The 72,089-nt window shown below is 38.9% G+C and overlaps 2 protein-coding genes and 1 long non-coding RNA gene across 3 annotated transcripts; 2 read left to right on the top strand and 1 right to left on the bottom strand.

Moving 5' to 3' along the window:
• The first annotated feature begins 29,190 nt into the window (after positions 1 to 29,190).
• LOC107814848 (L-ascorbate oxidase homolog) lies at positions 29,191 to 31,160 on the top strand. The gene has a single exon (XM_016640326.2). It carries the CDS (start codon positions 29,353 to 29,355, stop codon positions 31,015 to 31,017), a length of 1,665 nt encoding a protein of 554 aa, XP_016495812.1. The 5' UTR covers positions 29,191 to 29,352; the 3' UTR covers positions 31,018 to 31,160.
• Positions 31,161 to 37,915: 6,755 nt separating this feature from the next.
• Positions 37,916 to 39,428, top strand: LOC142176446 (uncharacterized). Its single transcript, XR_012705070.1, has 4 exons — positions 37,916 to 38,037; positions 38,161 to 38,277; positions 38,384 to 38,436; positions 38,997 to 39,428. It is a non-coding gene; the product is annotated as an uncharacterized LOC142176446 (long non-coding RNA).
• A 6,430-nt stretch (positions 39,429 to 45,858) lies between these two features.
• Positions 45,859 to 51,140, bottom strand: LOC107815524 (oxygen-dependent coproporphyrinogen-III oxidase, chloroplastic). The gene is given in 10 exon segments (NM_001325953.1): positions 45,859 to 46,234; positions 46,339 to 46,437; positions 46,520 to 46,644; positions 47,085 to 47,172; positions 48,567 to 48,650; positions 48,824 to 48,918; positions 49,863 to 49,938; positions 50,565 to 50,722; positions 50,724 to 50,729; positions 50,732 to 51,140. Coding segments are annotated over 10 exon segments (1,191 nt in total). The 5' UTR covers positions 51,123 to 51,140; the 3' UTR covers positions 45,859 to 46,165.
• Between the last annotated feature and the right edge of the window lie 20,949 nt (positions 51,141 to 72,089).

Genomic DNA, 72,089 nt, shown 5'->3' with positions numbered 1-72,089 from the left:
CGAGCAACGGTTAAAACATATACCCCAATCAAGTCAATCGTGTCTTAGACGCAATTACCCGTCAATTGGCCACCTAGGTGAAAGTCACTACCCTAGTGCCTTTTAGAATATTTGAACAACTTGTAGCATTTTACTCATAGCTTAATCTAGTTGCAATTATAATTTGTAGTTTGATAATAGTAGAATTATAAAAGAAAACCCAAAAATGAATAGAAGTGCAATTTGGAACCAATACGCAATCCCAACCTAAATAGATACTCAACTCCCTTTCTAGCTCTCTATGAAAATTGATCCCGGCCCAAAATCAGGTAAAAGCTATTGCGACCCTCTCTCGCTACTTTTTAGTGGTGCGGAGTAGGCAGTGATCACTTTTTGGCGCCGTTGTCGGGTAGCTAACGGTTTTGGCTATCTATTTAGTTAGTTTTGTGTATTGTTCTTCTTTCCTTCTTTGTTACTTACTTGTTTGTGTCACTACTCAGGTACCAATATGGCTTTGAACAACGCTAATGACCCTCTTGGAAACGTGATTGTGGGGGAGGAGGTAGATGATGTTGAGCAAGATGAGGTGCCTCTTGTACCTCAAGGACAACGTAGAGGCCGCAATGCCAATGCTAATCCAAATGACAACATTCCAGACCCTCCTCCACCACCTCCAAGAGTGGCTCCCAGAGTACTTTCGAACTAGGGTTATGCAAGTGCTATTGTCCCACCCATAATCCGGGCGGGCAATTCTCAGATAACCAATGTGATATTGACCTTACTTGAGCAGCGTGGGTGTTTCACAGGTGCTGCGGATCAAAATGCCTACAAACATCTCAAGGGGTTCGTGAATACATGCTGGGGGAGCAAATAGACGAATGTGTCCGAGGATGCTCTTAGGTGAGACTTTTCTCATTCTCACTTCGGGGTAAGGCATTAGATTGGCTCGAGAGACTCCCCAACCATTCCATCACAACTTGGGATGAGTTGGCGGATAAATTCGTTTCTAAATTCTTTTCACCCGGGCATATGGCGGCACTTCGAGATGAGATATTGACTTTCAAGCAAGAGCCCACGGAACCTTTGCATGAGATTTGAGAGCGGTCTAGAATGATGGTGAAAGAATGCCCCAATAATGATATGACTGACACTATGATCCAACAAACTTTCTACCGGGGCATCAATACAATAAATCAATGCATAGTGAACCAACTTGTCGGGGACAACTTTATGAAGCTTTCATATGATGAGGCATGTGATGTACTTAATGAGACGGCTGACACTTCTTCTGCATGGCAAATTAGAGCCAATGTACCTCAAGGCGACCCTACGGTTATTCATTTGCACAAGGAATTACATGACCATGGGCAAGCTATATAGGAGTTGACAACTACTATGAATCAATTGGCTAAGGCACAGTTACAACAAGTCCAAAATCCTTGCCAAGTGAATGCCATGGAGGGTGTTAATATGCTTGTCAACAAGAGAAGGCAAAGAAGGCAACAAAACTAAGGGAATTCTGAGCAATTTGATGATGCATGTGATGGTTTTCAAAATGATGGTTATGATGGCCAGAGTGAAGAGGTTCAATATGTAAACAACTATCAAGGCCAATGGGGCAACTCTTCCAACCAACAACAGTGGAGACCTCAAGGCAATTGGGTCATTCAACAACAAAATAGTGGCAATTGGGGGAACAATAACTGGGGCAATCAGAACAACAATCAAGGCAACCAACAGAATTGGATTGGTAATAACAATAATTGGGGTGGCAATAATAATCAAGGAGGATGGAACAATGGAAACCGAGGAAACCGGGGGCAAGGCTTTCAAAGGCCCCCAATGTACCAACAACCGAACAATCCACCACCATTTCCATCTCAAGGTCCTAGTTCTTCGGGTAAGGATATGGGTAGAATTGAAATGATGTTCGAGCAGATGATGAAGAGGAATGCGGATTCTGATGCACAGTTAGTTTCTCACAACACCTCTATCCGAAACTTGGAGGTGCAATTAGGCCAAATCTCTCAGTCATTGAATACTCGCCCGAAGGGTGCTATACCAAGTGATACGATAGTAAACCCAAAGGGTGGAAACAATCATGTTATGGCGGTCACAAGAAGAAGTGGGAGAGGCGGTGATGTGAATGCCTTTAAGCAAAAGTAAGTCGTGGATGATGATGTTGAGTTGCAAGATGACGAAATTCCTTTGGTAGTTGAAGATGTGGTTGATGAAAATGTGAACAATGAAGTGAGGATTGATATTCAAGAAGTGGAGGTGGAAACTCAAAATGATGTTAACCCGTCTAGGGAACACATAATTGACATGCCGGAGCCGGTTGTGCCAAAAGCCAAGGCTCCTTTGCCAAGGCCACCTCCACCTTATCCTCAAAGGCCCGTGAAGTAGAAGAATGATAATCAGTTTAAAAGTTCATTGACATGATGAAGAGCTTATCTATTAATGTGCCTTTGGTGGAGGCACTTGAAAAAATGTCGGGTTATGCAAATTCATGAAAGACTTGGTTACAAAGAAGCATTCTATGGATTGTGAAACTATAAAGATGACTCACCAAGTTAGTGCTATAGTGCATTCAATGGCCCCGAAGCTTGAAGATCCTGATGCTTTCACTATTCCTTGCACCATTGGGAGTGCGAATTTTGTCAGGGCTCTATGTGACTTGGGAGCTAGTATCAATTTGATCCCCTACTCAGTTTTCAAAACTTTGGGTATCGAGAAACCTAGGCCAACCTCAATGAGACTTCAAATGGCAGATCAATCGATGAAGCGGCTTTTGGGCATTATTGATGATGTGCTTGTCCGAGTGGACAAATTCATATTACCGACCGACTTCGTGATTCTGGATTATGAGGTGGACTATGAGGTTCCTATTATCTTGGGAAGGCCTTTCCTTGAAATGGGGAAGGCATTGGTTGATGTTGAAGTGGTTGAGCTCACTTTCCGAGTGGGAGATGAAAAGGTCGTCTTTCATGTGTGCAAATCTATGAAGCAGCCCAACAGTACTGAGGTGTGCTCTTTTGTTGACCTCGTCACAGTAGTGATAATTGATGACACCAGTGCAATGATCAATGTAGAGGACCCATTGGAAGCCGTATTGTTAAATCTTGATGTCAATGAGGATGCAAGCCGAGTGGAGTGCGTGAATGCTTTACATGGAATGGGCTCTTATTCTTATGAGCCTAGAAAATTGTCTTTGGATCTTGAAAACCGGAAAACTCACCAACAAAACCATCAATTGAGGAGCCACCAGTGTTGGAGTTGAAACCACTTCCTCCACACCTCAGGTATGAATTCTTAGGCTCAAATTCTACTTTACCAGTTATTCTTTCTTCTTGCCTAACTAACATGCAGGTTGAGGCCACTTTGGTGGTGCTTCAAAAGCGAAAAAGGGAAATTGGATGGACTTTGGCTGACATTCAGGGAATAAGCCCCGCATTCTGTATGCACAAAATTATTTTGGAGGATGATGCAAAGCCTTTCTTGGAGCATCGAAGAAGATTGAACGAGGCAATGCAAGAAGTGGTGAAGAAAGAAGTAATCAAGTGGTTGGATGCTGGTGTTGTGTACCCCATTTCCGATAGCTCATGGACTTCTCCGGTGCAATGTGTACCAAAAAAGGGTGGTATGACTGTGGTAACAAATGACAACAATGAACTTATTCCCACTCGGACAGTTACCGGAAGCTAAACAAAGTGACCCGAAAGGATCATTTCCTATTGCCATTCCTTGACCAAATGCTTGATCGTCTTGCGGGGCGTGCTTTTTATTGCTTTTTGGATGGATACTTGGGGTATAATCAAATCATGATTGCTCCAGAAGACCAAGAGAAGACCACATTTACTTGTCCGTATGGAACCTTCGCTTTATCTCGGATGACGTTCGGATTGTGTAATGCTCCGGCGACATTCCAAAGATGCATGATGGCTATTTTCACCAACATGGTGGAAGATATATTGGAGGTCTTCATGGATGATCTCAGCATGGTTGGTGATTCCTTTGAAGAATGTTTGAGAAATTTGGATAGAGTATTGGCCCGATGTGAAGACACAAACCTCGTAACAATTGGGAAAAATGTCATTTCATGGTTGAAGAGGGTATAGTGTTGCGTCACAAAATTTCAAAGCGAGGGATTGAAGTTGACAAAGCCAAGATAGAGGTGATTTCAAGGCTTCCTCCCTCTACTTCTGTCAAAGGGGTGAGGATTTTTCTTGGGCATGAAGGTTTTTACCGAAGGTTTATAAAAGATTTTTCAAAAGTGGTAAACCCCTTGTGCAAGTTTCTAGAAAAGGATATAAAGTTTGTGCTCGATGAGGGATGTATGCAAGCATTCGAGCTTCTCAAGCTTAAGTTGACCACTACCCCAATCATTACCACACCAAATTGGAGCTTACCTTTCGAGCTCATGTGTGACGCAAGTGACGTTGCGGTTGGGGCTATTTTGGGACAAAGGGTTAACAAGATGTTTCATCCGGTGTACTACACAAGCAAGACCATGAATGAGGCTCAAAGGAACTACACGGTTACCGAAAAAGAGTTGTTGGCTATAGTATTTGCAATGGAAATGTTTTGGCTGTATTTTATAGGGGCCAAGGTCATAGTGCACACCGATCATGTCGCTCTTAAGTACTTGATGACAAAAAAGACTCCAAGGCAAGATTGATGCGATGGGTGTTACTACTTCAAGAGATTGATCTAGAAATTGTGGACCAGAAAGGTAGTGAGAACCAAGTGGCGGACCACTTGTCCCGTTTGGAGAAGGAAGGGAGGCCTTGTGATGGCCTTGAGATTAATGATTCATTTACCGACGAACAACTCCTTGCGGTGTCAATGAATGATATTCCATGATTTACTGATGTTGCCAATTACCTTGTGACCGGAATAATCCAGTATGAGCTCTCTTCTAACCGAAGGAAGAAGCTCAAGCGGGATAGTTTGGACTTTTATTAGGATGAGCCGTATTTGTTCAAGATTTGCACTGATGGTGTGATTCATCGATGTGTCCCGGAGGAAGAACAATTGAGTATCTTAGAGGCTTGTCATTCCTCACCCTATGGTGTCCATCACGGTGGGGTGAGGACCACCTCGAAAGTTCTTAATTGGGGGTTCTATTGGCCAACCCTGTTCAAAGATGCGGGTGATTTTGTGAAGAGGTGTGATCAATGCCAAAGAGCGGGTGGAATTTCAAAAAGGGATGAGATGCCTCTCAATACCATTCTTGAAGTGGATATATTTGATGTTTGTGGCATCAACTTTATCGATCCATTTGTTAGCTCTTGTGGAATACTTACATTCTTGTGGCGGTCAATTATGTCTCAAAGTGGGTTGAAGCCATGGCTCTACCCAACAATGAAGCCCGGAGTGTTGTTGCATTTCTTAAAAAGAGCATTTTCACAAGGTTTGACACTCTTCGCGCGATTATTAGTGATGGGGGGTCTCACTTTTGCAATAAAGCTTTCGACACGTTGCTTTCCAAGTACGGTGTCAATCATAAGGTTTTTACCCCCTATCATCCACAAGCAAGTGGTCAAGTGGAAGTCTCTAATAGGTAAATAAAAAGTATATTGTCAAAGACGGTCAATGCTAATAAGACTGATTGGTCGAAGAAGTTGGATGACGCTCTATGGGCTTATCGGATGGCTTACAAGACTCCGATTGGTATGTCTCCGTATTGGTTGGTGTTTGGGAAAGCTTGCCATCTTCCGGTTGAGTTAGAGCACAAGGACATATGGGCTTTGAGGAAGTTGAATTTGGAATGGGATGTTGCAGATAATCTTCATGTTGAACAACTCAATGAACTTGAGGAATTTAGATTCCATGCCTACTCCAGATCGTCCTTGTATAAGGACAAGATGAAGTACCTTCATGATAAATATGCTCGTGGAAAGGAGTTCAAAGTTGGTGATTTAGTTCTCTTATTCAACTCTCGATTACGTCTGTTTCCGGGAAAGCTCAAATCCAAATGGAGTGGACCGTTTGAAGTTGTGCTTGTGACCCTTTTGGTGCTCTTGATTTGAAAAACAAAAATGGTGAAGTCATTAGAGTTAATGAGCACCGGGTCAAGCATTATCTTGGGAAAATTGATGACATCCACGTGGTGGCACTTCTTCACTTAAATGATGTGATGGTAACCTGCATCGTGCCACGACGTTAAATCAGGCGCTTCTTGGGAGGCAACCCATGTGTTTTTCTTCTTGTTGTTTTCTTTGATTTTCTTTGTAGTATAGGATTGATTTTTGGCTAACTGGTTGTGAGATGTTGCGGGGATTGTGTTGATGCAGTGCAAGACATAATAAAGAAATTGTTCAGTCTCTGAAGTTGCTAGTGCGGCCGCACTACACTTTGTGCGGTCCGCACTGGTGAAAGCCAAAGTGATACCTCTCTGAAGTTGGCCACTGCGGTCGCACTACACTTTGTGCGGTCTACAGTGGACCACTGCGACCGCGGTCTGCTTTGTGCGGACCGCAGTGGGATAATTGGCCGAGTTTGATCATAACAGCTCAGTGCGGACCGCGGTCCATTTTGTGCGGTCCGCACTGGTAGGTGAGAATGGGCCTCAAGGGTTTTTCTATAAATAGACCCTGAGGTCCTCCTTTTACCCTTTTCGCAAAATTGAACCTCAGAGACTCTAAATACTGTTCCACTTCTTCTTTGATCGTAATTGCTTGATTGGCAATGTTTAACTTCACTTCATCTCATAATCTGGTAACATTACACTCATTTCTTCTTTGTTTAATTTTGTAATTTTGTTTAATTTCCATTTTTCATAACTTTTGTTCTTCTTCCTCCTGTAATTAGTTCGATTTCTAGGTTAGTTTAGTTTAAATGTTGATTCTTGTGGACTTAGTAGTTTAATGGACTGGGTAATTGATTAGGGCCTCTAATTAGGTGGAAATTTGACCTTAAAAGTAAAATCTCAAGCCCTAACTTAGTGCCACTTCTGGGCACCATGTACGGACCGCGGTCATTTTAGTGCGGTCCGCGGTTCCCCAGTACGGTCCACAGTACCACTTTGTGCGGACTGCACTAATGAACTTCTGAAAGATAACCCTTGGGCAGTGCGACCGCACTATATTTTGTGCGGTCTGCACTGGCCCAGTATGGCCGCAGTACCATTTTGTGCGGGCCGCACTGTCAAGATTCAGAGGGTGGGTATTCTGAACCCCACCCCTGTGTGGACCGCACTACCATTTTGTGCAGACCACACTGGTCCCTATGCGGCCGCACTTCATTTTGTGCGGTCCGCAGTGGGCAGCTTCTGAGGACTGTATGCAACACTTTGATTCTGTTCTGCAATTTGTTTTGTTGCAATAACTTGAACTGCCTTGATTGATACTAACAAATACATTGAATGATGTTTGCAGACAATGGTAAAACAAAGAGGCAAGGGATCAAAACAACCCGGTAGATGTGAATCCTCCCGGGGTGGAAAACAAAAAATGGTCAAACTCACTCCCCAAGCTAGGCAAAACATCAAGAATATGAGGAAGGCCATAAAAGCGGCTGATAGAGCCATTGACATGTCGGGGAGTGAGTACGAGCCCTCTCGGGAGATCTCTTCGGACTCAGTCCCAGAATACATCCCGTATCCGGAGAGGGCCAGACATAGAGACACTCCTCCCTCTTCCCCCGATGCCCAAGCATCAGTGAACATTTCTTCTGGGTCGTCTGAGGGCTCAGGTAAAGGTAGTGGGGAATACTCCACCTCTCCACAACTTCATTATCCGAGGAGGGTGCAGGAGGAGGTGAGGAGGATATACAGGGAGATGAGGGAGTAGCTAAAGGTGGTGAGCCTCAAGTGGGAGGCATTGCTAGAACTAGGAAACCCGAAGCTTGGGAAGATAGATTTGTAAGTAGGGTAGTATACCATAAGTTTCGGGAGTGGTGGCCGGTGAGAAAATTGATTCCGGAGAGGAGCTTCATAGATAGAGACCTACTACCCCACAACCCCGATGTGTAGAGACAGTTCAGGACTAGAGTGGGCTGGGAGCACTTCCTAGATGTTTGTGTGGACGCCAACGAACACTTGATCAAGGAGTTTTATTGCAATGTATCCCACATCAAAAAGGGCTCCAAAGTGATCAAGGTTCGGAACCTCAAGGTGTTATTTGATGGGAAGTTGATTAATGAATATCTGGACTTCAATGAGGAGGATGAGACTCTGTATATGGTGAAGATGGAGATGGGTGAGGAGGTCCGTCCATGGCTAGCACAGTACCTGGTAATCCCAGGTACCGTCCCCGATTGGTTGACTGCTGGGGTCAAAATATTGAGAAGGACCCTAAACTTTGAAGCGAGGGGATGGGAGACTTTTGTTTGCAGCCGGTTGGACCCTACCACTCATGACAACACCCTTCCTCTCCATCGAGCTGTATTGGTTGCTTTGATTATGGCGGGGTACCCCATAGATGTGGGGAATGTGATGTCCCGGATTATCACTATTGTAGGCGCGGAGCATGACAGCAACTATCCTTTCCCTAGTTTCCTCACAATGTACTTTCGGGACCTGAATGTGGACAAAAGGCCTTATGACATCAAGGTCAAGGCGACAACCCCATTTTCCTGGTATAGCATGAAGGGGGATGACAACCCCAAGAGCAAGAACTACAAAGTACCAGCTACTGCTCCAATTGGCCAGTCTGAGGAGCCGGTTGAGCTAGTGGCTTCTGTTGGGCATACCTCCACATCTCTAGATATCCCTCCCGGTCTATCCACATCAGCAGGCCCAGAGATCCCATCTACCCGGGCCCATCCTATTACTGCCCACCGTTTGAGCCAGGCACTTTTGAGTATCAACAACTGGATGCAGACTGCCTCATCCAAGTTGTCAATTTTGACTACCACTGTAGAGGCTCAGTCGGTTCCCCCAGCTCCACAGGTGCCACAGCCGATAGAGGATGCGCTCAAGGAGATACTTAACAACCAGAAGAAGATCCTCGATACTCAGGCTGAGCTCTCAAAGACAGTCGATTCACATAGCAAGGCTCTCAAGGAGCTTGCTAAGGAGCATAAGAAGCTGCGGAAGACACGGGCCTCCAGGGAGTCCGTGAAGGTGCTGCGGGCAGATGTTGATAGACTGAAGGCAGACCAGCTGCCATTAGACTAGTTGCTTGATGACCTAGTGCCAGCAGCTCACCCACATCCGGAGCCGACACAGAGGCCTCCAAAGAGGAGGAAGAGGATTCCTAGAGCTGCTGATGCTATCATCCAGTTGGTGGACCCACCAGAGACTTCCTCTAGTCAGCCACAGGATGTACCAATTTTAGAGCCTGTCAAGGTCCAGGCCCCCATCACAGTAGCAGCGGAGAAGACCACCGGGAACCAGTCTGAGGTTCCCGAGCACACAGAGGACCTGGGGACCACCCATGATCCTATGCAGACAGACACGGCTTAGGGAGTCTTTTATATCCTTTTTCTCTATATTTTTGGTGCTTAGTTAGACTAGTTGGTATTGGGGACAATACCAGCTTTCATTTGAGGGGGTGAGCCCTACATTTTTTTGGATGACTGTATATATTGATATTTTTTATGCTTTCTTGATTTTTCACATTTGGTCTGTATATAATTTGATATTTAGTTACTTTTATCACACTTTTTATATTTCTTTGGGTCTGTATATAAAGTTATATCACATTGTATATATTCATTCCATTCGTTGTATATTCAAATCTCTTCTTGTATATATTCATTCTATTTTTCGAAAAAAATTTCATTTTTAGCTTCTTATTTATGTTCGTAGCTTTTTGTTTTGTTTTGGACGTTTTCAATAAACCTTTGGTTTTCTTAATGCCACAGTTCTTTCCAAAGGTGGAGTGTTGTGTGAACCGGGTGGTTTTTCCCAATGATGGATAGCGTGACAACCATCTTAAGGGTTTGAGTCCGTTTTCTTTTTTGTTTTTAGTAGTTTATAGTTAAGGATACCTCAAGCAAAGCTTCACTTGGGCCTAGCACATTTACCTTTGATCTCATGATCGAAAACAAGTTGTTGTGTTTAGGATGGTGAAAGTCGTGACCTTGAGACTCTTGTGTTGACCAATAATCATCAAATGGTTTTTTTTCGGGACCATTGTGTGCTCAAATCGTATCTAAGGTTGTTGTGGGCCCCCGACTCTATGTCTTTAGCAATCCCTTAGCTTGTGTGATGAGTAATTAAATTGCAAGTCCAAGTCCCGAGCCATTGGTCTAGAACTTGCCCTAAATGTTTGTTGAGGCGAAATCATAAGTGAATTTTGACTTGAGGCATGATTATAGGCTCTCCTTGATCCAAATGATAGTTTGAACAAATCCATAGCCTACCTATGATATGATCCCTAGTTAACCCTTTTGAGCCTTAGACTTTCATCTTTCAAAAATCATAATACAAGCCTATACCCGTTGTTGATAACCAATTTTTCCTTGTATATTTTTATATGCAAAATACTTTCAAAATAGCACATGTATGCATATATATAAGTATTTACAAATATTTTTATTATTTTTCCTTAATTTTAAAGGCTTTTAAAATCAATTTTATTACCTTATTTTATCAAGAAAAACCCAATAAGTGTTCCCAAAATTGGCATTTTGGTAATTCATTTATTGAATTCTCATATTTATACTAAAATATAGCTAAGGTAATTTTAGCACAATTGTTACAAATTTATTTAGTATTTTAAAGCTAAATTGCATAAAATTGCAATATTAGCCTATTTTAGATTTAATTGCGTTTATAATTACAAAATCGATTCCAGTATTTTTAGTTTAATATTTATATATTATTAATTTATTTAGTACCTTTAATGTGTTTCCATAAATCATTTTACTATTTTTTATAAAATAAATAAGAGAAAAGTGGCTATTTAAATACTAGCCCTACTTATTTCAATTTTAGCCTAAATTCTACCCCAATTAAACCCAATTGAACCCCAGACCAATTCCTAAAATTACCCGCCTCTGACCCAATTAAAATAACCCACCCGACCCCCTTTTAAATCCCAGCAGTTGATCTAACAGATCAACGGCTCACGTTCTCCCTTTCCTTTTTTAATTTACCAACCCCCCCCCCCTAAACCTAAATCATTTTCCACCTACCAAGCCGCCTCTGAACCCCCCCATTCTCTCAAACTATCTCGAACCTTCTCAAACCTTAGCCACCTCCCACCACTTCCACCTTGGAAACCACCGGAATCCATGGCTTCCAAGGCTACAGAAACCCTACACTGGCCTACTATGGCTCCCACGCGCCTAATTTCTGAATATGCAAGGCCTGACCATGAAGGGTCTTATCCAGAATTCTGTCGATTCGAAGTTTCATGGTCATCTCCGGCTTTGCTCCGGTGTACCATGGTTGTTTGAGCCTGATTCTGACCTCTCCGACTCGGATCGGTGACTTTTCAAAGCCTTTCTCATTTCTATTGTTCTTATGAAACCCTAACCCTTCGATGTTTTCTCGGATTCCTTTAGATCTGTTGTGTATCTATGCTTTCCCTGAGTTTTCAAACGATTTCTCTAGCTTTTCTTTCAAAAATTACTTTCAAAACCATTTCTTCTCCGATCTAGGGCTTTCTGAAAATATTTAAATGTTTCTCTGACTTTCTTTCTTTTTCTTTTGTGTGTATTTGCCTCTACTGTGATCTTGTATTTTCTTCTACCATGTTCTTATAAGCATCTCTTACTGTGTTTTCCTATACTATATTTTTGTATGCTTTTCTACTGTGTTCTGGTATTTTCTTCTACCATGTTCTCATAATATATTTTTTCTACTGTGTTCTTAAGTGTTCTTACTATTTTCCTTCTATTGAGCTCTTTTTAAGTTTCTTCTAAAATATCTTCTTAAGCATGCTTCTTCTACTGTTCTTATCAGTGTTTTCTCATTATGCTTCAAATTAGTTTCTTCACTCTATTTGCTTTGAACCCTTCTATTGTGTTTGCATGTTACTCATGAGTTCTGTTGCTGAAAGAAGCATGTTGGAAGTTTCAGTTCTTTCTGAAACCTCTAAATATGTTTCGATTCAATTGCTTGCCCTCTCATCTTTGCTTTGTGGTTTGCTTGACTAGGGTCTTACTTCAAAAAAACCCTAATTCTTTCAGACTAACTTTGAGTCTCTAAACTGAGTTTGGACATCTTTGTTTTAATACAATTCTAGCTTTTTACTAAACTCTTCTACACTGGATTTTCCTACTGCTTTCACAATGACACGACAATTTCTTTTTTTTCTTTCTTTCATACTTAACATGCTCACATGCTCCTTATATATGATGCACTTCCCTCTCAAGTGACTTTCAAATTTGCAATTAGTCCAAACTTCCTTCTGAATATGGCTTGATTGATTTCTTTCCAATGTTTGCTGATTTTCTCTGTGACTCGGCCTAAGTTAAAACTCTTCTTCATCTTTTCTGACTTGGTTCATTCATGGATCAATAATTACAGGATCCCTAACCACATGATTTACTGGCTACTGATTGATTTTCTTACCTTATTTGTACAACCGTGTACTTCAAAACCCTGTCCTTAAAATAACCTTTTATGTATTTGCCCCTAATTGCATGCTGTGCACAAAGTGCTTACTCAATTTCTTTCCTTAAATGGTTTTTACCCGTTTGAATCTGAACCCCTTAATTAAGGGAAGTCTTGTGCAATTGATTCTTAATTGACAATCAGTTCCTCAACTATTCTCTTACTTTATTTCTGCCTGATTTTGCACTATAAGAGGCACGACCCTCTTCACAGACACGACACACTTTCAGAATCCTTCTGAACTTATACTCTCTCATAATAATATTCTCTTCTTGTCTGCATTGTGGCCTGTTTTACAAGACCTACTGTTTTTCTTTATTTGTTTCCCTGAAAACTGGTATGTCTGGGTTTAATTCTTAGCATCATCACAATATGTTCATTTACAGCTTTTATATCCATGTCTACTGTACTGTTTCTCTAAAGTTTAATATTTAAGTTATTATGCTCATATCTTTCTGCTTATTTCTGCTGTGAATCCTTGCTCCCTACCCTCATTACCCTTATGTGTTTGAGAGTTGTGACTTAAGGCATGCCAATGTGAGTTGTTGCCCATGAATTAAGTTTGAACCAATGGGGTCTTAACCTCTAAGTAAACAGGCTAGAGGGTGTGCCAGCATCTCCCATTGCTGGGTGTGCCCATCAGCCTTCTTTTCTTTTGCTCTTGCAAATTCCTCCATACCCCTACACCCTTATGTGTATTGATTTTAAGTTATTCCCCATTTTCCCTTTCCCCTTTCAGAATTCTACTTTTGCACTTGCACTCTCTCTTAGTTCATAAGCTCTGCCCCCTCTAGTGAGCCTTGCCTTGGACCTTGAGTTCCCTCTGAACTTGGACACCTGAGGGCTGGCCCTTCCACACTACACTATATCCTAATCTGGTGATACATTTGGGTGTAAGCACTGCCCGGAGTTCTTATGAAATTCTTAGGGAACTCTGACACATCCAAATGGGAGAAAGGCTTTAAAATATGATCTCTTGGAGTTGGTTTACTTCATATTTCAAACAGGAAGTCTGAATCAGGCTCTCATTGATTGTACCTTTTAATTTTTGATGTATTTTTCTTTTTCTGGGCTGTAATAATTTTGTAATAAACTTTTGGGGATGGCTAGTGAAAAGGGAGGGATAACTATGTGAAGGGTAGATATCCTGTCTATATGTGTATTTCTGAATTTCTGCACTCTCATATAGATATCCTGCCTATAGGTTATTTTAGAATTTCTGCACTCTCATATAGATATCCTGCCTATAGGTTACTTCTTGAATTCTGCATTTCTCATATAGATACCATGTCTGTAGGAATTCTGCATTTTCTCATATAGATACCATGTCTATAATTATCTGGAAATCTGAATCCTGCATATGCATATAGAAAATAATGCCTATAGGTCTTTCTGAATCTTGCATATACATTCTTCATTAGGCAATCATGTTTATAGGTCTTAATCAATCAACCACAATTAGATATCATGTTCATAGGCCTTAAATGAAATTCAGCACCTAGATATCATGTTTATAGGGTTTCCGCATTTTACCATGTCTGTTAAAAGGGGTTTAAATCAACAACGCGTAGAAAGCATGCCTATAGGAGATATTAATCAAATCTGAATCATTTCACTCGCTTATAAGTCTAAAACCAGTAACAATGACGCATGCTCTTTTGTTAAAACTCGCCTTTCTTTAATAACAGATAATTTTTCTTAAATCAATATGTATTCATGTTACTTCATTATTTCTGGAATCAGTAAATATCATGCCCATAGATCTTCGTCCAGCACTTAGACAAGCCATACGGTAAACTTATAAACTGAATCAGACTTTTTATCAGCTACAACCAGTAGGCAAGCCTGATTCGGGCTTCTTATCTGAACTATGTAATAAATCAGTTTGCCTCGACCCTTTAAGTTTTAATCAGACCTTAAACAGTACATGCAAGTCATGCTACATTATGTGCTTTCTTTGGTTTAAAGGAGGTCTGTTTGAGTCATTTTATTTGTTTATATGCTTCCCCAAACTTGCTATATGTGTTTCGTTTGTCGCCTTAGTATTTTACCTTTTTAAACCACAAAAAAGCCCAATACCTCCTCCTTTTAGGATTAGTATTCCCAAGTACCTCCGAGGCTGATAGGATTGGGGCAGGTAATAGCATGCAATAAGTAAACGAGACCATTTCGCGCTTTAATACCTTAACGGGGTGGGAAAGGGTAGATATGGATATGATGACCACGCAATAACATCACGTGTAGCCCCTCACTGAGGAGTGATTACCGGATGTTGTGTGGGGTGATCCATATTATTAATAAACCTAGGACCCCCCTTTCCTTTGTTTTCTTTGTTTCTTTTAAATCTTTTTAAACCGTTTCTTTCAACAACATCAACTCTTTTTAGTTCCTTTTTCTTACTTTTGTTTATTTGTAACCATTACGTAAAAATCCCCTCTTATCTGAAGCCTTTATTTGCCTATGTGCCTTTAAGTCACAACAATAGTTTGGCCAGGAACCACACTAGTGGATCCTGAGGGGTGCCTAACACCTTCCCCTTGGGATAATCAAGCCCTTACTCAATCTCTGGCTACTCAAAACAAACCCCTCCTAGTGTCTTAATACCCTTTAATCAGTAGGTGGCGACTCTTCAAATCAAACCTAATTCCCGAAAGGGAACGAGTTGTCCTCTCAAATGTCATAAACCCGATTTCGCGAGAAAAAGGGGGTGCGACACCCGTTCTAAAAGATACCCTCTCTTGGCACTCGATCTTTCCTTTAGCACATGGCAAAAGTATAAATTTAGGGGGAGAGACGAGGATGGAAACAAAGTGGTAAAAAGGCACAAGAAAAACGAAGAAAAGAAACGGCAATTAAAAAGAAAGAAAAGCAAAAGACAAAAATAATGATCAATGTGAAAAAGAATAAAGAGGGATTCAAGAAAAGCAAAGAATGAAAGGTGTGAAAAAGTTGAAAAAGGAGAAAAGGTTTGAAAAGCATAAGAAAGAGTGATAATGTGTCTCTCTAACCTCTTAGAAAAGAAGTGAAATGACTCAAAGAGTCAAGAGAATGTTTGCCAAATGAATCAAAAGAAGTGCTTAAAGGAAGATAGAACCCACTTAGACCACAGCATTTCCTACCCTGAACCAAAAGCCTTCACAATGACTCCACAAAAGCCATATATGATCTTGAGTTGAATGAAACTTACATTAGTGGATACTCACATAAAGGGCAAGCATATGGTACTTAGAGCCGGACTTGTGACTTTTTCTTGAGAGAGATGAGCGAATTTCCATTAACCTCAGTTTGTGTGCCAATATTCTAAAAAAGGTGGGGTTTGCTTAGGGAGAGTTGAGAATGTGTGAGTTTGGGTTCCACAATGACCAAAGCAATTGAGAGAGTTCTTTGATGTGTTGAGTCAACTCTTGATGCTCTTGTGTCGCACTTGATCCATGGTTTTTCAGAGATTAAATGTTGTTAATGATTCATTTGTATTGAGGGCAATTGTTAGTCCCAATTGATGCTAGTTGAGGTTGCTTTAGGATAGCTGAAAATTTCTTGGATTTTCCCTTAAGGGGTGGGTCTTATTTTGTTTGCTTGAGGACAAGCAAAAGCTTAAGTTTGGGGGAGTTGATAACTAGGGATTTTGACGCATTTTATGCTCCTTCTTGCTTGCGCTTTGATTATAAATTCATACAAAATAGTCCCAAAAGGCTCATAAGTTGTGCTTGATTGCAGGTTTGATCAACAAAGTGACAAGATGTTAAAGATCAGATCAAAAGGAGTGAAACTTGCACAAGTACCAAAGACAAGACAAACTCAGGAAAACAGGCCTAGTGCGGATGCACTACACTTTGTGCGGTCCGCACTAGAGAGGTTCAGAGACTCAGCATTTCAGGCTCTGAAGCAATGCAGTCGTACTACACTTTATGCGGTCTGTGGTGGACCTCTGCGGCTGCACTCCCATTCTGTGCGGTCCGCAGAGACAAGGTTCAGAGAGATGCCAAGTTCAGAGGTTCAAGCCTGTGCGGTCCGCGGTCGAGTTTGTGCGAACCGCGCTAGAAGCCTCTGCGACCACAGTCCATTTTGTGCGGTCCGCGAAGCCTGGGTTCAGAGAGTCAAGATTGCAAGTTCAAGAGTCTAGTGCGGCCGCACTCCATTTTGTGCAGTCCGTACTAACCTCACAGGGGCAATTTTGTCCAGTTTTTCCAGCTTAGTACAAATAGATCCTTTTATCCATTTTAGGGCATCAGATATTATCAGACGTTAGCTGCGCTCGTGAGAAGACTTTTCTTAGCCATTTTGGGCATTTTTACTTAGTTTTCATCATTGAATCTTTGTATTTACCTTAGCAATTAATTAATATGTCTTTATCTTCATCTATTTCTCTGTTTTTCTCTTCAAGTATGAGTAACTAGACCCATTATCTAGGGTTGTGGCTCAACCTTAGTGTGGGTAATTGATAGGTGTTGCAATTTAGGGCTAGATTGACTATGGGTATTTGCTATTTGGGTCAATTTCATGGTTTAATTACTGAATTAGTGATTGCAAACACTAGTTTGTGCTAAGTTGATTGGGCTCTTCTTGAGAAAGAGAGCCTATGTCTCCTAAATTGATCCAACAAGGAATTGGGATGGACTCAAAAGAATTGATAGTCCCAATTAAAGGGTTAAACCTCGAGAGAGTAATACCCGACTTGAACCTTAGTTGCTTGAGCAAATATGCATACCCAATTGGTCTTGAGAAAGTCAATGGAGCAAAATCATTCTTTCTACCGAGAGGTGTGAGAATGGGTAATATCGAGCAACGGTTATAACATATTCCCCAATCAAGTCAATCGTGTCTTAGACGCAATTACCCGTCAATTGGCCACCTAGGTGAAAGTCACTACCCTAGTGCATTTATTTTACTCTTAGTTTAATCTAGTTGCAATTATAATTTGTAGTTTGATAATAGTAGAATAATAAAAGAAAACCCAAAAATGAATAGAAGTGCAATTTGGAACCAATACGCAATCCCAACATAAATAGATACTCAACTCCCTTTCTAGCTATTTGTGGAAATCGATCCCGACCCAAAATCGGGTAAAAGCTATTGCGACCCTCTCTCGCTACTTTTTAGTGGTGCGGAGTAGGCAGTGATCACCAGGCTCATAAGCCTTCGCGTTCGTGAAGGGAAGACCCCCAAAGCTTCGTGTTCGCGACCTGGGTATCGCGTTCGCGTAGAAGGAAATTTCCTTCAGCAAGAATAACTCATCGCGCTCGTGAGGGTCCTCCCGCGAATGCGAAGAAGAAAATACCAGCACACTAGAAACTAAAAAACCTGCAACTTTTATGAGTTCAGAAACCTTCTGAAACACTTCTGAAACACACCCGAGCCCTCGGGGCTCCAAACCAAACATACGTACTAACTCAAAAATATCATATAAACTTATTTGTACGATCAAATCGCCAAATTAACCCCTTAAACAACGAATTAAACATCAAAATCAATGAAATATTTCAAAACTTCTTAAAACATCAAATTTTGTATTTAAGGTTTGAATCACGTCAAACAGATTCTGTTTCTTACCAAACTTCACAGAATTATCTTAAATCATATATAAGACCTGTACGGGGCGCCGGAACCAAATTACGGGCCTGACACCAATATGTTCTAATCAAAATTCATTTCTAAATTCTTAAACAATTTCAGAAAATAATTTTCCTTAAAAATTCATTTCTCGAGCTTGGGACTTTGGAATTCGATTCCGGGCATACACCCAAGTCCCATATTTTCCTGCGAACCCTCCGAGACCGTCAAATCACAAGTATGGGTCCGTTTACCAAAAACGTTGATCGAAGTCAAATTAATTTATTTTATAGTCAAAATTTATCATTTTTCACATATAAACTTTCCGGCTACGCGCTCGGACTGTGCACGCAAATCGAGGTGATGATAAAAGAGGTTTTTAAAGCCTCAAAACGTAGAATTTTATTTTAAAACAAGTGATGACCCCTTGGGTCATCACATTCTCCACCTTTAAAACAACCGTTCATCCTCGAACGGATAGAAGAAGGAAGTACTTGAGTCGGGAAAAAGATGGGGATAACGGCTCCGCATATCGGACTCAGACTCCCAGGTCAATGCCTCAGGAGGCTGACCTCTCCACTGAACACGAACAAAAGGAAAACTCTTCGATCTCAACTGATGAACCTGCTGGTCTAGGATAGCTACCAGCTCCTCCTCATAAGACAAGTCCTTGTCCAATTGGATAGTGCTAAAATCTAACATGTGGGATGGATCGTCGTGATACTTCCAAAGCATGGACACATGAAACACTGGGTGCACGGCTGACAAGCTCGGCGGTAATGCAAGTCTATAAGCCACCTCTCCCACTCGATCAAGGATCTCAAACGGGCCAATGAACCTAGGGCTAAGCTTGTTCTTCTTCCCAAATCTCATCACACTCTTCATAGGCGACACTCGAAGCAAAACTCGCTCACCGACCATGAATGCTAAATCACAAACCTTGCGGTCGGCAAAACTCTTTTGCCTGGACTGAGCTGTACAAAGCCTATCCTGAATGATCCTGACCTTGTCCAAGGCATCCTGAACCAGATCCGTACCCAACAACTGAGCATCTCCCGACTCAAACCATCCAACCGAAGACCGACATCGCCTACCATATAAAGCCTCATAAGAAGCCATCTGGATACTCGACCGGTAGCTATTGTTGTAGGCAAACTCTGCTAAAGGAAAAAATTGATCCTACAAGCCTCCAAAGTCAATGACACAAGCTCGGAGCATATCCTCCAGAATCTGAATGGTCCGCTCGGACTACCCGTCCGTCTGAGGATGAAACGCTGTGCTTAACTCAACCCGTGTGCCCAACTCTCATTGAATTGCTCTCCCCAGAAATGTGAGTTAACTGCATACCTCGATCTGAAATGATAGACACGGGCACACCATGAAAGCGAACAATCTCTCGGATATAGATCTCAGCTAACCTCTCAGAAGAATAGGAGACTGCCACAGGAATGAAATGCACTGACTTGGTCAGCCTATCAACAATGACCCATACTGCGTCGAACTTCCTCCGAGTCTGCAGGAGTCCAACAACGAAATACATAGTGCTCCGCTCCCACTTCCACTTGGGAAGCTCAATCCTCTGAAATGAACCACCGGGCCTCTGATGCTCGTACTTAACCTGCTGACAATTCAAACACCGAGCCACATATGCAACGATATCCTTCTTCATTCTCCGCCACCAATAATGTTTCCTCAAATCCTAATACATCTTCGCGGCGGCCGGATGAATAGAGTAACGGGAGCTATGGGCCTCCTCTAAAATCAACTCTCGGAGTCCATCCACGTTAGGAATACAAACTCAACCCTGCAATCTCAAAACTCCATCATCACCTAAGGTAACCTGCTTGGCACCTCTATGTTGCACCGTGTCTCTAAGGACACACAAATGGGGATCATCATACTGTCGATCACGGATACGCTCCAATAATAAAGAACAAGCAACTATGGAAGCTAACACACGGTTGGGCTCAAAAACATCCAACCTCACGAACTGATTGTCCAAAGTCTGAATATCCAAACCAAGCGGTCTCTCACCGACCGGAATATAAGCAAGACTGCCCATACTGGCTGACTTCCTACTCAAAGCATCGGCCACCACACTGGCCTTTTCCGGATGATATAAGATGGTGATATCATAGTATTTCAACAACTCCAACCACCTCCTCTGCCTCAAATTCAACTCGTTTTGCTTGAACAAATACTGAAGACTCTTGTGATCTGTGAACACCTCACATGCCATGCCATACAGATAATGCCTCCAAATCTCCAATGTGTGAACAATGGCTGCCAACTCCAAATCATGAACCGGGTAGTTCTTATCATGAATCTTCAACTGCCGCGAAGCATAGGCAATGACCTTGCCATCCTGCATCAACACTGCACCAAGTCCAATACGAGATGCATCACAATAAACTATATAAGGCACTGAACCTGTGGGTATTACCAACACCGATGTCATAGTTAGAGTTGTCTTGAGCTTCTGAAAGCTCGCCTCACACTCATACGACCATCTGAACTGGGCACCCTTCTGGGTCAACCTGGTCATCGAGGCTGCGATAGATGAGAACCCCTCCACGAACAGACGATAGTAGCCTGCCAATCCCAAGAAACTACTTTGTAGCTAATGCTGGTCTAGGCCAGTTCTTGACTGCCTCAATCTTCTTCGGATCAACCTGAATACCCTCTACCGATACAACATGACCCAGGAATGCAAGTGAACTCAACCAGAACTCACACTTCGAGAACTTAGCATATAACTAACTATCCCTTAGAGTCAGAAGAACCACTCTAAGATGATGCTCGTGCTACTCCTGGCTGCGGGAATATATCAAAATATCATCAATGAAAACTATCACGAATGAATCCAAATAAGGCCTGAACACTCGGTTCATCAAATCCATAAAAGTTGTTAGGGCATTTGTCAACCCGAATGACATCACCAAGAACTCATAATGCCTGTACCGAGTACGGAAAGCTGTCTTAGGGACATTGGATGCCCTAATCCTCAACTGATGGTAGCTAGATCTCAAGTCAATCTTCGAAAATACCTTGGCACCCTAAAGCTGATCAAACAAATTATCAATCCTCGGCAATGGATACTTATTCTTGATTGTAACCTTGTTCAGCTACCGGTAATCAATACACATTCTCATCGACCCGTCCTTCTTCCTAACAAACAACACCGGCGCACCACAAGGCAAAACACTTAGCCTAATGAAACCCTTCTCAAGCAAGTTTTGCAACTGCTCCTTTAGCTCCTTCAACTCAGGCGGGGCCATACGATACAGCAGGATAGAAATTTGCTGAGTGCCCAGAGCCAAATCAATGTAAAAATCAATATCCTTGTCAGGTAGCATACCCGGCAAGTCTGAAGGGAATACCTCGGGAAACTCACAAACAACGGACACAGAATCAATAGAAGTAACCTCAGCACTAGAATCACGAACATATGCCAAATAGGCCAAACACCCTTTCTCGACCATACACCGAGCCTTCACATAATAGATAACACTACGGGTAGAATGACATGGAGTCCCTCTCCACTTTAAATGGGGTAAATCTGGCAAGGCCAAGGTCACAGTCTTGGCATGATAGTCCAAGAAAGCGTGGTATGGTGATAACCAGTCCATCCCCAATATAACATCGAAATCAACCATGTCCAGAAGCAACAAATCTACACGAGTCTCAAGACCCCCAATCACGACTATACAAGAGCGATGGACTCGATATACCATAATAGAATCACCCACCGGTGTAGATATATATACAGGGGCACTCAAGGAATCACTAGGCATGACCAAATACGGTGCAAAATAAGATGACACATAGGAGTACGTAGACCCTGGATCAAATAATACGGAAGAATCTCTACCACAAATCAGAACAATACCTATGATAACTGTATCGGAAGCCTCATCCTCAAGCCTGGCTGGAAGAGCATAACATCGGGGCTAGGCTCCACCACCTTGGACTACCTCTTTGGGACGGCCTGCAGCTAGCTGGCCTCCACCTTTAGCGCTCTAAGCTCCACCTATAGAACCTCTACCTCCACTTCTAGCACCTCTACCCCCACCTCTAGCTGGCAGGGCGGTCTGTGGAACACCTTGTGCATGAACCATAGCACGGGAACCTTGTTGCTGCGACTGAGTACCCACCAATCTCGGACAAGCCCTCCTGATATGACCATACTCACCACACTCAAAACATCCACCTAAGTGTTGCGGCTGAGGAAACTGAGACTGACCCTGGCGACCTGAATGACCACCCCGAAAACTCTGGAGTGGCGGTGCACTGATAGGAGCTGGTGGTGCACCATAGGGATGCTAATCAGAATACTGCATGTGAGAACCACGATCACCTGAAGCACCATGAGAAACCTGAAGGGCTGACTGAAAGGGCCTATAAGGATGGACTCTATCGTACGAATCCCTACCTCCAGATGAGGCACCACTGAATCTGCCTGAATGATGGGGCCTCTTGTCTGACCCATGACCACCTCCCTACGACAGCACCATCTCCACTCTCCTGTCCACATTGGCCGCCTCCTGGAAAGTAATCTCACTCCCAGTCTCCCTGGCCATCTGAAGACGAATCGGCTAAATAAGTCCATCAATGAACCTCCCCACCCTCTCTCTCTCTCGATGGGGAGTATGACAAGAGCATGACTAGCCAAGTCGATGAATCTGGTCTCATACTGGGTAAGAGTCATGGAACCTTGCTGGAGACGCTCAAACTACCTCTGATAGGCCTCCCTCTGAGTGATGGGGAGAAACTTTTCCAGAAATAGCTGAGTAAACTGCTCCCAAGTCAAATATGGTGATCCGGCTGGTCTAGCCAAACAGAAATCCCTCCACCAAGTCTTGTCGGATCCAGAGAAGCGAAAAGTGGCAAAATCGACCCCATTGGTCTCAACTATCCCCGTGTTCCTGAGAACCTCATAACAACTGTCTAGATAATCCTGGGATTCTCAGTAGATGCACCGCTGAAAGTAGTAGTAAAGAGCTTGGTGAACCTATACAATCTCCATAAGGCATCGGCAGACATAGCTGCTCCATCACCGGTCTGAGCTACCACACCCGACTGAATTGCTCCAACTGGCTGAACTGCTGGAGTCTGAAACTGGGGAGCTACCTACTCCGGGGTGCAAGTAGCAGGAGTCTGGGCTCCCCCTATAACCTGAGAGATGGATGGTGCTATAGGAAGCAAGCCTGCCTGGGTGGCACTCTCCATAAGGCCCACTAAATGGACCAGAGCATCCTGAAGTACTGGGGTAGCAATAAACCCCTCTGGGACCTGGGCTGGGCCTACCGGAATTGTCTGGGCTGGAAACTCATCATCAAAGTCAACATGAGGCTCCCCCGTTGGTGCTGCTGCTCTGGGCTGAGCTCTATCCCGACCTCTAGCACAGCCTCGGCCTCGCCCTCTACCCCTCGTGGGAGCTGCTACTAGGGGCTCAGGCTGCTGATCGGTGGATGAGGAAGCGCATGTTCTTGACATCTGTGAATGAACAGAGTAGAAAGTCAATTAGCATTGAGAAACCAAAACGCACGACAAGAAAGAACAAATGTGAAGTTTTTCCTAACTCTGTAACCTCTGGGGGATAAATACAGGCGTCTCCATACCCATCCCTCAGACTCTACTAATCTTGTTCGTGAATTGTAAGACCTATGTAACCTAAAGCTCTGATACCAACTTGTCACGACCCGGATTTTCCACCCTCAGGAGTCGTGATGGCGCCTACTCCTAGAAGCTAGGCAAGCCGTGACATATAGAAATTCTAACTCTTTCATTTTAATCCTTTTTACGATTTTGAATTAGCAGGTAATCAACATTTAAATATTAACGATAAACAGAACAAGCGGAAGACTTAAACAGCTAAAGATAACCAAGCCAGTACTGTGATGCCAATATACTCCTCTACCCGGAATCTGGTGTCACAATATTCACGAATGGTCTATGAGTACTACATACAAATGTCTGAAAGAAATACAATCTGTCTCGAAATCTAATGAAAACAGAGTACATAATAGAGTAGAAGAGAACGTCGGGACTGCGGACGCCTGCAAGACTACCTCGAGATCTCTAGCTGGACTGAAGGCAGGTTCTCCAAGTGCTACTGTCCAAAAGTTGCTCAGCATCAGCACAACCAACCTCATGTGCTGGTAAGTGTCTGGCCTAACCCCGGCGAGGTAGTGACGAGGCTAGGACCATACTCCAGATAAACTTGTGCAGTTATATAATATACACCAGAAATTAAACAGGAATAAACAATTAACATGGGAGGGGGTACATGCTATGGGGGAAATGTCAAATCCAGCAGAAACTTAAGAGAAATATGAGGGAACAATTCAAGATCTACGACAAAACAATAATAACACTGTTGCGGCGCGCAACCCGATCCCTATCATTTAACACTGTTGCGGCGTGCAACCCGATCCAACGGTATCACTGTTGCGGTGTGCAACCCGATCCAATATAACATTGTTGCGGCGTACAACCCAATCCAACATAACATTGTTGCGGCGTGCAACCCGATCCAATATAACATTGTTGTGGCATGCAACTCGTTCCATATATAGCATTGTTGTGGCGTGCAACACGTTCCATATATTTATATACCTTTAGCAACAACCATACCAAGAGTCCCGACAAGGGATCAACAATAAACTACACTATCCCGGCAAAGGATTCGACAGTAAAAGTAAATACGTCCTGGCAAGGGAGAAACAGCTATAACCAATCTTTACCCAATATCTACTCATCTCAGCTAACATCAATACTTAATCATAAGTAAATTCCACGAAAACAAACTTAATCCTTGCTCAATATCAAGAATCATCAATTAAAGCATCCGTAGTATCATTAAAGAATACAACAAATTAAAATTTAAGACTCACGGTCATGCTCGACACCAACGTATAGATACTCGTCACCATACCTATATGTTGTACTCAGATAGAAGCAAATAGCAAATAGGACACAACTCATAATCCTTCAAGCTAAAGTTAGACCAAACACTTACCTCGAACTCCCACGGCCAACTCAAGCCTCAAACACCGCCTTTCCTTTTGAATTTGACTCCAAATCAATTGTTTCTAGACATAATCGACTTAATAACACCAATAAACAATTAACAATCCAATTCCAATGCTTAATAATAGCTTTACCATCATTCTTCTCAAAAAGTCAAAAATTGACCACGGGCCCGCTTGGTCAAAACACGAGGTTCGAACCAAAATTCGATCACCCATTCACCCACGATCCCGAATATATATTTTGTTTTGAAATCCGACCCCAAAACGAGGTCAAATTCCCAAATAATCAAAAAGCCCTAACTCTACCCAAATCTCTAATTTTCTACCCTTAATCTCATGTTTTAGGCCTAGAAATCTAGTAGGTGTTGATAAAATGGAAGAAAACGAGTTTAGGATTACATACCCATGAAGCTATGGTGAAGTTCCTCTTCAAAAATCGCCCAAGAGGTGTGGAGAAGAAGGAGTTTATAAAAAATGGTGGAATTCCCGTAATACATTCTGTTTTTGGAACTTAAAATAACTGGGCGAATTTTCTCTATGCGTTCGTGACAGGTTCATCGCATTCGCGATGAGCTAGGCCTGAGAGACCTTCACATTCGCGGAAATGGGCTCGCATTCGCGGAGAACTAACTCCTCGAGCCTTCGCGTTCACATCCAGGTGGTCGTGTTCACGTAGGTATAATGCCCCTCCCCCTGCCCAGGCTCATAAGCCTTCGCGTTCGCGATACCAGGCCCGCGTTCGCGAAGGGAAGACCCCCCAAAGCTTCGTGTTCACGAACTAGGTCTCACGTTCGTGTAGAAGGAAATTTCCTTCAGCAAGAATAACTCATCGCGTTCGCGGGAGCGAGGGTCCTCCCGCGAACGCGAAGAAGAAAATACCAGCACACCAGAAACTGAAAAACCTGCAACTTTTATGAGTTTAAAAACCTTCCAAAACACATCCGAAACACACCCGAGCCCTCGGGGCTCCAAACCAAACATACGTACTAACTCAAAAGCATCATATGAACTTATTCGTGCGATCAAATCACCAAATTAACCCCTTAAACAACGAATTAAACCTCAAAATCAATGAAATATTTCAAAACTTCTTAAAACATCAAAGTTTGCATTTAAGGTTCGAATCACGTTAAACGGATTCCGTTTCTTACCAATCTTCACAGAATTATCTTAAATCACATATAAGACCTGTACCGATCGCCGGAACGAAAATACGGGCTCGATACCAACATGTTCTAATCAAAATTCATTTCCAAATCCTTTAAATAATTTCAGAAATAATTTTCTTTAAAAATTCATTTCTCGGACTTGGAACCTCGGAATTCGATTCCGAGCATACGCCCAAGTCCCATATTTTCCAAATTATGGGTCTGGATCCGTTTACCCAAAATATTGACCGAACTCAAATTAATTCATTTTATAGTCAAAATTTATCATTTTTTATAGATTTTCACATATAAGTTTTTCGGCTACGCGCTCAGATTGCGCACGCAAATCGAGATGATGCTAAAAGAGGTTCTTAAAGCCTTAGAACGCAGAATTTCATTTTAAAATAAGTGATGACCTCTTGGGTCACCATAGTAAGTAATTCTTACTCGGTTTGGATTAATTTCCACGAATCTATGCTTAAATTCATCCTTTGAATTCGAATTTGGGGTTAAAGTTTGGAGAAAAATTGGGAAAAGTTCTTAGGCCTAATTTTGGAATTTTGATCAAGATTTTGATGTCGGATTGGAGGAACTTCTGTATATATGAACTCGTTTGAGTGTGAGGATTCCGAATTTGTCAATTTTACCAGATTTCGAGACGTGGGCTCGAGAGGTATTTTGGTCATTTTCCTAATTTCGCGTATTAGCTTAGAATTAATTAGTAGAATCAGTTACTTGAAGTTATATTTACATTATGCAATTGATTTGAATAGATTTGGGCCATTTGGAGTCGAGTACACGTGGCAAGAGCGTGGTTTCGTGTTGATTTTTAAGCTGGTTCAAGGTAAGTGGCTTGTCTAACCTTGTGTGGAGGAACTCCCCTTAGGATTTGGTATTGTTGATATTTGAAATGCCTTGTACGTGAGGTGACGAATGTGTACTTGTGCTAATCGTTGAAAATCCTGTTTTCATTAAGTAAATATAATTGTGTTTCCTTTCCTATTTATACTACTTGCAATTTAAGCCTGTTGTTAGCGTAGGAAAACAATATGTCTAATTGACTTAATTGCTTTACTTGCTCAAACTGTCTTATTTGGATTATGTGCAGCATGCTAGGTTAGAAATACCTATTTTACCTTAGTATGAAATTTGAATTGAATTGAGTATTCTTCGTGTTGCTGCTGTGTATTTACTTTGGGACTACGGAACGGTATCCCAGGAGATCCCCCTGCCTGTTTACTTTGGGACTACGGATTTGTATTCCGGTAGATCCCCCTGCACATTTATATTAGAACTACGGCACTACACCCGGTAGATTCTCCCAGTACTGGATATTTACATTTGGGACTACGGATCGGGATTCTGGTAGATCCTCGCGCACTATGAGTTGGACTACGGGACGATACCCGAGAAATCCACTGGATATTTATATTTGGGGACTACAGGACGGTATCCTGGGAGATCATCGATTGTTATCTCTGTGTTGAGGTGTATTCCTTCTGTGATTATTTTGCCTCTGTTATAGCTGTTGTTATTCTTTTTATCCTGTGTTATTTCATATTGTTAGCATTTAATTATATTATTGTATTCTATACTGTTTTACCTCGTTTTTCAGCTATAATCAGTAGGGCCCTGACCTTCCTCGTCACTACACGACCGAGGTTAGGCTTGGCACTTACTGAGTACCGTTGTGGTGTACTCATGCCCTTTCTGCGCATGTTTTTCATGTGCAGATCCAGGTACTTCGACTCAGTCCTGCTACTCTTAAGGTGAGGCGATTCTCCAGAGACTTCGAGGTATATCTTCCACGTCCGCAGACCGATGAGTCCCTTTTCATTCTCTCTTATAGTATTAGCCCTTCTGTATTTACTTTTGTTTAGACATTCTGGAGTTAGACACTTGTAGTTATTCAACAGCTTGTGATTTCATGAGATTCCGGGTTTTGGGGAGTTGTTCAGTTTGAGAGATTATATTGTATATGCCGAGCGGCATTTTTAAACCTTCACTATGTTAATTCCGCAGTTTTTATTTGTTTTATCTGTTGTTTTCCCCCTTTTTCCGCAATTGTTAGGCTTACCTAGTCGTAGAGACTAGGTGTCGTCACGATAGTTCATGGAGGGCGAACTGGGGTCGTGGCACTAGATAAAATTCCTTCATTTGTTAAGCTAACTAAATAAGAATAATATTTATTATTTTAAAAAAATCTTAAATTATATTTTATAACTAAAAAAAACTATCTAATATTATGTATGTAATTTTTAAAATTTGTGTATTCATTAATATAGGTATACGCGCAAAGCGCGTACCCCAACACTAGTAAAAAGAACAATATATATATATATATATATATATATATATATATATATATATATATATATATATATATATATATATATATATATATTCTAAGAATGTGAATATAAAAGTGCTTGTGCGGGTGCATGAGTTGCTTATCACAGGAGCATCCACTTGTTATAGCTATTATATCAAGTTCTTATATTTCAATTCAAATATGTTAACATTAAAATAGATGTCTTTGATCCTTACTTCAATAAGAAAAGAAAAAAAATGAAATGAAACCAACAGTCCATTTATTTAGCAAAAGTTTTACGTGAAACCAAAACATTAAATTCTTGTGTGGATATATAGAACTCTATATGCACCCTATACTTCGTTTATTCTTAATTCTACCAACTAAAAATAGAAACTAGCCTTAAGAAAAGGAAGAAAAATAATAATAATAACAATAATTAAGACTGGTGAAGTGGTGATGCTGAAGAATCGGTAAGGGCAGCTATAGGTAGACGAGAAATGTAAGGAGAACCAACAAGGAATAGAGCGAATCAGATGGAAAGAAAGAATGAGCCAACAATCAAATGAGAGACAAAGAGATCATTTCGGTAATTAAGCTAAGGTTCTCAGAGGGATTTCCCTTGCTATAAAAAGCCCTCTTGGAGATGGTGAATAGTGCAAGCTCTAGCAGGAAGAAGAAATAAGAAGAAGTGTCTCCTCTTCTTCTTGTGAGAGTAAAAAAAAAAAAACTCCCAAAAAAAGAAAAAACATCAAAAAAACAAATTTCTAAAAGAGTTTTTGTGTTTGGGGATTGAAAAATAAAAAAAAAAAAAACGCCATGGGAAGTGGTAAAGTAACATTTGTGGCTTTGCTACTTTGCCTCTCTGTAGGGGTGATAGCTGAGGACCCTTACCTCTACTTTACCTGGAATGTCACCTATGGCACAATTGCTCCATTGGGTGTGCCTCAACAAGGTATCCTCATCAATGGTCAGTTCCCCGGGCCTAGAATTAATTGTACCTCTAACAACAACATTGTTGTGAATGTCTTCAACAATTTGGACGAGCCGTTCCTTTTTACATGGAACGGTGTCCAACATAGGAAGAACTCATGGCAAGATGGTACTTCGGGAACCATGTGTCCAATTATGCCCGGTCAAAATTTCACCTACCGTTTCCAGGTCAAGGACCAGATTGGTAGCTACTACTACTTCCCAACCACAGCCTTGCACCGGGCAGCGGGTGGTTATGGTGCCCTCAATGTCCACAGCCGTGCTCTTATCCCAGTTCCCTTTGACAATCCTGCTGACGAATACAATGTGTTCGTCGGGGATTGGTACAACAAGGGTCACAAGACCTTGAAAAAGATCTTGGACGGTGGACGCACCATTGGCAGGGCTGATGGCATTATCATCAATGGTAAGTCTGCCAAGGTTGGAGAGGCAAAAGAGCCACTCTTTACCATGGAGGCCGGCAAGACCTATAGGTACAGATTCTGCAACCTTGGTATGAGGTCATCAGTCAACGTCAGATTCCAAGGTCACCCAATGAAATTAGTCGAGCTAGAGGGATCCCACACCGTACAAAACATCTACGATTCCTTGGACCTCCATGTTGGTCAATGCCTCTCAGTATTGGTCACCGCTGATCAGGAGCCCAAGGACTATTACTTGGTTGTTTCAAGCCGGTTCTTGAAGCAAGCCCTTTCCTCCGTGGCCATCATCCGCTACGCCAACGGCAAGGGCCCAGCTTCTCCTGAGCTCCCAACACCCCCACCAGAGAACACCGAAGGCATTGCCTGGTCCATGAACCAGTTCCGCTCCTTCAGATGGAACCTCACCGCTAGTGCTGCCCGACCCAACCCACAAGGATCCTACCATTATGGACAGATCAACATCACCCGCACCATCAAGATCTTCAACTCCAAGAGCCAAGTAGATGGTAAGCTTCGATATGGCTTGAACGGTATCTCCCACACCGATAGCGAGACTCCATTGAAGCTTGTTGAGTACTTTGGAGCTACCGATAAGGCCTTCAAATACGATCTCATGGCTGACGAAGCCCCCGCTGACTCAACCAAGCTCACCATCGCCGCAAATGTGAAGAACGCCACTTACCGTAACTTTGTGGAAATCATCTTCGAGAACCACGAGAAGACTATCCGCACCTATCACTTGGACGGATACTCCTTCTTCGCCGTGGCTGTCGAGCCCGGGAGGTGGAGCCCTGAGAAGAGAAAGAACTACAACTTGGTGGACGGCTTAAGCAGGAACAACATCCAGGTCTATCCAAACTCATGGGCAGCAATAATGTTGACATTTGACAATGCAGGTATGTGGAATTTGAGGTCAGAGATGTGGGAGAAGACTTACTTGGGCGAGCAATTGTACTTCAGCGTTCTTTCCCCAAGTCGCTCATTGAGGGATGAATACAACATCCCAGACAACCATCCTCTCTGCGGTATTGTCAAGGGCATGCCCATGCCAGCTCCATACAAGGCTTAAATTATTTAAGGATCAATCTGTATTGGTAGAATCAAGGGGGGGGGTAATGAAATAGGAGCTTAATCTGTTCATGGATGTATTTGTTTTCCTTCCCCAAAAAATAAATAGGACAAAACATTAATTACAATAAGTTTTTTGTTTTACCTTCACATGTCTTTTACTATACCAGTTCTTTAATTACTTGTTACTGTCATCTTTATTTTATGCATGCGATCATCTTCGGTTGCTTCTTTTATTCCTTTTCTTTTACATCTTTCTTTTCCCTTTAATTTTGTCCTGGGCTGAATGATTTTTCTGATGAATAATTTCTTCCAACTCTCAATACTAAGTAATTTTGTACTCAAATAGGAAAAGATTAAGGAATTCGATTGGCTTGATCCAAATGAAGATTAAAGTCGGCTTCTAATTAATCTCGCTTGTAACTATACTTTTGTTCCTCTTTCTCCTTCCCTGCATAAAATTCCAACATCGGAGTGGATTGTACAAAGTCCTTCAGTTTTTCATACTCTTCGCAATTAGCAAATAGACTATAATAACTTGCTTTTGTTTAACAATAATTTAGTAAAATCACTGCAGCGTGCACTACAACAAAATGATCTGTAGCTACCAAATCTAAGCTACAAATCTAAATTTCGTAGCTATTACTCACTAATAGCTACAAAAATTAGAATTTTGTGGCTATCTATAAATTCTTAAAATTTCTTAGCCACAAAACTAAATTTACAAAGCTAATTCATTATTTTTGCTATAATTACAAATTTTCGTGGCAATAACTACCTAAACTGCTACAAACTTATTGCTACAGTAAAATTTCATAGCTAATCATAAATTTTTGCCATGGGTTAAAAGTTACCATAGCAATAGTATACTTTTAGCTACGATAAATTTTTTGAAACAAATTATTGTAGCTAAATAAATATTTTTGCTTCAAATTATAAAATATTATGGCAATAGTTGACTTAATAGCTACGATTATTTGTCATGACAAAATAATCTTATGATAAACTTTCATAGCTAATCAATAGTTTTTGCCACAAGCTGAAACTTACTATAGCAAAATAAATTTTTTATTCACAATAAATTATTTAAATTAAAATGATGTAGTTGAGAAAACAGTTTTGCTTCAATTTTTAAATAAATCGTGGCAATAGTCGGCTCAATAACTATAATTATTTGTCATAAATGATATAGCCATATATTTATTATTGTGCTGAAATTTTATAGCTATTCATAAGTTTTTGCAATGACTCGAAGCTTTTTGTAGCAATAATAACATTTCAGACACATTAAATTAGTTAAAATACAATCTTGTAGTCAGTTAATACTTTTGCTTCAAGTTAAAAAAACGTACAAATAGTTAGCTTAATTGTTCCAATTATTTGTCATGACAAAATGAATAGTAGACAATTACCTTTCATAATTGACCATAACTATATATATTTTCATACAATTAATGTTATCATTGCAGTAATAATATGTTAACTATAATAAATTAGCTATAAAAAAAATTTGTAGAATAATTCTTTTACTTCGACTATGAAAGTCATGACAAGAGTTAGTCTAAAAAATATATGCGTTTATGAAAAAATAATTTCATATAGAAATTCGGAAAAACAACAATATATATAACTTGAAGAATTAATTAACTTCTAAATAAGAAAGATTAAAATGAAAAACATTTTCAATCTTAAAATAGAATTTAAACAGAATAAAAATTAAACTAAAATAAAATTGAGTTGTTCATATATAATATGAATTTTATAATTAACTAAAATACAGATAACTTACATGTTTAAAATATAAGAAAGTTTTCACTAATAGTTGCATATCTTATTAAGCAATTTGAATAAAAAATTTCAACAAAAATATTTATCTTCTATATTAAATTTTATATAAATAATATATAAAACTTTTTATTTAAAATTTTAATTTTTTTAATAAGTATATCTTACACACAGTCAAACCTCTCTATAACGACCTCTTTTGTTCCATTGTTTTTGTGGTTATAGTGAAAAATTGTTATAGAGGATACATATTATAACAACAACAACAACATCATCATCATCAACAACAACAACAACAACAACTTAGTAAAATCTCACTAGTGGGATCTGGGAAGGTTAGTATGTATGAAGACCTTATCCCTACCCCGAAGGAGTAGTAACAATGGAGATGCGGGGTATCGATCCCCGTACCTCTAGAATGCTGGATACATATTATAACATAATATAAAAATCAGTTATGAGAAAAATTTGACTTTTAAAGTAAGTGCTTGTTGTATAAGGATGTTGTATAGAGAGATCTGACTGTATAAGTTTCAATTATAATTTAAAAAAATTAAATTATATCCCTCAATTATGTACATGACTAATTATATCAAATTTAAACAACTAGTATAATATTGTACTAACTACACTGTACAATAAATATTTTATATTACTGAATCAAAGAATTAAGAATTTAATATAATTCATATACAGTAAGAGGATTTTGTCTTTCAAAAAATTAAGAATTTAATATTGCTTGATAAATGAGTGTATAAAAAATTAATTAGTATATAATAATTCATATCAAACTAAGTAGTACTTGTGATTTTCTAATATAATTTAAAAAAAATATGTAGTTATACAGTAAATGTATAACTTTGTGCTTGTAATTATTCACATTGATCACGAATTATTCAATTTGAATAAGCATAATTTTTTTTATAAATCTAATTAAACACTAAAATATGAATCTAATATAATAAAAATAGGAGTATATAACAAACTACTAACAATATCATATAGGATGAAATTAATTAAGAATATCTTTATTTTTATGCAAATAATTATTTTTTCTATGTTACTTAACATAAATTGTATATGTATTCTTTTTATATTTTTGTAGGTAGTGTTCTTAGTTATAATTGTTAGCACTTACATTTCTTTGTATTTGTACTGAATTAAGATGTATTAATTAAGAAATAAAAGAAAGCAATACACAAGAATATAATAACAAGTAAAGGAACGAAAAACACTAATTGCAATTGGCCCAAAGCAAAAGCACCAAAACCTAAACTACATTCTATTCTTTTCCGCCGCCAATCCCACCCCCACATAATGCTGCTCGGTGGGCCGGGCCTGAACCGGACCGGACCGGGCCCGCGGTCCTAACGGGCCTGGTGGGCCGGTCCTGGGTGGGCCGGTCTTGGTGGGCCTCCTGAGCCCGTCACGGGCTGGTCTCCATGGTTGAGCCCACGAGCCCGGGACCGTTTGGCCCGGGACCGGCAGGCGGGCCTGGGCCGGTCCTGGCGGGCCCAACGGCTATTTTTCAAAAAAAAAAAAAAAATTCAAACGGCCATATTTAAAATCTAGCCGTTTGGGCTGAAAATATGACCGTTTTTTAAGTTAAAAAAATGGCCATTTGGCCCCCAAACTTTATTTTAACCCCAAACTTTATATAATTACACTTTTCCCCATTTCTCAACTATAAATACCCCCTCATTCTTTCATTTTTATTCACCAATTCATCAATATCTCTCAATATCTCTCAATCTCTCTCAATCTCTCTACTACAATTACTTAATTTATTGTTAAAATTTCGTGAAAAATTGTGAAGTTGTTGAATTGAAGTTTTCAAGTGTTCAACGATTTTCAATTTTCAAGAAGTTGTTCGGCAATCCGGTAAACTCGTTTCAACTCTTACGTTTTTAGAATATATTTTTGTGTGGTTTAGTTTGCATAATTATAATTAATATGGCATTTACTTTGAAAAAAATGTTTGGTAAAGGAAAAGATAAAACCGGTGAAAGTAGTGGCCAACCAACTACCCTTCCCCCGGCTCCCCGACCTAGAAAAGATAAGCAAGTTGAAAGTAGTCGCCAATCTAGACGTCCTCCTCCTTCCGTAATTCTTGATAGTGATCACCCTTGTTTTCAATTTACCGATAGTGAATTTTATCATAATGTTGCACCAGTTGATAGATTAGATGATGAAATTATGAATGCTCTTTATCCTAATGAAACCATCTTAGAAAATAATGAGGAAAATGAGGATGATGATGAAACTCAAGCACCGGATTTAGATGATACACCTACTAGTCCTCTTAATAACCCAAGTGATGCACCGGTCGACCCACCTGTAGAAACTCCTACTTTTAATAGAGAACCTGCTAAACGCTTAGAAACATCATTAGTTTGGAATTGTTTTACTCAAGTAAGAGAAAAAAATAAGGCTAAGTGTAAAACTTGTGGGAAATTAATGTCGCATAAATATGTAGGAGACTGTAGCGGCACAGGTAGTTTGACTAGGCACATAAAAACACACCCTAGAGATAAGGCTAGATTTTTTCAAATGAAAGCGCATCTAGAGGGGACAAGTGTAGATTCTGCGATTAACCCTAGTACAGGTTCAAATCTAGTTCAACCAGGAATTAACACTGTCACTGGAGGTATTTTATATTACGATCCAAATAGAGATCGTGAAGAATTAGCAAAGATGATTACTGTTATGTGCTTACCTTATACTTTTGCTTCTAATCCTAATTGGGTTCATTATATTAGAAAAGTGTTTAATCCTACTTATAAAGGTTGGCCTCGCGCAACAGTTAAGAGTGATATTTATAAATTCAAACATGAATATGAACAATATTTGCGTTATTTATTTACTCATATACCTAATCGGATTTCTATTACTACTGATATTGGTAGAAGTGGTAATGATTGTGATTACCTAACTGTTACAAGTCATTGGATAGATGAAGAATGGATAATGGATAATGCAAAAACGCATAATTGCATATAGAATAATTAATTCGCTTCACACAGGTAAATTTATAGCTAACACTGTTGCAGATATTTGTAGATATTTTTGCTTTAGCGATAAAATAATGGCAATTTCAATGGATAATGTTTCTAGTAACACCAGTGCTATAGGCATGCTTACAACAACACTAAATCCTGCATTTACTAATATTTTCCATGTTAGATGTATTTGTCATATTTATCATTTAATTGTCGGTGATGGTATGCGAATATTAAACATAGAAATTGAAAAGGTTAGAATGGCTCTTAATTGGGAATATTAAAAAATATTTTTTTCCTATCCCTCCTATTTATGGTCTTGCTGCAATGCTAAATCCTACAATGAAATTGGGAGGTCCTCATTTTTGGTATTCAAATATTTATAAGGCTTTAGATCTTTCAAATGAGGAAATTGCGACACTTGCAGATGCAAAAGCTTCAATTAAGATTAACGCTCAAACTGTTTATAATGCTTATCAACTTGCCTTAGAGCATGCTAGGCCAACTATTCCAACCCCTACTTCGTCTAGCTCACAATCCTCTAAAAGAGTTGCGGGTTTAAAAGCTCTTAAATCTTGGACGGAGTTCAGGGGGTCTCAAGGTGAAAATTATGATGAAACTTCACATCTAAATGAGCTTCAAGTTTATTTGTCTCAGGGACTTGAAAAGGAGAATCCAGACGGCTCTTTTGATCTTTTGGAATGGTGGAAGGCAAGGGAAAAACATTTTCCTGTTCTTGCAAAGATGGCTCGGGATATTTTATCAATTCAAGCTTCAACTGTTGCATCAGAGAGCGCTTTCAGTCAAGCAAGACTGCAAATAGGTGATCATAGAGCGTCTATGAGGGATAGCTTGGAAAAATCAGTATTGTTTAGAGATTGGATCCGCTCGGAAAGAAGAAACTTTGGAATTGCAGAAGCACAACCGGCGATAGATGAAGCTTATGAAGAAATGATAGCGGAACTTACGGAGGATTCGGCTTCGCCCGGAAGTGGTGATGAACAAGCTTCTTTTCCACCACCACCAACGCAACCTCCTCCGAACCTTGAAGGATTTATGAGATTTGTTAGAGATAATACATAGAATAATATGTAACTTGTATTTTGGCACATCTTCCTTAGTTTTTTTCCTTCTAATGGTGGTATTAGTACCTTGTTGTGCTCATTCCATTGGGGGAAGGATGACTAAGAAAGATATGTCATTTTTTGGTAATAAAATTTATTGCTTCTACCCATGAGCTTCTTTTCGCAATATTTCTTTGTCTATACTTAGAATTATTTATATGCTACAATATATACATAATATACAATATATATACTACAAGAAAATATATTTATAAGCTACAATATATACATAAGATACAATATATATACTACAAGAAAATATATAAGAGAATATATATACATAAGATACAATATAATATACTACAAGAAAATATATTATGCTACAATATATACATAATATACAATATATATACTACAAGAAAATATATTTATAAGCTACAATATATACATAAGATACAATATATATACTACAAGAAAATATATAAGAGAATATATATACATAAGATACAATATAATATACTACAAGAAAATATATTATGCTACAATATATACATAATATACAATATATATACTACAAGAAAATATATTATTATGCGAATATATATACATAAGATACAATACATATACTAAAAGAAAATATATAAGAGAATATATATGCATAAGATACAATATAATATACTTCAAGAAGTGATATTTATGCATGACAATTTAGTGTTTTACTATTGTTTTGTTATTTTCTTTTTCGTCAAGCACTTTAATAATTAGATATACATATATACTACATATTAATATAGCCATGATACTACAAGAAATTGTCTTAAAAAAAAAAAAAAACCCGCTAGGCCCGCGAAGCCCACGAGCCCGGCCCATTAAGCACAGGACCATGTGGGCTTAGGCCCGTCACGGGCCGGTTCCACCCATTAGGCCCACGAAGACCGGGACCGCCAGGCCCGGGACCGCCAGAGCCCGGGACCACGAAGCCCGGGACCGCGAGGCCCGGCCCGTTAGGCCCACTAAGGCCCGGGCCCGGGACAAAATACAGCATTACCCCCACATCTCCTTCCCCACTTTTCCAATTCTTTCTTCAACCATGGCTAGACTAAAAAATGCGAGAACGACAAAGAAGAAGAGTGAGAGAGAACCCCATAGCTTTTCTATTCTTGAGCAGAAGAGGTAAGCTCGTATCTCTATATTTTACGGTTTGCTAATTTTCTCATACCTACTTGACATGAATTTTTGGTTTTAATTTGCGAATTATTCAGCAATTTAATATTCTGTCCTATTTTTTATATATAGTGAGTGAAAATTTGAAGATTTTGAAGTGGTAATTTTGGGAGGAGCCATAGTTCATGGACTGAAACAACAAAGCAACATTACAAAATTGGGATGAAGATTCTTTAAGAAGTTTAAAAAGTCTACAAGTTTTTTTAATTCTTTTGTTGCTTTGTACTTTTCTCTTTTGTTATCTGTTATAAATTCTTGTAAAAGAATTAACAAGAATTTTTTTTTGTCTTTTTAGGCAATTGTGTTATGGGCATCAATGTAAAAACAAACAAGTTTAATAATCATGAGGTATGTATAATAATTCACTCTTTCTCAAAACAAATTCAATTGGATATACTACATACTGAAGGATGAAGTGTTTACAAAATTCTTGTTAAAATATGTAGGACTTCTGATATTTTATTTAGAGTACTCTAGGACTATTTGTTGTTATGAAACAAGTGTGATGTTGAACTGGTTTAGCTTGTGCTTTTTCCTTGAGCCGAGAAATATGAGAATATAATTTTTTGGCAGTTACAAACATAAGGATTTACAAGACTTAAGAGTTGGAAATGCCTAGTTATTAGATACAAAGAAGAAATGCAACTTTTTTGATATTGGTAGTATTTTCTTATAGTGTTGCACTTCAAATTAAGAAGAGCTAAATAAGGCTTATGTTTTGAACGGTTTGCAAGTCTTTTGGTATATACATTGCATTAATAATCTTAAGGTTTTAAAGAAGCGGATTTTTGTTTCTAGCAAAATCTTACCCTGCCAAAGGAAATGTTGTTATGTTCAAACGTAATTGATAAGTCCCAACTAGTTAATGTACTAACTTTATGGTGTGGATGTCATTTTTGTATATATAGGTTGGTAGTCCTGCAAGATCAAGAGGGTAACATTGCCGTCTTGCTGGATCAGGAGGTGGTGTCACCGGGTGAGATAATCGATGGAGTGCTATAAGATCTTATTTATTGTGCCTGCCTTCTTGATATCCACAAGAACAACAATTTCTTTCACGCATTTGGTACAAATACAATCCACTAATGTCTCTCAACTCGCCATCAAAACCTGGTATTAGAAAAACATTGGAGCACTTTTGGGTTTTCACTTCTTCACTGGCCGCTAAAGGTTACCATCACTATCCAGTCTCACATTAGCTAGCTTTTTTTTTTTTTGAACTTTATTATTCGTGTTGTAAAAGAGTTATGTACTGTGGATCTGTATGAAATTATTCTTTCTCTTGTAAAAGAATACCGTTACATTTTGAGTATATCAATATTTTAATTTATCTTGAATGATATTGTTGAACCTTTAATTATGTATTTTTACTAATGTATATCATTTATTAAAAATAATAGAAAAAATATTTTCCTAAAAATTTATATATTTGATTCTAAAATATGGATTGTTAGCTACAACATATAAATTCTTGTAGCTAAAGCTGATCGTGGCAAATTCTTCAGTCTATTGCTACGAAATTATGGAATTCATAGCTAAACACAAGTACTATTGCCACAAGAGTAAATTATAAATTTAGCCACAAAAGTTGAGCTTGTGTAGCAAACAAATTATATCTCTTGCTACAATACAAAATCTTGTGGCTACAATACGAAGAAAGCTACAAATTTTATTTGTCGTGGCAAGAGAATAAAACCACTTGCTACAAGTATATTTTTTGTGGCAAGATTTTTTTACCATCACAGCTACAACATAAAAAAGATTTGTGGCAATAAGTATTAGTCCTTAGCCACGGATCATGTAAAGTTTGTAGCTAACATTTAGCTACGCTATATTTTGCTACGAATGCTTAGGAAAAAAATATTGTGGCTAAAGTGTTTAGCCACGAAATTTTTCATATTTCGCTACAATGTATTTCGTAGCTACATATGCAATATGTTGTAGTGGTGATTTTCTGCTTTTAGCTTGTTGATGCATCCCTTACTATTAATGCCTGATGTTGTGTATCTTCCAATAAAAAGAACTGTTAACAAATTCTACGGTAAAGATCAGGTAATACTTATCTATATCTATTGAAGCCTATTATCAGTCTTATGGCATTATGAGTAACAATTAGCAACAACAAACAACAACAACCAAGTGAAATCCCACAAGTGGGGCCTGGGGAGGATAATGTATACGTAGACCTTACCCCTACTCCAAAAGAGTAAAGGGGTTGTTTTCCATAGACCCTCGACACAAGAAGATAGAACGAGACTATGCAGCAGTAACAACAAAAGAAACCAGAAAGATGACACCAATAACACAATAACCAGGAAATAGAGATGAACAACAATTCGCATGGATAAAAAAAATGGTTGTCGATTAAAAGGGAAGACTATAATTTGGGGGTTTTGACACAGTTACCCACAGAACAAAACTATTTACCTTTGTCTATCCATTTGTTTTTCTACCCATAAACTAATTACATTTCCTACCCATAGTAGTTTTTGTGGGGAATTTTTTCTTTATTCTCCAATTTTTTTTATTTCTATGCTTCTTTTCTTTTTTTTTCTTTTCTCCTTTTTTTTCTCGTTTTCTTCTTATTTTTTTCTTTTTTCCTTTTCTAATTTCATTTAACTTCTTCTTTTTTACATTCTTTTTCTCTTTATAGTCTAATTTCATTTACTGTTTTTACTATTTTTTATTATTCTTTTTTTTATATTATTACTAAAGAAAAATCAAATTGTGTACCAATTAAATATAGTTAATACAACCAAAAAATATTAACTAACATATGATATTAGTATAGTATATATCTATACCAACAGGGTATACAATTGTACGCAAAGAGTTTAAAAAAAATTAATTCAATTATTAAACTGAAATAATATTACTTGTCAATAAAAATTTCAACAAATTCTAAAATGATCTAATTGTACGAGTATACCGTTACATTATATAACATACTATAATATTATTTTTTTTTGCATTTTCAATTTGCCCCTCACGCTGGATAAAAGATTAAAGCAAATTAAAAGAGAAAAGGCAAGTGAATTTACGGGTAATAAGTATACTATTATAGTATATTGTATACTATTACAGCATACTGTTACATATTGTTGCAGTATACTATAACAATATATTGTATACTATAATAGTATATTGTTGCAATATAACTATATACTCCTATAGTATATTAGTATACTGTGGCGGTATACTATTAGGTAACTATGTTCTTCTTCGATTATTATAATACATCGATGCAGTATATTGTAAGCTATAATAGTATACTGTTGCAGTATAGCTATATACTCCTATAGCATATTGTATACCGTAGCAGTATACGATTGGTAGTTGTGTTCTTTTTCGATTTTCGACTTAAAATTTCGATCTCAATTACCTCAAATTAGCTCCAAATGCTGTCAAATTTCAGTACGAACTTTCAAAAGGTATATAAGCAATATTTAACAGCACCCACTTTGAATCAAACAAGAAATCTTCAAAATAAAAATTTTAAACTCATTGCCAAATAAAGAAATTTCGAAAGTCATTGTTTTATTAAAGAAATTTCGAAAGTCTAGGAAGTTTACACTCGACATTTTAAATCATAGAGTAGTTAAAAACTTGATATGGCCTGTGCACCCACTCCATCTTCTTGGAAAACCAATTTTTACATTTGACGAATCAACATCTCAAAATCATGCTGACCCTTCAGCAGGCTCAGCCGAACATAACGATTTCTGCAAACAATTTGCTACCTGGACGACCTATGATTTTTGCTACTCTGAAAACTTGTGTGCAGTTTTTATCAGCTTTTACTTTTACTGCTACTTGCTAAATATAAACTCATTGAATTCCCTTTTCACTTGGGATTTGGGATTTCTGCGTTTTTTTTTTCCTTTCCTTTTCACAATGCAATTCTGCAAACAGGTAAAGAGATGACCGGAGGCGGTGGAGACATATGCAAAACAGTTACAGCGAAAATAACCGGGTAAATAGTTTAGGCCCCATGGGTAGGAGTAGTAAATAGTTTGGGTCTGGACATTAAAGGGTAAATAACTTAGAATTAATGAGTATAAAGTAAAATTTTCTCTATAATTTGGCTGATAGTTGATAGACTAAGATGAGTAAATATGGGCACTTCTTGGCAGGGGTGGCCAGACCCGCTTTAGGCCCCAAGAATTTATGGGCCCCAAAATTACTACTTTAGATATTATTTATATTATTTCTTAAGGAGTATGCAAAGTCCTCCCCTAATCTATAACTCGCTTTCCAATTACACATTTTATCTTTTTGGGGTCCTGTTATAACTATTTTAAAGTGTGATAAATTCAGATGTGGCAATGCACGTGCTTCAACTTTCATGGGAGCGCGTCACAGATGTAAAATGAGTCAAACACTAACTAATGTGTACAAATGTCAATTTTCAATTGGACAATATGGAATTAATTACATTTAATTAAATTAATTATTATAACCATCCTCTCTAACCCCTTTCATCTTGCTATTTTTCGTCATTTTGAAAGCTTTAGCTTGTTTAGATATTTGGAGTGTTTGGTAAAAAAAAAATAGCTTAAAAAAAGGCTTACAAAAAGCTAAAAATCACAAGTTGAATATCTAACTTCTCTTTTTTTTTGCTTAAAAACCATCTTATTTTGACCAAAGAAATTACTTACTTGTCCCGTATAACTTTTACTAATCCCAAAACCACCCTCATCAAATAAATCCTAAAATATCTAACTACTCCCACTGTCATCTTCTTTCCTCTTCTTCTCCTTTATCTTCCATCTTTACCGTAAGTTCATTCTTTCTTCTTTTCTTATTCATCTTGTTATATGCTTTTTCTTTGAGGTATTTGTATACCTAGATTATCTCAAGCCTGGTTTTAAGACTTTACATTTAAAAAAATATATATGGTAACAATCTTTTTGCAAGTTTTATGTTTGGTCATGGTCCGCTTATATAAAAATCGAAGTTTGGCAGATTGTTACATAATAAGCAAGAGAAAGATGTAGGTTCTTGATTTGTTTTAGGTGATATTTTTGTCTTTTTAATAGAAAAAAGTGTTTACCAGCATTTGTTTACCAAACACTTTAATAACTTTTTTTAAGCTTAAGTACTTTTATCCAAACAGGTAACTACTTATTTATAAAATTAGTCACCGCAATTAAAAGTTACTTGTGCTTAAAAGCCATATTTTTTAAGTCAATCCAAACGGATGGCGGCTGTCTGGATTAACAATTACCAGCAATTAATGTATTTCATGAACAAATAATTCTCGACTGAAATTCTTTTGAGAACATCTTACAAATCAAACCCTTTCTTAAAGCATACACATTAACTGATTTTCCTTTTTCTAAGCAATTGGCTCAAATGGTAATGTGAGTTAGGTGAAATTTCTACTCTTCAAGATCAACTTGAACTCAATTATTACGAAAATCCATCATTATTATAGAATATTCTCATCATTTGCTTTGGTTATTGAAGAAATATGTATGTTCCCCAAAAAAATGGTGACCGGAGATTTTTAGTGGTGCTATTTTTTATGACTTAATGATTGTTGGGGATATTTTGGCAGTGCGAGGATGGAGATGAAGGTGGAGGCTGGTCTTTGTTGTTAATAATGGTGTTTTGACGGTGATAAGAGCTCAAGTTTTTTTATGGCTCGCTGGACTTTTGTTTCTCCGGTGGCCAAGTGGGTTTCAGATGAAGTATGAGAGAAGACGGCGAAAAAGTAATCAATTTTTAAGTGGTAAAAGCGCATGCAACTCACCGACAAAACACTCATGTGGTTATCTCTTATTAATGGTGTGTTTGTTACACTTTAAAATAGTTTAGGGGTAATAGGATCCCGTGCAAATCAAGTGTGTAGTTGAAAATTCGACTATAGATCAGGGGTACTTATGCATTTTCCTTATTTCTTATGATTGATAAATTTATTTCTTTATTGTCATATTAATTTTTAATAACTCAATTTATTCTTCTAATTAATATAATCAAAATAGTTTTTTGTCAATCTTATTATACGTTTTTTTCTGAATTATATTTCTTTATTCATTAGTTAGTCATGTAACTATATCTAATAATCTTACTTATCATTTATTTTCCTTGCATAAATTATACTTTCTTCATCCCAATTTATATGAAAGTGTTTGATTGGACACGGAGTTTATAAAATAAAGGAAGACTTGTGAAACTTATGATCTAAAACAAATCATATAAACTTGTGTGGCTATAAATTATCTCATTAAGGGTAAAAAGGAAATTTTAAAGTTGAATTATTACTAAATATAGAAAGGGGACCGACTAAAAAAAAGGAGTCACATCAGTTGTGATGCAATCAACGCAAATTCATTCAATTTTTTGTATTTTATAAAACCAAAATCTCATTTTTTTTATTTCACATACTCGCCTAATTTAAAAAAAAACGATGCTTATTAAATGTATATATATATATATTAAGGCCTCTCATTAAGGTATTGCTTTAGGCCTGATGTTGTTGAGCCGCCCCTGCTTCTTGGCCCTCTGCTATCTGTTTACAGCTCCGAGTTAGGACAACTTTTAAGGGATCACATTTTTCAAGTTGCATGGGATGCCTGAGTCAAACATGAATGATAGGGACCTATTTTTGTTAGAAAAGTTTTGGCAAGAATCCTCTTTATGCCGGGGTGTCACTTTGATTCCTTCAACTGCCTATCATTCCCAAATCGATGGGCAAAATGAGTTGTTAAATCGTTACTTGGAGATCTATTTAAGGTGCTTTTGTTCGAAGTCATATCATGATTTGGTTGGTTCCTGTCTGTGGAAGAATGGTGGTGTAATACTACCTAAGATTCTGCCATAAAAATTACTCCTTATGAAGCATTTTATGCCAATGCTCCTCTAGTACATTTGCCTTAGGAGCTCAGGTTGAAGCTGATGTAGTACCACTTATCTCGAGCTCGAAAAAAAGTCATCAGCAGAATAACAAGAGGTCTGACATAGAATTTGCAGAAGAAGAACGAGTCTAACAGAAGATTCAACACAGCAGATTCACTCCCATCCAAAAGGCATTTAATAAGTTGTTAGTTGTTGCTATGTATTTTCCGACCAGATTAGATTTTGGAGAGGACGTAGATCATATGCCTATAAGGTTTCACTACCGCCTGCCTACGTACTTCATCTCACATTCCATGTTTCCAGTTAAAGCCATGCCATCATCTACCAACTACATTTATACATCCTCCAAACTTTGATATGTACAATTCTGCTTGTCATGAACCTCATGCTGATATGTAAAGGCGCATGATCAAGAAGAAGAATATTATTTAGTTAGTTACACAGCATTTATACCCACGAATTGTATGAGCGAGCAGAATTACTGGTAATGCAGACGGTATTCATTGGTAGTTCAAATGCATTGTTCCCAAATTAGCTCAATTTAGCTGGCATATACTGCTCATATATGTATCAGTTGGTTATCATCTTTGGCAACCAATCATGAATTATGGCCCCAACAAAGTTTTGGACCAGGCACATTTCCTTTTCTTATCCCTCAAAAGCACTTTCTTCCCTTGTAATTGCTAGTCTACCAACAAAGTCTTTTTTTATCCTGCAGTCAAATATGCACTTGCAATAGGAGTGCACACAAATACAGCACATGATTCTCAAATATACCTGCATTATCACTACTAGCTCCAGAGGAAAATAGGTGAAGTAGGAGAATACTCGAATTCTTAAACAAGCCGAAAAAATTTGGCCAGGAAAAAGGAATTCCTCTAATAAAATACACTGTACACCATGAAAAGATAACTGAAACTTCATACTATTTCTCCTGCCCTTGCTACAACAGCAGGTTCAGATAGTGGAATAGAAAATTTGAGAATAAGATACATAACTCACATAAGAAATTCTCTCTCTATCATATTAGGTTAAATGCAATCCCATTGTACAACTAAGAATCCTAACAAAATTCTACATAAGTAATTCCTGACCTTTCTCGTGCCTCCAAACCAACAAAAAGAACAAAAGAAAGCATAAGAAAGGAAATTTGATAACAGAGGGCGAAATAACATAAGACCAACACAGGCAAACTTTTACATTGATTTGGCAATTATCAGATCCATTCTTTAGGGTTGATACAAGCATCCAAGAGTTTCCATTCTTCAGTCCCTTCTTCTGGTTTCTGCATTGAGGAACAATCATTTTGTTGATATTCAAAGATGTTTTTCCAGCTTTCCTCTTATGTAAGAATGATATCAATAAAGCAGAGAGCAGAGTAGAGCTTACATGGTCATACTCCCATCGTGCCGTTAATGGAAGAGATACAAGAATGCTCTCAATCCTGCCTCCTGTCTTGAGACCAAATGTAGTTCCACGGTCATAAACCTGCAATTACAAGGGGAAGAAGGGGTTAAACAATAATCATTATAGATAGGAAAATAGAAACTAAGGGAACAGAGTATTTTACCAAGTTGAATTCCACATAGCGGCCCCTCCGTAGTTGTTGCCATGCTTTGTGTTTGTCCGTGAAAGGGGTATCCTTCCTCTTCTCTATGATAGGTATATATGCTGGAATGACGGAATTTGCACACTCTACAGTTCCAAAATTGACTCTTCAAGGAAGGTATTTTATCCATTAAAGCAATTGAAAAGTTCTCCGTGCTTGAAATAACTATAGTTGCTAGATTAAGCAATCAATAGGCATTGTTATTGTCCTAATTATTTCAGGAAAAAATGAAAATAGGATATAATCTAGTTCAGCAATATAGTTTCCAGCATATCAACAACTCCTTTAGCAGCATTTGAAATCTTAGTCTTAAAGGCATTATCATCTAGGATATTCATCCATGGAATGCATACGAGGAAACAAGCACACAACTCACTCCCTTCTCGAGATAAGCTGTCGAACTAACAGATGTCATTTTGCCTTTTAGGCTAAAAAGTAAGCTTTGTCTATGATAAGTTGACTGCTCTGTCTCCTCCATTAACAAAGAATATTTACAAGCACATGTGGGTCTTTTCACACCATTTACCTGTAGAAAAGGAAAGAAGCATTTCTTGATCGTAGTCGTTCAAATCATCAAAAAATATTCCTCCAAGACCTCGCCTCTCATCACGATGCTGCAAGACAATAAGCTCAATGAAAAGCTATAACGTGCCCATACTTCGATTTAACAATTAAAAGAATAGGCAACCAGAATAAAGAAACATACTTCAACTCAACAACTAAAAGAATAGGCAATGGCAACACAAGAGAAAGCCCATTATAAGCTTCCATAGGGCAGCCTGGTATACTAAGCTCCTGCTATGCGTGGAGTTCGGGGAAGGGCCGGACCACAAGGGTCTATAGTACGCAGCCTTACCCTGCATTTCTGCAAGAGACTGTTTCCGCAGCTCGAACCCGTGACCTCCTAGTCACATGGCAGCAACTTAGCAACTTTACCAGCTACGCCAAGGTTCCCCTTCCCCATTATAAGCTTCCAACAATTTAAATTCAGAAAAGCGGAAAGAGTTTTCAACTCAAGGATCCTGCACAATAATGCTGGTCCTTAACAGAAATATGCAGATATAAAGAGGAAAGAGAAAGAGCTGCTATTGCTTGCCTTTGGCTAAACAGTTGCATAAGAGGATTAACATGTTACATATCATAAATATTTCTAAAGGTTTATGAAGGCCTCTGAATATCTTTTATGAGAATCTCTGGGCTTATATAGTACTTTTACTAAGGGAGAGCAGAGGTTTCAGGGGTGAGAAGTGAATAGCCCCAAGAGGTACTTTAACAGGAATACCAAAATTTTAGAGCTTTCATTTGCCAGTTCCAGCAACCAACAGAAGCAGGTTTCTAGAGGAACCGAAGCTTTGACCTACAATTTAAGGAGTGAACATGGAAGAATCACAACAGATCAATATACGACCTCAAAAACCACAAGAAAACTATTGCACCTATTGGGGAGGATTGTTAGACGGTTTTCTGTGATTTAAGGAGCTACATCTGTCAAAAGACTATTTAGCTGTTAGATAGTATCACATGTAAGTCATGTGATTTACTTAATATGGATCCCCGGCTCTGGTTTTTCTGGAAATGTTAAGTTGTTTTAAATCAAATTTATTAAGGGTTCAGCTAAAACAATCTAAAGCTAGTGAGTAAATAACCAAACTCAAAATATTTCAATGGCCCATGCAGAGTTTCCCTATTTATCTTAACAACAACAACAATAACAACAACCCAGTATAATCCCACAAGTGGGGTCTAGGGAGGGTAGTGTGTACGCAGACCTTACCCCTACAATGGGTAGAGAGACTGTTTCCAAATAGACCCTCGGCATCCTTCCCACCAAGAAGTCCCCACCTTGCTCTTGGGGTGACTCGAACTCACAACCTCTTAGTTGGAAGTGGGGGTTGCTTACCATCAGAGCAACCCCTCTTGTCCCTATTTATCTTAAGTACTCCAAATTTTGACGAGAAAATTCAAATATAAAACAACTTCAACATGTTAGAAAACAATGCTCGCTTACCTTAATATAGAAATAGTCATCACACCATTTCTTAAACCGAGGGTAGAAGCTAGCATCAAATTTATCACAAGCAGCTTTTTGCACCTACAAAACAGTCAGTCTGCTTCATGTAATGCAAACAGAAAATCACGATCAAACATGGGAAAAATGTCTTCACTGCATTTCTCATGGTAATTATCTCAGTTTGACATGCAGAAATTGCGAACTAAAGATAAAGAGATTTCAAAGACGAAAACCATCTATGTGTGCACTTATACCGAATGGAAGTGCTTGACATCCTCCTCGAAAATGTAAGCAGGTGTAAAGTCAGTACCACCACCAAACCACCATTGCCTTGGTGCTCCTGGTGCATCTGCAATTATATTGATCACAAGTAACTTTATAGTTCATAAAGCTCTCCTCTATAGGCTGATCAGCAGGATGGCATATCATACACATGAAATGATAAAAGGTATATCTAGACAATCTTGATGACTTATAACTGCAGCAGTTTCATTCATTCCTGTCATGCACTAATTTTTATTAGTGATAAAACGCTGATAATTGTGATATCCAATAAAGCACAAGGTTCCTATTAATAAATGTGTGGTTTTGGTTCATTTTCCAAATAATTCTGCAAATTTAACCAATTATTAACTGTTAAACCATATATGACTAGTCACCTTCTCTAATAAGAGGTGGTCATTTTAATTTTTATATACTAATTGGTCAAAATGTGTTCAGTTTGATATTCTTTTTTATAAGGTGAGAAATTTCATTTAAACTTGCACCAAGAAGGTGCAAAATATGTAAAGCAATTTATCCTCCCTCTCTTCAAACTTGCAGGGAGTGTATGAAATCAGTAATAAGTTTACATCAATATCAAAAGACAGCTTACGACATGATTTTAACAAATGTGTTTAGTTGGATACTACGAAAACCATATTGAAGTTTGTATGTAATTAAGGAACTAAAACTGCAATATCCCAAAAAAAACTATTGGTAGTGCAAGTTTGTGAGAGGCATAGAGATATAAAACACGGGCCATGGTGCGGAAAAAAAAGATCAACTTGCATATTTACAACCTCACTTCAACCAAATGATGTCTTTCAACGTTTTCGACACGATTAAGTTTCCTCATTCCTCCCTGGTACAATTTTAAGAATATAATCCCGATGCAAATTCAGTCATGCAACCATAACAGGATTTCGCTTGCATCTCGTGCAACTTCTTCTTTATCACTGATGAAATCTTGTTCCATCTTTAAACAAATTGGAATCATCGGCAACAAATAACCATAATCAAGAGAAGGAATACCTTTTGGCGCATCAGTCTCAAAGTAACGATAATTAAAATGCAAAGTTGGTGCAAATGGATTTTTTGGATGCAGCACCTGGGGAAAACATAAAACAGAGTAATCTTTAGAATTTTCACATAAAACTCTGGATGGAGTAAAGTTTTGTCGAACACCAAAAAAGAAAGAAATTAAGAAAGCTGATTACTTTAGTTTATAGCATACTGATAAGGGTAAGATTTAAAGAACATTGTAGAGAACCCCTAATTCATTTCTAACAAAATGATCTAGTATTGGAACGAAATGGGTCCCAGAAGAGTCGAACGGATGATCGGAACAAGTTTTTAATATTGAGAAATGGGCTCTAGCATTCGCAATGGTGGAGCTAGGTTGAAGAAAGTGGATTCAACTGAACCCCTTGGTTGAGAAATTATACTATGCAAATAGGACGAAAACGTATGTTTTTTAATTATATACAAGTTATTGAATTCCCTTGTAATAAGAGAATATTTTTCAAAAATTGCTACTTTTGAATCCCGTTATATAAGTTTCTGGCTCCACCACTGAGCATTCTACCGGCTGTTAATTAAGCAGTAGAAACTAAAGAAACATAAATTCTAAACTACCATCCATATTATAAAAAAAAACAGGAAAATTTTGAATTACAAAAGATAAATGTGGGAAAGTAACACACTTTAAAAAAGGGCAGAAAAGTTGAAACTTACAGAGCTAACTCCAGCAGCAAAAAAGGGAATAGGGCCGGGCTTGACATTTCCATTATCAGTGGGTCTAGCAGCCCGATAAGCTTCAGGAGGCATAACACCATAAACAACAGAAACATTAACACCAGCCTTTTCAAAAACAGCCCCATCTTGCAAAACCCTACTAATTCCACCGCCACCACCAGGCCTTGACCAAACATCTTCCTTAAACTTTGCTCCTCCGTCCGCTTTTTCTATTGCCAAACACACACTGTCTTGAGCTTCTCTTATCATTTTCTCAAATCGACCTCTAACGGAACTCGAATTTGAAGTAACATTGGACCCCATATCCGATTCTCGAAGAAATGTATCTGGCTTATGGGATTCAGCTACTTCTTTCTCAATCATTGCTTGAACTTTAAAAGAATAGTTGGGTGTTGGTTTTTTAGCTGTTTTATAGGATACAGTAAAGGGTAAGTTTAGGGGTTTAGTTAAAAATGAAGGTGAAGAATGGAAAGAATGAGGAAATTGGGAAGTGGGAGTGGAAGAGGATGAAGGAGAAGAGAGAATTGGAGTAAGCATTGCTGATTAATAGTGTGGAAATTCGAGAGAAGAAAGAGTAGCTTATTAATGGGTTTGCTCTTGGAGGATGAGGAGAATGGATGATTTTGTGATAAGGGGGTTACTAGAATCCAAGGGTGAAGCCAGCAGTTTGTTTCATTTGACTGCTCTCTCGTACCCACAGGATTTACTCCTCTAGTTTACGGAGTCCGGAACCAAAATATGATTTTTTTTACTCAAAATACGGAAATAAGTGTTAAAAAAAAGTTACCAAACTATATATAACGTCACAAAAAGTGGCGCTAAACAGCAACGGTAACTGCACCGTTACTGTATAGCGCCACTTTTTGTGGCGCTATATTAATTAAAGGCTGACACATCTTACATAGAGCCACTATTAATGGCGCTATACCCCTTATTACCTGATCCCACCAATAATTTTTGGGTTCAATAATTCAAAAGCGTATAAAGCCACTTTTTGTGGCGCTATATACAAAAAAAAAAAAAAACATCCCCGGCTAGCCATTTCCTATATAAACATCGTAGAATCGCATATCTTCATTCAAAAAATATTTTTAACTCTTGTTGGTTTCTATTGTTGTTAAATTCTCCAGCATTTTTTCATTATGTCTGAAGAACGTAGAATAAGAGTATCATTATATTGTGGGGGTGAGGTTGTGATGGAGAATAACTCTGTGGGCTACAGTTTACCTGCTAAGTGTAATGTTAAATTGCCACTTTCAATGGAGTACGAAACATTGATATCGTTGTTATGCAAAAAAATGAGTGTGAGAAAACGTTCAGTGATACTCAAAGTAACCGGAAGATATCCGTATTCCGTTATGCCGCAAGGGGCTGTTTTTTACTCAGAGTTTAACATCGACGATGATGACACTTTGAGTGATTTCCTGAGGACTCCGGACGAATGCCGGGAATTTCTTGTAATCACAATGTTGGAGATGTACGTGAAGGTCGAAGACGTTCCAAAAAACGAGGTTGTGCGTAGTAGAGATAACCCCCAGTCATCGGGTGGTTATTCTGGATCAGTTTTTGCCGGACATGTTCCGGATGAAAGATTTTTTCTTGATTTAAATTTATCACCGTCGGCGAATGAGCAGCGAGAAAATAATTTATACCCTGTTTTCCATAATTCACAAGAAGAGTGGTAAACTTCAATTTTCATTTGTGTTAATTGTGTATATTTTTGGCGTATTAAATTAATTTTAACGCTCATTTATTTAATAAGGGGTACCGGCCGGATATGAATTTTACAAGTGGCCCATCCGGTAGTCATCACCTAACTGAAAACGTCCATCATGGAATGTCATCACATTACGACTTGTAAGTGAAATGATATAGCCATATGTAAAGCATTTATTAATTTAGTAGCTTATATTTTTGTTGAAATGTGCAGTGAAAACGAGCAAGTTGAACTACCCGTACTCACTCAATTGCCCGAAAACGACGTATTACATCAGGATCTGGCAGATGCACAGAGTGAGGAAGAGAACAACGATTACGATAACAATGCCGATGAATCGGGAGACGAGACACCATTTGCTCGTGAGGATGGTGATGAAGAGGACGATGAGGAAGGACCCGATTTGAAGAGAGCCCCCCATAGATGAAAAGTGTACGAGTCTGAAGTGCCGTTTCATTCAAGGGAGATTCCTTATATTGATAACTTGCCAGCCGTGCCGGATGTGGAAGCTCTCACAAGGGATTTTGATGAAATCCGGACAGCAATGTGGGATGAGTCTAGACCAACGGTGCTTGCAAAGGGGATGCTTTTTCCTGATAAAGCACGCGTAAGCAGGGCTTGTAAAATGCACAATGTTAAAGAGTGTCGTGAGATGCAGGTATCGGAGTCAAGTCCGACGGTATACAAGGCTATTTGCCGCAGGTGGTTTTGGCCATGTAATTGGATGTTGCGTGCGTCGAAGAAGAAGACAGGTATGTGGAAAGTGGGTAAATACATTCCCACCCACACATGCGAAATGGACACTTTCAACGGGAATCACTTCAACTTGGATATTGACTTGATATCTCTTGTACTTATTCCGCACATCGAAGCGTCCATAAGGTATAAAATCAAAGAGTGCATTACAACAGTCCACCAGGAACATGGCCACACAATTACTAAAAGAAAGGCATATCTTGGGCGCAAAAGAGCATTTGAAATAGTCTATGGTAACTGGGATAAGTCATTTGCGGATCTGCCTAGGTACATGGCTGCACTGCAGCACTTTAACCCTGGAACAGTTGTTGAATGGAAGCTTGAGCGGAGTCCGGGTAAACCAGAATATATATTTAATTACGTGTTCTGGGCGTTTAAGCCAGCAATTGATGGTTTTCCGTATTGCCGGCCCGTAATATCCATAGACGGAACTCATGTCTATGGAAAGTACGATATCAAGCTATTGATAGCCGTGGCAGTGGATGCTAATGGACAGATATTTCCTCTAGCCTTTGCTATTTGTGCCAATGAAAGCACAGAGACGTGGACAATGTTTTTGAACCACCTGAAAGACCACGTTGTCAAACAGCGTTCAGGTATTTGTCTAATATCTAATCGGCACGGGGGTATATTAAGTTCTGTGGAGAACCTTCCTACATGGCAAGAACCTTATGCATACCATCGTTACTGTGTGAGGCACTTGAAGGCCAATTTCCAGAAGGCACATCCCAAAAAGGATCTACATAATTTGATGTGGATGGCAGCAACAGACCACCAACAGCATAAATTCAGGAGGCATATGGATTCTATCAGGCAAGAAGATGAGGCAGCATATCGTTGGTTAATGCGACATGACCCTGAAAAGTGGACGCTGCATGCATATGGTGGCAGACGCTGGGGAATTCTTACTACAAACGTGTCAGAGTCCTTCAACGGGTTATTAAAGTCGGCAAGAGGATTGCCCGTCACAACCATGGTGCGTATGTCATTCAAGCAGATGGCAGAGAGGTTTGTGCAATGGTCTGCAGCTGCAACGGAATTGATGTAAAGGGGTGTTGAATTTATGTCAGTGCCTATGAAGAGATTAGAGAAATACAGACGGCGGGCAAATTGGCATTCCTTTTTGCAATATGATAACGAACGAGGTATTTTTGAAGTTTGCACCGCTATCCATAATAATCGGGGTAATAATGTACATACTGTAAATGAATCTACAAGGTTATGCTCATGTGGGAAATGGTCAATCTACCACATGCCTTGCTCACATGCCATCAACTGTTTTTAACGTGTTGGTTATGCGGAGACCAACTATATTGATCAACAATATAGTGTTTCCAAATACCTAAACACATATAGTGGTCAGTTGCAACCAGTGGGTGCTGAGCATTACTGGCCCTCAGAACCATTTAAAATGGTGTGTAACAAGTCTTATTTGCGTAAAAGACAGGTGCAAAAGAGAACGCGTATACAGAACCAAATGGATGTTAGTGATACCGTATATGCGCGCAAATGTGGTATATGCTCGCAAACAGGACACGACCGTAGAAAATGTCCTTTGGGTGGCAACAGTAATCAAGCTTAGGGCGGGTGTTCTTCTATTGTACCTAACTACCCATGAGTTCATGTTGTAATAATTAGTTGTTATGTATACGATTTAAGTATTTATGAAATAAAATTTCCTTGTTTGTTGATTATGATTTGTACTTTCCCATTTTACCTATTTAAATAATAATTTAATATAATTATCGGTATATTTATTATGTGTGTGTTGTCTTGTCGACATCACGATATTTAATACGCAAAATATAGCGCCATTATATATGGCGCTATGTGTGTGTTGTCTTGTCGAACTAAAAAAGCTGATCGGCTGACATAAAGTCATCTTGTAAACATCATGATATGGCGCTATCTAATATAGCGCCATTAGATATGGCGCTATATGTGTGTTGTTTCGCCTATAAATAATGGGCTCATTGTAGTTATTTTGTGTGCTCAAAATTTCCCCCAGAAATATTTCATTAAAAGTAAGTAAGGTTTTTTTTATTATAAGCAAATATTTCACAAATGGCTCAACCTGGTCGTCCACCAATTTGCTTCTGTGGAAAACCATGCATGATGGATTGTGGGTGGGAAGGTGTTAACGCTGGACGCCGCTATTGGTGATGTATGAACACGTTGTACAAGCAACCCGGCGAACCTACTTGTGAATTTGATGAATGGGCTGAGGAACCATGTTATCAGGAAAGCTACAGGAAGAGATTACAGGATTTTCATAATATGTGGTTATACCAGCAGAGAATACAAAAGGAGGGAGATAGAATTATTACAGAAATGAGGGAGAAACTGAAGGAGGTGGAAGATAAAAAATGGAGAGCAAAATGGAATTGTGAAGCACACAAGGAACGCAATGAAAAATATAAACGGGAACTTGCGGAGGTGAAAGCGAGAGTGAAAGAGTTAGAAGAAGAAAAAGAACAAATGGAAGAACGATTTAAGTGGTTGGAGCGAAGAATAAATGTCAACTAGGACTAAACATTGGCGTGTATGTGTTTAGTGTCATTTTCATATTTCATGTATTTTTATTATGTTGGCCTGTTATGTTTGTGTTTGTGTTGTAGTAATGTTTTCCTTGTTTGTTGTACTAAATTTTATTTTAATTTAAGTGGAAGTTAAGTTTAAGTTGTTGTGTTACTATACCAAATACTATAAAACGAAATGAGAACTAAAAAAAGTAACTGTCATATTCGATTAAATATTGTTGTTAATGTATACAAAAATATTATTTACACCAAAAAAACATAAAAATGGAAGACCGAATCAATGTGTCCCGCATCTGGTGTGTCTCAAAGTAGCCGTTGGCCTGAGGCGCATCCCCTGCCGCCCGGGTACGCTATTAGGATCATCATCATCAAGTCGTCTCCTTATGGCCGGATGCGGCACAAGATGACATGTATCAGTGGTGCTATCAGGTCCAGTATAAGGCTACATAATAATATCAAACTTAGTATAGAAAACTACATAACAATTAACAAAAATTGATACATTAACAACTCATACCTGCGCATGTGATGAGCTGCCATAACTCAGTCGGCGCCCACTTTCAAAATCTCGGATCGGTCGAGACTCATCAGTGGTAGACGGGCCAGGGAAATATCTACCCAACTCCACTCCGTGAAAATCCAAGCCCGTGATCAAGAATTGACCCGATGGGGTCACCTGCGACGTCCCTGGAGTGTCATAAATGCCAAGGCTGTAAGACGGCATGTCGGTCTCATGCATGCCACCTCCCATATCAGCAGCAACATCATCAGCAGGAGCCTCAAAGCCCCCTTGCTGGGGACCTCCTCTCGGCCCACGACCACGTCGTCCGGCACCAGCAGGTCGTCGGATATATAGCGCCACTTTTTGTGGCGTTATATATAGTTTGGTAACTTTTTTTTAACACTTATTTTCGTATTTTGAGTAAAAAAGAACCACATTTTGGTTCCGGCCTCCTAGTTTATGACTAGGCAATTTAAAACTTTGGTGAATGTCAATAGTTGACCTCTCCAATTGGGATATGAGCTACCCATTGATTTGTTATTGTCGAATATTTTAATCCAAGCTCTCCGCGTACAGGGCAGGAAACTTATAAAAGCCCGTTTGGATTTTACCTAAATAAAGTAAATTTTTAGCATAAAAGCACTCTTACGTAGTGTTAGGTAAATAATAACCACAACGATAATTTCACAATTGGCATTTGGGAGGGTAGAGTGTACGCAAACCACACCTCTACCCCGAAGAGTAAAGATGTTGTTTCCGAAAATCCCTCGGTTCAAGAAGACGAAAAGAGACAATATATCAGTACCATCAACTGAACCATAGGAATAATAGCAACATCATAAGAACCAGAAAATAGATAAAAAACAATAACAAAAATCAGTGAATAAGGCCCCGTACTATGAAAAACGAAAGAATCGTGTGGACACAACAATGATCGCTAGCAGCCTAGGACAAAACCTTATCAGACCAGCTTCCCACCTGAAGCGAAGTAGAAAAATACTCAGCTACCTCCTAACCAACCACTCTAATGCTCGGCCTCCACACCTTCCTATCAAGGGCCATGTCCTCGGAAATCTGAAGTCACGTCATGTCCCGCCTGATCACCTCTCCCCCATACTTCTTAAGCCGCCCTCTCCATCTTCCCGAACCTGCCAAAGCCAACCGCTCACACCTCCTGGCTGGGGCATCTGGGCTTCTCCTTCGCACGTGCCCGAACCATCTAACCCTCGCGTCCCACATCTTGTCATCCATAGGGGCCACGTCCTTCTCCTGAATATTTTCATTCCTAATATTATCCATCCTAGTGTGCCTGCACATCTATCTCAACATCCCTATCTCTACTACTTCATTGTCTGGATATGTGAGTTCTTAACTGGCCAACACTCTACCTCATACAATATGGTTGGTCTAACACCGCTCTATAAAACTTGCCTTTGAGTATCGGTGACACTTTCTTGTCATACAGGACTCCAGATGCTAACCTTCATTTCATCCACCCCACCCCTATATGGTATGTGACATCCTCGTCGATTTCCCCATCTTCTTGGATAATCGACACTAGGTACTTGAAACTGCCTCTCTTGAGGATGACCTGTGATCCAAGCCTCACATCCAAGCCTTCTTCTCTCGACTCAATGCTGAACTTGCACTCTAGGTATTCTGTCTTAGTCCTACTCAACTTGAAACCCTTAGACTCAAGGGCTTGTCTCCAAAACTCCAGCCTCTCGTTAATGCCTCCTTGAGTCTCATCAATCAGAATTAATAATCAGCAAACAACATACACTATGGCACCTCCATTTGAATATGTCATGTCAGTGCATCCATCACTAGAGCAAATAAGAATGGGCTGAGCGTAGATCCTTGATATAAACCCTAACAACCGGGAAGTACTTCGAGTCGCCGCCCACAGTCCTAACTCGAGCCTTAACTCCATCATACATGTCCCTTATCGCCCTAATGTAGGCAACCGACACACCTTTAGCCGTCAAACATCTCCAAAGAACCTCCCTAGGGACCTTGTCATATGTTTTTACCAGGTTAATAAACACCATGTGTAGATCCTTCTTCCTATCCCTGTACTGTTCCACCAACCTCCTAATAAGGTGGATCGCTTTCGGTGGTCGAACGACCCAACATGAACCCGAACTGGTTGTCGGATATAGACACCATCCTCCTTACTCTCACTTCCACCACTCTCTCCCACACTTTCATAGTATGACTTAGTAACTTGATACCCATATAGTTGTTACAACTCTGGATATCACCTTTGTTCTTGTACAACGGTACCACCGTACTCCACCTTTACTTATCCGGCATCCTCTTCGTCCAAAAATTAACATTAAACAGCTGGGTCAGCCACTCCAAGCTTGTTCTATCCATACACCTCCAGAATTCTACTAGAATTTCATCTGGCTTGGTTGCTCTGCCGCTACTCATCTTGCGCATAGCCGCCACGACCTCCTAAACCAGAATACCCCAACAATAATTAAAGTCTTGATAACCTTCGGAATGCCCTAATTCACGTAGCACAATATCCTGGTCCCCCTCTTCATAGAAATTTATAAAAGTATGTCTGTCATCTCCGCTTAATTTGAGCCTCTCCCATCAAAACTCTACCATCATCGTCTTTGATGTACCTCACTTGGTCTAGATCCCTCACCTTCCTCTCTCTCGCCTTGGCCAATCGGAATAACTTCTTTTCCCCGCCTTTGTTCCCCACTTCCTCGTATAGACGATCAAACGTTGCAGTCTTAGCCTCCGTGACTACCAACTTCGCCTCCTTCCTAGCTACCTTATACTTATCCCTGTTCGCTCTCCTCTCCTCCTCTCATGTTCTCCCTACTAGCTTCAGGTGCATTGCCTTCTTCATTTCCACTTTACGTTGAACCACTTTATTCTACCACCAGTCGACTTTGTGCCTGCTAGAGTAACCCTTCGAGACCTCTAACACCTCTCTCGCTACTCCTCCGGGCTCCCATAGCCGAGAACCTCTCATACAACTCCTGAACTTTATCCTTAGTCAAGACTCCCCACCCGATCCTCGACCGTCCTCTTACAGACCTCTTCTTCCTCTTAATCATAATACCGACGTCCATCACCAAGAGCCTATGCTGCATCACGAGGGTCTCACCCGAGATAACTTTGCAATCCTTGCACAATACTCTATCACACCTCCTGAGAAGGAGATAATCAATATGAGTCTTTGCAATCGCACTTTGGAAAGTAAACAAATGATTCTCCCTCTTCAAGAAGCTAAAGTCGCAATCACCAGCTCCAATGCCTTAGCTAAATCTAACAACGAAGTACCTCCTTCGTTCCTATCCCCAAAACCGAAACCGCCATGCACCTCACCATAGCCACCAGCAGTCGACCCAATATGACTATTAAAATTCCCTTTGATAAATAACCTCTTTGCAGGAAGAATACTACACACAATCTCATCCAACCCCTCCTAGAAGAGCCTTTTAACATCCTCATCCAAGCCGCTTGCGGCGCATACGCGCTAGAGATATTTAAGGGCACCATCCAACCACTAACTTAATAGACATTAATCTATCATTCACCTGCTTAACCTCTACGACAAACTCTCTAAGTTCCCTATCCACCAATATACCCACTCTATTCTTACCCTTTATGACTCTAGAATATCACAGCTTATACCCGTCTTCATCCCTCGCCTTCGATCCTATCCACCTAGTCTCCTAGACACAAGCTATACTAACCTTCCTCTTCCGGAGAATCTTCGCTAACTCTATAGACTTACCCATCAATGTACCTATGTTCCAAGACCTAATTCTCAACCTATAGGCTCCCTTGTTCCCTTTACCCCCTGCCTCCTGTCCCACTCCTTGACCCATACCCCTCTCCACCTTACCCTTGCCTACCCCGAGGACATGACCTTACTCTACCATTCAAGACCGCAGCCACTATACCTATGACAGACTAAGGGAAATTTCTAACAAAAAAGCAAAACCAAACTAGAAGAAAACAAGAAGTGTTACTAGTGGGCACACTATTAGTATGATTAACTGATGCGAACTAAAATAACAACAATTTAACTAACACAAAGAAAAGAAATAGGAAAGCGGGAGGTACCAACTCTCGAGAATAGAACCTGAAAATTCGACTTGGTGTGCACCCGAGGTCGTGGAGACTGAGGTTCTTCCTTCCAACTCCCACCGGCCTTTGCAAACACCAACCAATGTCAGGGCTACTTGTCGCAACCCAATAAGTCAATTTGGGCCTTCCACGCGCTGCCACCACTTTCATTGTCGTCAGCCGCAAATCAAACTTTTGCCTGCGCATTTGCCTCACGCTCAGCTTCTCTGATAGCCTCTTATGGATAGGTACTTGAAACACTCAAAAGAGGGCAACCTCTTGGGCCAAAAAAAGAGACATATACTAGAAAAGGCCACAGAAGTGTACCCTTGTTTGGATCTGGGCAACGACGCCTGAGAAAGAAGGGGAGAAAGGAATGGGAAATAGGAGCAAGAAAGGAAAGAGAGAGAGAGAGAAAGAGATAGAGAGAGAGAGAGAAAGCAATAAAGTAAATGGATGAAGAGGGACTGTCGATGGGGGTACACTAACGGGAGAAGAAGAATAGAAGGAGGAGAAAGGGAAGGAAAGTGGGAAAAGCGAGAGAGAAAAGGGTAGGGTAATACTCACATGTTGACTTCCGACTTACTACGCAGTGACACAGGCGAGGGGGTCACCGGCGAAGTCACAAGGGGATATGGGGGTTGTTTTTTTTGAGTAAATAGGAAATATATATATATATATATATATATATATATATTAAAGGTTAAGGAATATGCAGTACATGAGATTCATAGTTAGTGTCACACATGACACTTTGATTACCTAAGCTTGCTAAAGTTTTACAAGCATCATAAGATAAAAGTTTTCCAAAAACATAGTGTTCTAGTAAATCACGTTCTACTAGAATTTTTACTTCTGCTGGTGGATCCACAAAAACTTTCTTCTTCTTCCTAAGATCAACAGTTGCCATCTGTGCTAGTTGGTAAGCTACCTTATTCCCTTACCTGAACTCGTGCTAGATGATTACCTGCTTCTGTTGGAGCATTAACAACCTGCATTTGTTGACAATGTTAGCATAAAGATTATTACCTTGTTGGATTGATATGATTACCTCTGTCGAATCTGTTTCAATTTGTAGAGGGAACGACCCCCAATTAAGGGTTGTTTTAAGTTCATCTAGTAGAGCTTTGATCTCAGCATGCAATGATCCACGCGCATGAGCTGATTTTGTATAGCCAACTATCTAGTGGCCATTGTCACACCTCCTTTTTGCGCGCCCGCCCCGAAGGGTTAAATGCGCGAGGGGAGTTTTTCCAATTTAAGTGACATATTCGAAATGGGATTATTTATTTAATTCAGAGTCGCCACTTGGGAAAGGTTTGGTTTTTGGTGTCCCAAGTCACCGGTTTATCTTGAATCCCGAATCGAGGAAATTTTCGACTTTTCCAAATGAAGTCTGCGAACCAGAAATTCTGAGTAAGGAATTCTGTTGACCCGAGGGAAGGTGTTAGGCACCCTCGAATCCCGTGGTTCTAGCACGGTCGCTTAAATTGTTATAATGGCTAAATATCTGATTTAAATACATGTTATGACTTACGTGCTTTTATTAAGTTTAAACCGATTTTATCATTATCACTTATTTTTATAGAATTGCAACGTCGTGAAAATGCATCTCGAACCACGTCACAATCAATGCGCCCGTGATCGTCAACACATTTTGACTCCGTTGAGATTTGGATTTGGGTCACATCAATGTGCACCCGAATTTAAGAATATAATTTACTTAAACTGTGCCTAAAAAAAAAGTCTAAACGCGTTATTATTTTGAGGAAGGCCATGAAATTCACTAAACGGCCTGTCCAGAATTCTAAATATTTATTATGGTTAATTATTGAGGGCCCCACAATTTACGTTTTTATTTGGCGAGGCTCGTCTCATTATTTTAGAAGGAACATCCTAAATCGACTACATTTCTAATGTGTTTATCTCTAAAAATAGAAGAAAAGATGCATGCTAATTCAATTATATGCTTTGGCCAAATCCAGATTTTGGTTAATCATCTGATTAATTATTTATAGAGTGAAGAAACGTTGTACCTCATGAAACATGCTTTTAATTTGATAGAAGAATTATATACAAGATTGATGAAATGCTACGACTACTACAAGAGCTCCTTAACTTTAACTTATTTAGACAAGATTAATTAAAACCACTTATTAGAAGATGCGACTAATGATATTTGAAACTCATCCTATAAACTGCCTAATGAAGCTGAAACTCGAGAATGAAACTGTATTATCTTTAGCTAGATTTAAGCGGCCATTTGCCCTTACATATTCAAAGCATGCTGACAGAGCGAGTTTAAGTTAACGATCGTGTTAAATAGCTGCACATTTCATGAATTGTATTTACATCTTGTATACTACTAAACGAGTCAAATGTCGCAGTTTTAGATTGGCATAAACTTTAATTAAGTACAACCTTACTAATGTATCTCTATTAGGCTAAAAAACTAGAAACTTACACATCTTAACAACATTTATATATATAAAAAAAAATTCGTAGGCAATGCAACAGATGATTATAACTCCTTCAGATCTTTCGATTCAACTTTCATTGCAACATCAGACAGATTCGAAATGTGTACCTGAGGAAATGCTTACAATGAAGAAAGTAGGGGAGTCAGTTGAGCAACAGTGCAAGCGGAACAGCAGTAACAGATGAACAACAGCAGGACAAATTCCCAGTGCAAAAATGCAATTTAGAGCCAATGAAAGATGGCAGAATGTAGCAAATTCCCAGCAATATGGAATCAGAATTTAACCAGAATGGATCCAGAACTGAACTGATACTACACACAACTAGTAATCTCAAACAAGACTCAGGATGAATCAATATGGAACAGGCAAATCCAGACTAGTTGAGAATCGAGACAAAGATGAAAAAATGCAGTTCCTTCTTTCTGTGTTAGGCCTCTCTTTATCTATTTCTGTCCGTGTGTTTTCAGACAACTCTCTTTATCAATCTCCCTTATATCAGCGTATTCTCCTCCCTTTATTATCCATCTCCCTCTGTGTGTGTGTCTATGTGTGTATATGTATGTATTTTTTTGCTCTCTCCTTCCAGATCTATCTGATCTCCTCCCCTCTTATGTCTGTCTCCTTTTTTTTATAAGCCTAAACCTTAGCCCTTTTAACAGCCTGTTAGACCAAAAGAACACCCCTCCCATGTGCCATCACCTTTTTAGTTTCCACTTAGCTATTTAAGTATTAAACCCATGACATTCCCTTGGCAGGCTTAAACTTTTTAGTAATGTTTATTACTTCTGAAACTTAAAGCAGAATATGGGCAGCAGGATGTAGTCTGACAGCACATGCCGTCCAACTATTTAATTCAAAAGCACTTAGGCAGGGCACAGGCTGTGCACAAAATGCACATGTTGTGCATAAGTGCACATGCCCTCCAATTTCAAAACTGTGACTAAACAGAACATGGATCTTTGCATTTCTGATTCAAATTACCAATTATAAATAAGCAAATTCAGTTCCTAATTGATTCAAACAAATGCTTAGCAGAAGTAAGTCGATTTGTTATTGTTCGGACAACTGAAACTAATTGACGACATATGTCGACTCGACTAAACTAGTTATAACATGTACAATCGTAACCAAAAATCAGACATTTAAAGGTATCACACAAGGGGTTCATATTGCAATGTTAACACAGAAAGGCCCTAGGAACTAAATGAATGACCAATTACGAATTCAATTGAACATACAGTTTATACACATACATTATGAAGAAAGACTTGACTGAATACAGGAGTCCGGGCAAAAGGGGCAATTGACAGTTGACAAAAGAAATTCAGAGACAAATTACACAAAATATGCACAGACCTCTAAACCACACACGTACTGAATAACAAAGAGAAAACAAACTTACCTTAAAAACTTTGAAAGAAGGAACAGAAAATCAGCTTGTGTTTGAACAGACCCTTTTTAAGGTTGAACGGACTTTAATCGAAGGGTTTCTCAGATGAGAAACACCTCGATTAAGGTCCATTAGACCCTAACCTCTTGGCTTAACAGGCACGGACCGGGCTTGGGGTTTTTAGGTTTTCTGGAAGGTAGATTTGGAACTTGAGCTTCCATGATTAGATTCGGACCAAACCAAGCATGGTTTGGTCACGAGGGGGGTCCGGGGATTGTCTGGTATGAATCTAGGACATATCGGCATAGATCGATGCTCGAATCTTCAAATGAAGATTCGAGGACCTGGAGGATGATTCGAACTAAACGGTCAACAGGTCCATGTTTAGGGGGGTAAGATGGTCCTATGGTGTTAAGGTGAAGGCCACCGGCGTTCATGCCGCCGGCTTTCATGGTAAAGGTGTACAGAGGAGGCTCTAGGGTTTGGGGTTCTGGTGAAGACGATGAAGGCTGGGGTTCGGATAGGGGGGCAGGGTAAGGTTATGAGTTTATATAGTTAGTGGGTAGGTGGATCCTGGCCGTTGGATGAGATGTGATGAAGGGCCAGGATCCTTCGACTAACAGGGAACGGCGTCGTTTCAAGGGTAAAGGGTTGGGGTCGGTCCGGGTGAGACGGGTCGGGTCTATTAGTGGGTACGGGGTGTGAGATTTTGGCCGTTGATCAATCTGAGATCAACGGCCCAGATTAGACCAGGTTAAAACGGTGTCGTTTGGAAGCTCTGGGTATTAGCTGGTCTGGACCGGGGCAGGCTCACTCTCTGGGCTTGATTTGGGCCTCAAATTTAATAAAAATGAGCCCAAGCAGATTTTCTAAACAAATTCTGCATTCTCTTTTATATTTTCTTACATATATTTTTATTTTATTTTTTAAAACAAACCCAAGTAAATCAAATTAAAATTAAATAGACACTTAATACAAATATTTACACACATATCAAAATATTTGAAGCAGGTAAAATCAAACAAAACAAAAATCACGGACCAAGATGCCTATTTATGATTTTCTATTTAACAACCGGATTACGGTTCAAATTACGCATGACACATACATTTTTTGTATTTTGTTTTAATAAAAATAAAATGGGCAAAAGTCATAAATAATTAACAAAGTGCCATGTAAAAAATCCAAAAATTGTACAGCAGGACCAATTATTATTATTTTTATTTCTTTTGGAGCAATCGTCGCGCGAAACAAAAATCACATGCTCACAGCTGCCCCTCTTTGTTCGGAAACACGAAGTGTTTTCGTGCAAAGATAAAGTGAGCGGATATGAGCGATATTTGCTTATGGACTACTCCGTGTGAAGCATGCTTTTTGAAAGATCTGACCGAATCTTGCTTCAAAGATTTTCTACATATCCTGGGCTAAACAGGAATCAGGTCAATGTAGTTCGGGAAGTTTTGGTAGCTGGGACTACCATGGGATTGCAATGCTTGCTGTTACTGCAGTTGCTGTTGTCACTGCTGCGTCACTGACCGCCTTATTACAACCAAAGGAAAACTGAAACTGAACTAAACACTTATATGCATGTCAACTGCTAGTTATAAGATTCCTATCTATGATTCTTTTGCGACCTGATCTTGGGTCTTAGCTGATTCTGCTTGTAGACACCGATCTGAATCTTGATGCTTGCAAGTTGGAGGCGCCTATTTATTTCTGCGATACTGAATATGACGGGGTTGGTAGAACTCGGGACCTTGATCAAATCTTGGAGCGATCACGCCTTCCATTTTCTCTGGTGTCTCGGGACATCTTTTTTTCTTTTTCTTCTTAGATTCTGAGTTGAGACTCATCTTGTGGGTCGTTTCGATCCGTGTGGCTTGAGGTTAGACCTGCGGGAAAAACAAATGAACGAAATTTTCTGCCCCAGTTTCACTAGGAAAATTTCGTGAATTATTCGCCAGGAAGTTCATAAAATTGATGAAAGAGGATATGCATGCTCAGTTCAGGGTTGAAGCCCTAATATCGACTAGCTGGGGAAAGGTTGAGTTTAAAGTTGAAACTCTAATACTGACCAACTGGGGAAAAGTTCAGTTTAGGGTTTAAAACCCTAATGCTGACTGCATGGAAAAGCAAAGTTTAGGGTTTAAAACCCTAATGCTGGCTGAATGGAAAAAGTTCAATTTAGGGTTTAAAACCCTAATGCTGACTAAAGGAAAAATTCAGTTTAGGGTTTAAAACCCTAATGCTGATTGCATGGAAAAGCTCAGTTTAGGGTTTAAAACCCTAATGCTGGCTGAATGGAAAAAGTTCAGTTTAGGGTTTAAAACCCTAATGCTGACTAAAGGAAAAATTCAGTTTAGGGTTTAAAACCCTAATGCTGATTGCATGGAAAAGCTCAGTTTAGGGTTTAAAACCCTAATGCTGGTTGAATGGAAAAAAGTTCAGTTTAGGGTTTAAAACCCTAATGCTGACTAAAGGAAAAATTCAGTTTAGGGTTTAAAACCCTAATGCTGATTGCATGGAAAAGCTCAGTTTAGGGTTTAAAACCCTAATGCTGGCTGAATGAAAAAAGTTCAGTTTAGGGTTTAAAACCCTAATGCTGACTAAAGGAAAAATTCAGTTTAGGGTTTAAAACCCTAATGCTGATTGCATGGAAAAACTCAGTTTAGGGTTTAAAACCCTAATGCTGGCTGAATGGAAAAAAGTTCAGTTTAGGGTTTAAAACCCTAATGCTGACTAAAGGAAAAATTCAGTTTAGGGTTTAAAACCCTAATGCTGATTGCATGGAAAAGCTCAGTTTAGGGTTTAAAACCCTAATGCTGGCTGAATGGAAAAAGTTCAGTTTAGGGTTTAAAACCCTAATGCTAACTAAAGGAAAAATTCAGTTTAGGGTTTAAAACCCTAATGTTGATTGCATGGAAAAGCTCAGTTTAGGGTTTAAAACCCTAATGCTGGCTGAATGGAAAAAAGTTCAGTTTAGGGTTTAAAACCCTAATGCTGATTGCATGGAAAAGCTCAGTTTAGGGTTTAAAACCCTAATGCTGGCTGAATGGAAAAAAGTTCAGTTTAGGGTTTAAAACCCTAATGCTGACTAAAGGAAAAATTCAGTTTAGGGTTTAAAACCCTAATGCTGATTGCATGGAAAAGCTCAGTTTAGGGTTTAAAACCCTAATGCTGGCTAAATGGAAAAAAGTTCAGTTTAGGGTTTAAAACCCTAATGCTGACTAAAGGAAAAGTTCAGTTTAGGGTTTAAAACCCTAATGCTGATAGCATGGAAAAGCTCAGTTTAGGGTTTAAAACCCTAATGCTGGCTGAATGGAAAAAAGTTCAGTTTAGGGTTTAAAACCCTAATGCTGACTAAAGGAAAAATTTAGTTTAGGGTTTAAAACCCTAATGCTGATTGCATGGAAAAGCTCAGTTTAGGGTTTAAAACCCTAATGCTGGCTGAATGGAAAAAGTTCAGTTTAGGGTTTAAAACCCTAATGCTGACTAAAGGAAAAATTCAGTTTAGGGTTTAAAACCCTAATGCTGATTGCATGGAAAAGCTCAGTTTAGGGTTTAAAACCCTAATGCTGGCTGAATGGAAAAAAGTTCAGTTTATGGTTTAAAACCCTAATGCTGACTAAAGGAAAAATTCAGTTTAGGGTTTAAAACCCTAATGCTGATTGCATGGAAAAGCTCAGTTTAGGGTTTAAAACCCTAATGCTGGCTGAATGGAAAAAGTTCAGTTTAGGGTTTAAAACCCTAATGCTGACTAAAGGAAAAATTCAGTTTAGGGTTTAAAACCCTAATGCTGATTGCATGGAAAAGCTCAGTTTAGGGTTTAAAACCCTAATGCTGGCTGAATGGAAAAAAGTTCAGTTTAGGGTTTAAAACCCTAATGCTAACTAAAGGAAAAATTCAGTTTAGGGTTTAAAACCCTAATGCTGATTGCATGGAAAAGCTCAGTTTAGGGTTTAAAACCCTAATGCTGGCTGAATGGAAAAAGTTCAGTTTAGGGTTTAAAACCCTAATGCTGACTAAAGGAAAAATTCAGTTTAGGGTTTAAAACCCTAATGCTGATTGCATGGAAAAGCTAAGTTTAGGGTTTAAAACCCTAATGCTGGCTGAATGGAAAAAGTTCAGTTTAGGGTTTAAAACTGTAATGCTAACTAAAGGAAAAATTCAGTTTAGGGTTTAAAACCCTAATGCTGATTGCATGGAAAAGCTCAGTTTAGGGTTTAAAACCCTAATGCTGGCTGAATGGAAAAAGTTCAGTTTAGGGTTTAAAACCCTAATGCTGACTAAATGAAAAATTCAGTTTAGGGTTTAAAACCCTAATGCTGATTGCATGGAAAAGCTCAGTTTATGGTTTAAAACCCTAATGCTGGCTGAATGGAAAAAAGTTCAGTTTAGGGTTTAAAACCCTAATGCTGACTAAAGGAAAAATTCAGTTTAGGGTTTAAAACCCTAATGCTGATTGCATGGAAAAGCTCAGTTTAGGGTTTAAAACCCTAATGCTGGCTGAATGGAAAAAGTTCAGTTTAGGGTTTAAAACCCTAATGCTGACTAAAGGAAAAATTCAGTTTAGGGTTTAAAACCCTAATGCTGATTGCATGGAAAAGCTCAGTTTAGGGTTTAAAACCCTAATGCTGGCTGAATGGAAAAAAATTCAGTTTAGGGTTTAAAACCCTAATGCAACTAAAGGAAAAATTCAGTTTAGGGTTTAAAACCCTAATGCTGATTGCATGGAAAAGCTCAGTTTAGGGTTTAAAACCCTAATGTTGGCTGAATGGAAAAAAGTTCAGTTTAGGGTTTAAAACCCTAATGCTGACTAAAGGAAAAATTCAGTTTAGGGTTTAAAACCCTAATGCTGATTGCATGGAAAAGCTCAGTTTAGGGTTTAAAACCCTAATGCTGGCTGAATGGAAAAAGTTCAGTTTAGGGTTTAAAACCCTAATGCTAACTAAAGGAAAAATTCAGTTTAGGGTTTAAAACCCTAATGTTGATTGCATGGAAAAGCTCAGTTTAGGGTTTAAAACCCTAATGCTGGCTTAAAGGAAAAATTCAGTTTAGGGTTTAAAACCTTAATGCTGATTGCATGGAAAAGCTCAGTTTAGGGTTTAAAACCCTAATGCTGGCTGAATGGAAAAAAGTTCAGTTTAGGGTTTAAAACCCTAATGCTGACTAAAGGAAAAATTCAGTTTAGGGTTTAAAACCCTAATGCTGATTGCATGGAAAAGCTCAGTTTAGGGTTTAAAACCCTAATGCTGGTTGAATGGAAAAAAGTTCAGTTTAGGGTTTAAAACCCTAATGCTGACTAAAGGAAAAGTTCAGTTTAGGGTTTAAAACCCTAATGCTGATTGCATGGAAAAGCTCAGTTTAGGGTTTAAAACCCTAATGCTGGCTGAATGGAAAAAAGTTCAGTTTAGGGTTTAAAACCCTAATGCTGACTAAAGGAAAAATTCAGTTTAGGGTTTAAAACCCTAATGCTGATTGCATGGAAAAGCTCAGTTTAGGGTTTAAAACCCTAATGCTGGCTGAATGGAAAAAGTTCAGTTTAGGGTTTAAAACCCTAATGCTGACTAAAGGAAAAATTCAGTTTAGGGTTTAAAACCCTAATGCTGATTGCATGGAAAAGCTCAGTTTAGGGTTTAAAACCCTAATGCTGGCTGAATGGAAAAAAGTTCAGTTTAGGGTTTAAAACCCTAATGCTGACTAAAGGAAAAATTCAGTTTAGGGTTTAAAACCCTAATGCTGATTGCATGGAAAAGCTCAGTTTAGGGTTTAAAACCCTAATGCTGGCTGAATGGAAAATGTTCAGTTTAGGGTTTAAAACCCTAATGCTGACTAAAGGAAAAATTCAGTTTAGGGTTTAAAACCCTAATGCTGATTGCATGGAAAAGCTCAGTTTAGGGTTTAAAACCCTAATGCTGGCTGAATGGAAAAAAGTTCAGTTTAGGGTTTAAAACCCTAATGCTGACTAAAGGAAAAATTCAGTTTAGGGTTTAAAACCCTAATGCTGATTGCATGGAAAAGCTCAGTTTAGGGTTTAAAACCCTAATGCTGGCTGAATGGAAAAAAGTTCAGTTTAGGGTTTAAAACCCTAATGCTGACTAAAGGAAAAATTCAGTTTAGGGTTTAAAACCCTAATGCTGATTGCATGGAAAAGCTCAGTTTAGGGTTTAAAACCCTAATGTTGGCTGAATGGAAAAAGTTCAGTTTAGGGTTTAAAACCCTAATGCTGACTAAAGGAAAAATTCAGTTTAGGGTTTAAAACCCTAATGCTGATTGCATGGAAAAGCTCAGTTTAGGGTTTAAAACCCTAATGCTGGCTGAATGGAAAAAGTTCAGTTTAGGGTTTAAAACCCTAATGCTGACTAAAGGAAAAATTCAGTTTAGGGTTTAAAACCCTAATGCTGATTGCATGGAAAAGCTCAGTTTAGGGTTTAAAACCCTAATGCTGGCTGAATGGAAAAAAGTTCAGTTTAGGGTTTAAAACCCTAATGCTGACTAAAGGAAAAATTCAGTTTAGGGTTTAAAACCCTAATGTTGATTGCATGGAAAAGCTCAGTTTAGGGTTTAAAACCCTAATGCTGGCTGAATGGAAAAAGTTCAGTTTAGGGTTTAAAACCCTAATGTTGACTAAAGGAAAAATTCAGTTTAGGGTTTAAAACCCTAATGCTGATTGCATGGAAAAGCTCAGTTTAGGGTTTAAAACCCTAATGCTGGCTGAATGGAAAAAAGTTCAGTTTAGGGTTTAAAACCTTAATGCTGACTAAAGGAAAAATTCAGTTTAGGGTTTAAAACCCTAATGTTGATTGCATGGAAAAGCTCAGTTTAGGGTTTAAAACCCTAATGCTGGCTGAATGGAAAAAGTTCAGTTTAGGGTTTAAAACCCTAATGTTGACTAAAGGAAAAATTCAGTTTAGGGTTTAAAACCCTAATGCTGATTGCATGGAAAAGCTCAGTTTAGGGTTTAAAACCCTAATGCTGGCTGAATGGAAAAAAGTTCAGTTTAGGGTTTAAAACCCTAATGCTGACTAAAGGAAAAATTCAGTTTAGGGTTTAAAAACCTAATGCTGATTGCATGGAAAAGCTCAGTTTAGGGTTTAAAACCCTAATGCTGGCTGAATGGAAAAAGTTCAGTTTAGGGTTTAAAACCCTAATGCTGACTAAAGGAAAAATTCAGTTTAGGGTTTAAAACCCTAATGCTGATTGCATGGAAAAGCTCAGTTTAGGGTTTAAAACCCTAATGCTGGCTGAATGGAAAAAGTTCAGTTTAGGGTTTAAAACCCTAATGCTGACTAAAGGAAAAATTCAGTTTAGGGTTTAAAACCCTAATGCTGATTGCATGGAAAAGCTCAGTTTAGGGTTTAAAACCCTAATGCTGGCTGAATGGAAAAAAGTTCAGTTTAGGGTTTAAAACTCTAATGCTGACTAAAGGAAAAATTCAGTTTAGGGTTTAAAACCCTAATGCTGATTGCATGGAAAAGCTCAGTTTAGGGTTTAAAACCCTAATGCTGGCTGAATGGAAAAAAGTTCAGTTTAGAGTTTAAAACCCTAATGCTGACTAAAGGAAAAATTCAGTTTAGGGTTTAAAACCCTAATGCTGATTGCATGGAAAAGCTCAGTTTAGGGTTTAAAACCCTAATGCTGGCTAAATGGAAAAAGTTCAGTTTAGGGTTTAAAACCCTAATGCTGACTAAAGGAAAAATTCAGTTTAGGGTTTAAAACCCTAATGCTGATTGCATGGAAAAGCTCAGTTTAGGGTTTAAAACCCTAATGCTGGCTGAAAGGAAAAAAGTTCAGTTTAGGGTTTAAAACCCTAATGCTGACTAAAGGAAAAATTCAGTTTAGGGTTTAAAACCCTAATGCTGATTGCATGGAAAAGCTCAGTTTAGGGTTTAAAACCCTAATGCTGGCTGAATGGAAAAAAGTTCAGTTTAGTGGAACTTACCTTTCGAGTGAATTCCTTATTGCCAAAATATTTCTTGTACCCATGTACCTTCTTCTTTGGGCGACACTTGCTTTTTGCA

This window comes from Nicotiana tabacum, chromosome 22 (assembly GCF_000715075.1).
Source record: "Nicotiana tabacum cultivar K326 chromosome 22, ASM71507v2, whole genome shotgun sequence".
In the NCBI taxonomy this organism is placed as follows: Eukaryota; Viridiplantae; Streptophyta; class Magnoliopsida; order Solanales; family Solanaceae; genus Nicotiana; species Nicotiana tabacum.
Note: the sequence above shows the minus strand (reverse complement) of the source record. Positions and strands in the feature narration are given on the sequence as shown.

Excerpts from the sequence above, each read along its gene's own strand:
- LOC107814848 (XM_016640326.2), top strand. The coding sequence starts at position 29,353 with ATGGGAAGTGGTAAAGTAACATTTGTGGCTTTGCTACTTTGCCTCTCT.